Source organism: Cricetulus griseus, chromosome 5, assembly GCF_003668045.3.
Source record: "Cricetulus griseus strain 17A/GY chromosome 5, alternate assembly CriGri-PICRH-1.0, whole genome shotgun sequence".
NCBI lineage: Eukaryota > Metazoa > Chordata > Mammalia > Rodentia > Cricetidae > Cricetulus > Cricetulus griseus.
The window spans coordinates 68,475,768-68,528,969 of NC_048598.1; the positions used below are offsets into that span (position 1 = coordinate 68,475,768).

The 53,202-nt window shown below is 47.1% G+C and overlaps 1 protein-coding gene across 1 annotated transcript; it reads right to left on the reverse strand.

The window, feature by feature from the left end:
• Nucleotides 1–212: 212 nt before the first annotated feature.
• On the reverse strand, nucleotides 213–51,485 carry Sctr (secretin receptor). Its single transcript, XM_035445837.1, has 16 exons — nucleotides 51,469–51,485; nucleotides 50,106–50,301; nucleotides 37,919–38,036; nucleotides 37,692–37,731; nucleotides 33,663–33,667; nucleotides 29,778–29,885; nucleotides 23,865–23,968; nucleotides 18,601–18,698; nucleotides 17,224–17,356; nucleotides 15,121–15,274; nucleotides 10,162–10,222; nucleotides 9,292–9,361; nucleotides 8,292–8,383; nucleotides 7,236–7,362; nucleotides 1,614–1,655; nucleotides 213–459 (listed from the first exon to the last, which is right to left on the reverse strand). Exons 1-16 carry the CDS (start codon nucleotides 51,483–51,485, stop codon nucleotides 289–291), a joined length of 1,536 nt encoding a protein of 511 aa, XP_035301728.1. The 3' UTR covers nucleotides 213–288.
• Between the last annotated feature and the right edge of the window lie 1,717 nt (nucleotides 51,486–53,202).

Below are 53,202 nucleotides of genomic sequence, written 5' to 3' on the forward strand. Positions count from 1 at the left end.
AGAAATTGGGAACTGGTGCCTCCCCAGGTGGCAAAAGATGGACACACACAGACTAGGGTTTTCTAGCTGTCATTTATTCCCTTGCCTCTTCTGGAGCCCCTGAATTGCTCGACTCAGAAGAACAAGAAAGACCAAATCACAGCCTATTTCCTGCTCCATGTTGACCCAGTCCTGCTTAGTTCTGAGGAAGCTCAGACCTGTCAGGTACTTGAACACAAAATGGCTGTTAGGAAGATAACTGTCCTACTGAATGTCCAACTTTTGTCCTGTGCCAGCCTTGCTGCTGCCTCAGATGACACTGGCCCTGTGGATGCTCCGGCTCTGCTCCGAGGTGCTGGCCTTGCTGCTGTGGGTGGGACCACTGGTGGCATTGCTGAAGGAGTTGCTGAGGGCCACAGGGCGCAGCGGGAACTCTTGGAGGTGCCACTGGCGCCATTTTTTCTGAACTTCCAGCTGCACCTGCCCGAGACTGGCCATCAGCTGCAGCACTCACTTGAGAAAAGGGATAGGCCTGTGCCTAGAACCTGACTCACTGACTAGTCCAGCTGCTCCCGCTCTCATGGCCCTGCTGTGACCCCTTGCCTATAGGTCTCTGACTGACCCTTTCCTGCTCAGTGTATAGAAGGTACTGAGGGTCCCCTCTACCCTGGGCATTTCTATTTTATTTATTTATTTATTTATTTATTTATTTATTTATTATTGAGAGTGAGGTGTGAACACATCGTGCACACCATGACATCTTGTGAGAGTCAGGGGACAACTGGGGTGCTCCTTCCACATTAGTTCTGGGGATCAAAGTCAGGTTGTCAGACTTACGGACAACCATGTGCACCCACTGAGCCATTGTGCTTGACTGTACCTGCCATCTTCTAACACTCTGTTTCCCAGAAAAGGTGTGTGAGTTGTTCCATAAACTGCAGAATCAAGTGTCCAAACCTGCGTGCTTGTTCCCAGAAACCCCTCATCCCAGCCTGGAATCCATCTGGAATCTGGGGGGTTTGCTCTGTAGACATTTCCTCTATGGTCCCCAGTGGAACACTTGAACCTCTGAATTCATGTTTGATGTATGATTTTTGGGAAACATCTGAGGTCATTCCCATTCAAGTGTGTGAACCAGACAGATTGGCCAATAGTCACAGAGACACTTGGCTTGTGTGCAGTACCTATTTAGCCAGGGTCAATGACTGCAGCTTCATATCCTGAAACCTCAGTCCCTGCCCAGGGCCGGGGCAGTTCCTAGTGACCCACTTCACTCATGGGAAGACCAAGCTCCAGGTGGGAAATGACCCAGGTCACTCATAGAGCCAGCGGCAGAACTGCCAGGAACTGGGCTTCTGAGGGGGGCCTGGTCTCTTCTGGGTTTGCTGAGCTTGCTTGCCCATGGATAGGAAGCACCCAGCGAGTTTGGTAAGGAACACTTCACAGGTCCAGCTCACACCCACAGAATCTATTTCTGCTGGCTCTATCCTGGGGACATTGCCCAAGATGTAATTTATCATATCCCCAGGAGACTGCCAAGCAAGCAGACCTGCCCCAGCCCCCTTTCCATCCCCCTTCCACTGCTCTCCAGGGAGCTCCTGCATTGGAATTCCAGGGTTCCCCAGGACACTCACCTCACCATTGAGGAAGCAGTAAAGGATGGCTACCACCAGCCCCTAAAGAAGGAACTTTGAGTTAGTCCATGGGTTGTAGACTTGGCTTAACCCTCCCATTAGCTCCTGCCCAAGTACTAAGGTGTGAGGACTCTCTCTCTCTCTCTCTCTCTCTCTCTCTCTCTCTCTCTTCTCTCTCTCTCTCGTGTACCTTTCAGCCTTGGGGGATTTCCTACTTTGGAGCCCATTGTACACTGCCTTGTTCAACACAGAAAGAGTCATTTTTAGCTATAGATCCTGAGGCCTAGCACATGGCCTCTAACTCCTGTGTCAGTGGAAGGGAAGTAGAGCTTCTGACTTGGGCCCTGACTAAAGAGACAGTTCAGATCTTTGGAATTGATATAGAGAGCCATTCAGGATAGCAGAGACAGGAGGTTCCTGAAGTATCACTCCCATCCCACTGTGAGGGGAAAGGTCACTCCAGTGGGAGATTCTGGGCTCACAAGGAAGGCCGCCCATCTGAGCTAGGTGAGGGATGTCAGTTTGCAATGCCTGCAGAGCTGTGGGTGATGTGTGATGGTCGCTACTGACTGTCAACTTGATGGAGGCCAGCATCACCTGGGTGAGAACCTCCGAGCATGCCTACAAGGGGTTTTCTACATTAATCAAGGTAGGAAGACTGTCCCCACATGTAGGAGGCACTACTTGGTCCAATGTGGAGAAAGTCAGCTGGGCACCATAATGCCACCAGCTGCCTCAGGTCCTGTGCCAAGATTTCTCCACCATCATGGGCTGTCCCCTATAACTCTGAGGCAAAATAAAGGCTCCTCCTTGCCTACACTGTTCCTGTCATGGCGCTTTATCACAGCAATAGTAACCAATCCATGGGGAGACTGCTCTCTTCCTCCCTTAGAGCCCACCTCACCATTCTGCCTTCCTCACTGGCCTGCCCTCCATCTCCCTGATAATCTTCCTCTCCCAAAGGCTTCCATATTCAGCTTAAAACTTCAGCTGGCCTAGCCCTCTAGTAGCGCTAGCCTTTAGCTACTTACTTACCACACTGAAGGACCCCAAAGGGTAATGGACCTGCCCCTCCATGGTGGGCTGAATATGAACAAGTGCTCAGGAATATTGGCTTTGTGAGGTGTGAGGTGTGTGTGTGTCTGTGTGTGTGTGTGTGTGTGTGTGTGTGTGTACAAAGTGTGCATGTGTTGACTGATGAAGGCCTCTAGTCAACAAGTCAACACTGGTCCTTACCCTCAATCAACTTTTTTTGAGACAGGATTTCTCACTGAACCTAGGGCTCTGAATGGCCAGACAGGCTGGTTAATGAGCTCCTGGGTCTACCTGTCTCTGTCCCCTCAGTGCTTGGGTTACTGGCACCCCTACCCCAGTTTTTTACAGGGTTGCTGGGGATTCTAACTCAGGCCCTCTGCTTGTGCAGTAAGCACTTTGCCCACTGAATAATCTTCCCCAGGTTGGTTTTGAAGTGGGCAGGACCTGAACCCATGGCCCATGCATGCTAAGCATATGTTCTACTATGGAGATATAAAGCCAGAACAATCTGGTGGGGTTGTTGTTGTTGTTGTTGTTGTTGTAGGTGTATATGTTTTTTTTCCTAGAGATTTATTTCTATGTGCAGTTATGTATACTTATGTATGTGTGTGTATGCTACCTGCACTCAGGTATCTGTGGGAGCCAGAAGAGAGCACCAGATTCCCTGGAACTAGTTACCAGTGATTGGGAACCACCTGATAAGGATGCTGAGAACCAAACTCAGGTCCTCTGCAAGAGCAATAAGAATTATCAACCACTACACCATCTGCACAGCCCATGGTCCTTATCTCTTGCTACATTGTCTAGGATGGCTGATAGACATGGGTTCATTCTGTTATTCTCTTCCCTTTGGTATGTAGAAGAACTTTGATATGTTTATATTTGAATACACCTATGTGTATATGGGAACATATACATGTTTCATTTAATGTATTTGTATACATAAGAACAAACATTTTTTGAAGGACAGAATCTCACAAGCCACTGGCTGGCTTGTAACTTGCAGGACAGCCCAGGCTGACCTAGAATGTGAAGCTATCTTCCTGCCTACCCCTCCCAAGGGCTTGGATTGCATGTGTGTACTAAGCCCAGATATTTACCTGTTTTTAATGACCTCATTTATCAGCAAGCTCATGGGTCATTAGGAAAGTGCTCTTGTTTGGTTTGGTTTGGTTTTGGTTTTATCTTGTCTTCCCAGTTCTGGGGACAGGAAGCCCCTACCTACATGGAGAAGCAGCTCTGGGGACCCCAAGCTCTCTGAATGCTCACTACTCACTTTGGTGGTCAAGCCAAGTCCTTCCAAAGCCCCCAACAGGATGGGTCCTGGTGAGCCCACTGTTTCATGTGCAATAGGACCAGGGAACTGGCAGGGAGCTTCTCAGAGGAGGGGACAGGAACAGCCTGGGGTTGGGTTTGAAATAGGAGAGAGAGTCAGGATCTGACTAACTGTGTCCCCAGTAAGGAGTCTTCCTTGGAATCAAGAGCAGTGGCAATAGCTTAGTCAACCCTGAGCAGAATCCAAGGGATGAAGGGAGAATGGAGGCCTCACTTTGATGCTCCCCATTGGGTGGGCTCTGCTAGAGTTGTATTCCCTGTGGGAATACTAGCAAGGAAAACTTAGCAGGGGTGGAGCAGTAGGGTGGGGGGTGAACATCCTCAAGCCCTATAGCATGATCACAAGACTTCTTTGGGCAATGGGCTTGCTTTCATTGGTGTGTGTGTGTGTGTGTGTGTGTGTGTGTGTGTGTGTGTGTATGTGTGTCTGTCTGTCTGTCTGTGTATGTGTGTGAACACATGCATACACAGATTATGCTGGATGGAGCCCTGGGTCTCGGGGATGCAGGGTAAATACTCTACCAGTAAGCCACAGGCCAAATCCACTGGCCCTCATCTAATGGATACTATAAGTCTTGAAACAAACTGTTCTTTCCTTGACTTCTGGAAAGCTCCAAACCCAGGCTGACCTCAGACTTGCTATGTAATGAAGGATGACCTTGACTCCTATCTCCTTCTCCCAAGTACTTGGATTACAAAGTACACTACCACACCAAGTTTATATTCTTTCCACTGATAAGTCATCTACATATTTTTTCTCCATCTGTTGTTACTGAAAGTGATTTCATGTTATTTTTGGAAAGAAATGGACTACAAGCAAATAAATAAAGCAACAATGTGAGGCTTGAGATTCCAATTAGAATTTCTTCTTACCCATTTGTGGTGTTGTTGCCTTAACTTCACAACATCTTGGTAATTAGAGGTGGTTAAAACCCCAATAGTTAGGGGCTAAGAAGATGGCTCGGTGGATAAAGTGCTTGCATTGCAAGCTCCAGGCCCTGATTTCTATCCCATAACCCATTTAAAATGTTCACTGTGTGACACACCAGGGAGACAGAGATTGGCAGGTCCCTGGGCCAGCTGGCCAGCTAGCATGGTCGAGCCTACTTGGTAAGTTCCAGGCTACAGAGAAATCCTATCTAAAAACCAAAAACCAAAACAACAACAACAAAAAGGTGGACAGTACCTGAGGAATGTTGTCCCCTGGCAGGCGCGCGCGCGCGCGCGCACACACACACACACACACACAAACACACACACACATACCACACACACATACAAGTCCAGCATCCCCTCGCCACCCACCCCCACTTCCTACTCCTTAGGGGTAACGAGTCCAATCTGAACTCTTTTAACTGATTTTAAATAAAATGCTGATGTTTCGAGCTTTCAGTTTCTCAGCTTTAGGCATTTCCTCCAGACTTTCCTGTAAGAAAAGGAGGTTCATCTGCCTGTCGTTTTACTCACTGTGTATCTCATTGTTGTGAATGTGCTACCTGCTATGGTTGTGTAACACTTTGTACATCATGCTCGGTTAATTTTCCCCTTCTTTCTCCCAGGAGTCAACCTCCCCCATTTCCCTTATGCTCTTACTATTGGAGATTCAAAATCAGTTGGCATCCACTTTGGAAATCAATATGGCGATTTCTCAGAAAATTAGGAATCAATCTACTTGCAGGATCCTGCAATACCACTTTTGGGCATATACCCAAAGGAGGAATAATCATACTACTAGGACATTTGCTCAACTATGTTCATAGCAACATTATTTGCAATAGCCAGAACTTGGAGACAACCTAGATGCCCCTCAACTGAAGAATGGATAAAGAAAATGTGGTACATCTACACAGTGGAGTACTACTTAGTAGTAAGAAACAATGACATCCTAAAATTCGCAGGCAAATGGACAGAACTAGAAAAACCCATCCTGAGTGAGGTAACCCAGACCCAGAAAGACAAATATAGTATATACTCATAAGTGGATATCAGACATAAAGCAAAAGATACCCAGCCTACAATTCACAACCCTAGGGAAGCTAGAACTCTCTTCCAGAAACAGATGAAAGATGGTGCAGCTGGGGCAATATATGAGGCCACTGGCAGTAATATCTAATACTAATGCACACACTGACTTAGTAGAGCCCATTCTATATGGAGAGAAACCTTACTCAGCCTAGACACAGGGATGTGGGGGGGTGGAGAGGTGCCTTGGTCCTGCCACAATGAAATGATGGGACAGACTTAGTAGACTTCCTAGGGGAGTCCTTACCTCTCTAAGGAGCAGATGTAAGGTGAGGGGGGAGTGGGATGATAGGAGGGAGGGGGAACTGGGATTGGAATGTAAAAAATAAGTTAAAAAAATCAGTTGGCTGGAATCCAGTTGCAGAGAAGGACGAGTGATGAGCAAAGGGGTCTAGACTAGACTGGTGAAACCCACAGAAACAGCTGACCTGAACAACGGGGAGCTCTTGGTCCCCAAACTGATAGCTGGGATACCAGCATGGGACTGATCCAGACCCCAGGAACGTGGATTTCAGTGAGGAGACCTCAGAAATCTACAGGACCTCCTGTAGTAGTTCAGTACTTATCCCTAGCGTAGGTGTGGACTTTGGGAGCCCATTCCACATAGAGGGATACTCCGTGAGCCAAGACACACGGGGGTGGGCCTAGGCCCTATCCCAAAGGATATGATAATAGACTCTGATGACACCCTATGGAAGGCCTCACCTGGGGAGGTTTCTAATTCAAATAAAAGGAAAAAATTAATAAAAAAATAATCAGTTGGCATCATAAGGTCCCTCCTGTGGCCCTTGGGTCATCACTGTATGAGACAGACTTTGAAGCTTGCTATCTATGCACTCTGCAGCCTTGTTTCTCTCTAAGGAAATTGAAAGGTGTTTGTGTGTGTGTGTGTGTGTGTGTGTGTGTGTGTGTATAGGTGAATTCATATACCTAGATGTGGAGGTCTCAGGTGTTCTTTGACTTTTTGTGTGTCATAGGGTCTCTCATTGGCCCGGGACTTCTCCAGAAGGCTAGGCTAGCTCACCGGGCAGCTCCAGGGATCCCTGTGACTTGTCTCCTATCTCATCATCAATGGAACTATAAGCACACACTACCACATGCAGGTTTTCTGTAGGATGTGGGGATTGAACTCAGGTCCCCATGCTTACAATGCCAGTCAGTGCTTCACTGACCAAGCCACTGCTCCAGTCCTGAGGAGCCCTCTTTTAAGTCACAATCCCCAAAACTTACCTGGAAGGAGCCCAGGGCCAATTCAAAGAACAGCTGGACTTCCATGGCATCTTCTGGGGAGAAGGCGAAGACAATGTAATGGATGCCGAAGAGGGGAATCAGCAGGAGGGTGGACTTGGCCAGGCGCCTGGGGACACAGGGACATGCTACCACTCCCGCCTGATCTGCTTCAGGAACCCCTCACACAGGGTTCAACTCTAGGGCCTGATTGCTTTAAGTTTTGCTGCAATGTCTCCAGATACTTTTTTTCTGGATCTGTCTGTCTGTCTGTCTAACTGTATCTGTCATCTATTTGTGTGTCTACCAGCAATTTATCAATTATCTTTGTATGTGCCTGCTTATCTATCATGTATTAACCATCTATTTATCTATCATCTCTCTGACATCTTTGAATATTTGTATCTATATAATCTATCTATATAACTAGCTATGTGTCATCTACCTATCTACCCACTTATCTATGATCTGTGTATTTTACAGTGGTAGGGGCTGAACCCTGACCCTCACTCCCACTAGGCAATTATTCTGTTATAGAACAACATCTCCAACATGTTTTCATTTATTTGACAAAATCTCCAAAGTCCCACATGCTCACCACCCAGATGCAACACTCACCAGCCTCATGGCCAAGCCTCAGTGCTTCTGGTCGCCCACCTCTATCGGTAACATACAGATAAACTCCCACTCAACAACTTTACTAGTGTATAAATCAGATGCCTGTTCTATTGCTGCTGTGCTTAACAAATGATGAGAGCCAGCTATCTGCATTGCCGCATCTTTCTACTGGACCTCATCTCCACACCTCGCCACCCTCCCCCCCCCAGCATTGCAGTGGTTAGCTCTATGCTTGTAGGCTTCCTGTCTGATTTAATAGTCTCCTCTCCCCAGAGTGTCTGAGGCTTCAAATTCAGTCAAACTTCCACCCGCCCACCCCAGTCACACCATAGGTCCCCCACCCCACCAGCCTGTCTTTGTACCCAGCACTAGTAAACAGCAGGTACTCAGTTGGTGTTTGATGACTGCCCCGGCATGCCAAGCCTTTTGCCTTACACTTACTTATACTGGTTCATTTCATTTCCTCTTGTTTCCTGGGTTCTAAGTTTTCTCATCAGGATTCTTAGAATGTTTATAAAAAAGATGAAATTGATCTGCAAAGCACAAGGCAGAGGTCAGGCTAAAGGGGTCTTGCTTCCTGAGTCCTCTGTCTTGGCCCTGACTCCTAGAGCTGTGCACAGGAAAGATGCCACAGCCAGGATGGCTGTTCATCCCTGCACCCAGAGTCCCAGTAACACAAAAATCCAGAGACCATAGCTGGAAGTGACACACCTTGCTGTCTTGGGCTTGGAATCTTCTGTAAATCTTGATGAATGCAGGTTTGGTTGAACCTTGGAGTCCACTTATTTTTTTTTTTAAGTTTTGTTATTTTATTATTATATCTGTGTTTGCACACACATGTACAGACCTGTGTGCTCACACACACGCACACATGCCTGCAGAGGTCAAAGGCTAGCTTGCAGTAGTCAAGGCTTCTCTCTCCCACTGCACGTTCTGGTGATGCAAGTCCCGTGGTGAGGTTTGCTCAGCACTGAGCCATCATACCAGCCCACACTTCTCTCTTTGATGCAGCACACCACAATAGAGCTTCAGACAAGCCTCAGACTCAATTATCCTGCCTCAGTCTCCCTGAGTGAAGAAACTAACTCACCACTCTTGGGAAGGACTGGATTTCTGTTTGTTTTGTTGGTAGTGGTTGTTTTTCTTTGGGGGGGGAGGGGGGCAGATTTGGGAGTTGTTTGTTTATCTTAAACCTCTGAGCTCTAGGTCCTAGTGAGAGACCATGTCTCAAAAGAAGTGAAGGACTCCTGAAAAGCCTTACCCACCCCCTCCTGCCACTCCTCAGGGAACAGCCTGACTGCCAACCTCTGGGATCCTGCAGTTTCTACCCAGGATCCTAGCACCTGCTGGGAACTCAAGCTCCAGGCCCTCCCACCCTCTGTTGCTCACTGGTCCAGTGTCCCCCTAGTTGTCCCCAGCTCGGGAGAGGGTGGCCACTCACCAGGATGGACAGAATCACAGGCCCTCGAATGAGCCACCAGATGGTAGTGTTGGAGTTGATGTCCCAACATCTATGGAAGAGAGTGTTGGGCACCGTTAGGAGTGGGGAACTAGGCTGACTGGCAAGCATGTTTCCCAGTGCCACCCTTGGAAGGAAGACTATGCTTAGACTATGCTTATGCCTTAATGCATATCACAGCATGTGCCCCCACCATTGAGATCTGTTCCTCTAAGGGCTGAAAAGATGGCACATACCTACACATATATACAAAATTGTAATCTTTAATCTTAAAGATGTATCTAGCCCTCTCTGCTATATCCAGTTAATGCAGTGCTGGATCAAACTTCAACCTTCATGCATGCTAGGCAAGCATTTTACCTCTTGAGCCGGCAGTGTGAGGGTAGTTGAATTCCTAGCTGCAGATCCAGCTACTACAGAGACTGACTGTAAAATGTTGTGCTGTGTTCTTGCTTCTCTCTCTCTTTTTTATTAATTTATTTTTTATATTCCAATCCCAGTTCCCCCTCCCTCCTGTCCTCCTGCTCCCCCTACTTCCTCCTCCTCCCATCTGCTCCACGGAGAGGGTAAGGCCTCTCCTAGGAAGTCTACTAAGTCTGTCTCATCATCTCCCACCCCCCCCACTCCCCTGTGCCTAGGCTGATCAAGGTGTATCTCCATATAGAATGAGCTCCACTAAGTCAGTGTGTTTATTAGTGTTAGATCTTGGATTCACTGCCAGTGGCCTCATATATTGTTCCAGTCACACCATTGTCACCTATATTAAGGGAATCTAGTTTGATCTTATGCAGGTTCCCCATTTGTCAGACCTGAGTCAGTGCATTCTTGCTTCTCTTCCTGATAGCAGCTTACCCAATGTCTTCCAGAAAGTGCCTGGTGATAGCCCATGAAGCAACAAAAATGACTGGAGAACCTGAAGGTCAAAACAGAGGGAATTATAGTATGATGTTAAATGTTGACTGTCAGCTTAGCAGAATTTAGGATGACTGTACAGATAAGACTCTGGGTGTGTCTTCAAGGGACTGTCCAGGTAAGGTTAATTGCAGTAGGATGACCCACCCCAGATGTGGGCAGTACTATCCCATGAGCTGGGGTCTGGGCTGAATAAAAAAGAGAAAAGTGAGCTGAGCTCCCTCTCTCTGCTTTCTGACTATGGATAAAATGTAAGCAGTTGCCTCAGGTTCTTGCTGCCATGGCTACAGTGCCATGATGGACTGATCCCTTTCTTAAGCTGCCTCTGCCAGGATATTTTCCCACAGCAATGAGACAAGCAACTAATACAGGTAGGGGGAGAGAACTCGTGCTTCACTACAGTCCAGGTACTAGGCTGATGATAAGATTTGATTGCCATGGAAACCCCTTTACCATCTTGTATCAATATGCAGCCACATGCTTCTAGGGTTCTGTTAATACCCTAAGAACTGCAGTGGGTTCATATGGAACCTGAAAGCCACTCGGGGTTAGAATACCCCCAGGAGCTTGGGCCAGACTCCTGAGGGCTTCTGGAGGTGAGAGAAGGCACATGGATGAAATTTGGTTTAAAATGGGATATACCTGGCAGAATGAGGTAGACAGAGGATCCAGCTGGTGGGAAAGTCATTAACTTTGTTAAAGTATTGACTTATAAAATCCTTGTCTACTGGGGCTGGGAGATGGCTCAGTGGGTGAGATGCTTGCTGTGCAATCACAAACACCTGAATCCAAGTTCCCAAAAGCCACATAAAAAGCTGGCACCAGGGGCTCACACCATCAGGTCTGGCTATTTGCTTTGCTTTACTTTTTCTTTGAGACAATCACATTTAGCCTGGGCTGGCAAGGAACTCAATATGGAACTGAGGATGGCTTTGAACTCCTGATTTTTCTGCCTCTACTTCTTGAGTTCTGGGATGACAGGTACGTGCCACCATGTGGGGTGCTGGAGACCGAACCTAGGACTTTGTGTGTGCTAGGCAAGCACTCTACTGTCTTATTGTTCTAAGAGATGAGGTTTCACTGTGTTGTCCAGTGGCCTCCAACTCCTGCACTCAAGCCATACTCCTGCTGCAGCCTCACAGGTGGCCGAGGCTCCAGGAGTGCTCACCACGGGGCCCAGCTTACATAGTTTTCCACTGCAGCTCATACAGTGAATCTAGCAGATTTTTCTGCTCTATACAGTGGATGGAGAGAGGTCAGGCATCCAGGCTACTCCATTTATAGATTACTAACAGGCAAATCTCTGCCTCACACTGCTCCCCTGAGTCCACCCAAATGCATTAAAGGATGCTTTTCTGAATAAATTGAATGACCCTTGACAAAAGGCATAGAAACACGGCTGCTGAGATGGCTTGTTGGGTAAGAGCACTTGTCACTAAGCCTCACCATCTTTGTTTGAACCCTATATTCAAGAACTAACTCCCACAAACTGTTCTCTTATCTCTATATGTGTACTGTGGCAATGTGTATGTACATGCACAACACAAACACACACACACACACACACACACACACACCTGTACATAATAAACAAATTAATGCAACTTTTAAAAAAAGCCTAGAAATAGATGAGGACCCTCAGTACAGTAGCCATTTCCAGGGCAGTTTCCCTGGGGAAACAGATCTTTCTTTCCATCAAGGCTGGCCTGACTCATTCTTAACTATGAACAGAGAGCCAAGGTCACAGACATCAGATTACATCAAAAGCTAGAAACCAAACAACCAGAGAAAAGGAACTGACAGGAAACAGACCATGCAGGGAGCAGGAGGAACTTAAGCAAAACAACCCCAGGGAGATCACAGAGAGACAGGAAAGATTACATCTACAAGAGACACAGGATGCTGCCAATCAGGAGCATCTAGAGAACAAGAAAGAGGGCAGAGAAATGAATGTATAAGTTCCAAAATAAACATTCAGTGGAAGAGTTGGAAGATAAAGACAAGAATCTCCCTCCCCGGGAAATCAGAAGAAACTGACAGAACCACACAGCAGGATGAATCAGTGACTAAAAAGAGTTTCAGCAAAGAGTGAACCAGGGCAGAAGGAAAGGATAGCATAAGAACATTTCCCAAAACCAAGAATGGGGTCTAGTAAAATGGCTCAGTGAGTTACACCCAGGGAAGGGTGGAAAGAGCAAGTCAACTCCCACAAGTTGTCCTTTGTCTCTCCATTCGCATGTCACACTACACACAAAATACATCAACATGAATATAAAAAAGAAAGAGGAAGAAAGGAAGAAAGGAAAAAAGGAAGGAAGGAAGGTAGGAAATAAGGAAGGAAGGAAAGAAGGAAGGAAGACAGAAAGAGAGAAACAAGGACTCAAGCCACAGCCTGTAATTGCAGCCCTGAGGAGACTGAGGCAGGAGACTTGCATGTTCAAGAAAAGGAAATGGAGACATGCATCTGTAGAAGAAAAAGCAAACAAATGTCAGGGGTCAGGGGAGGGAGGCTGTATCATAGTACATCCTGTGACAGCTGAAAACACAGAAACATCTCTCATTTTTACTTAATGTTTTTGTGATGTGGGGACCAAACTCAGGGCCTCCAGAATGCGAGGCAGGACCATTGAGATACTTCTCTAACTCTGGCATTTTTGAAACCAGTCTTTAGGTAACATTTCTCTCTGACTAATTGCTTTTCAAAAAATCTTAGATATACATGGCTCGAGAGAGGGGCTCAGTCACTAAAAAGGCTCCTATTCAAGCAGGTGAAACTGAGTTTGTATTCCCAGCCCCACAGGGAACTGGTGAGATGGCTCAGCAGTTAAGAGCATTTACTACTCTTGCAGACGACCTGGGTTCAGTTCCCAGTGCGCACATGTGGCTCACAATGGTTTCTAACTCCAGTTCCAGGGGACCTGATGCCCAGTTCTGGCCTCTGTGGACACAAGGTATGCACACTCATAAAATAAAGTAAATGTACCTTTAAAAAAAGGATGGGCATGGTAATAGCATAGGAGAGAGGGGAAGCAGATATAGGGGCATCCCTGGACTTCACTGTCCCTCTAATCTAGCTAATGAGTCCGCTGGTTCAGGCAGGGACCCCATCTCAAAAGATAAGATGGACAGTGGTAGTGGAAGACACTTGACATAAACCTTTAGCTTTACATACATGTGCCGTTGTACCCAGACTCTGAACCCCCCAAACCACCAAGAGACCAGATCCAATGCAAAAGCAAAGATTCTTTTTAATTTACGAGTCAACTCAGGTCCTTTATCCGTCCGACACAGTGATGGAGTAGGAGGGACTCCAAGCAGCAGTGGGGCAGGGCATATATTGGGGTAGAGCAAGGGGAGTGTCTGGGGGGGGGTCCACTAGTTGCATAGCAACAGTCTCAGGATTGGTGCACCTCCTGGCTGGGGGAATCTGTTCTGAGTTGCAGAAAGGTTGCTATGCCTAGAGGCCCTCCCAGGGCAGTTGCTAAGCCTGCATTCCACTATTATCAGTAAAGCACATTCAGAGCCCGCCAACTAACTTCTGATTGGTTCCTCACCACATGGAGGGTATCTGGCAGTTGCTTCCTAGTGATTAGGACAAGGTCCGGCAAGGTTGGGGGCTCAGCACATGCTGCTGAGTCAGGGGCCTATGTCTTGTTGGGACTTTTCCATGGCATGTCATGGCTGCCAAAACAGGTGCTGGGTGAGGGTCTGGGTCCTTCAGCAGAAACACACACAACACATTATAACACACACATGCTACACACATCAGCCATACACACACTACACATATATACACACAAAATTCAGGTTGACAAACATATAAGAACTTAGAGATTTTGTATTGTATTTAATGATTTCAAAGATAAGACTGAAGGGTTTTCCAGAGGATTTGGAAGAATTAGTAAAAGATAGTCTGCCCAGTCACCCTCCTTCTGGTCTAATGGAGAGTTGAGATGCTAGCATGTGGAAATTTAGACAAGCAAAAGAGTCAGATGAGGGCATTCCTAGAAAAGACACTTATTAATTAAGTGCATGGAGGAAGGAAAGGAGCTGGAGAGAGGACTTAGTGGTTAAGAGTACTAGCTGCTCTTTTAGAGGATCCAGCTCAGCTCAATTCCCAGCACCCAGCCACAAAGCCAGCATGGAGTAAGAAGGAAAGAAAAACATATACAATAAAGAAAGGTTTTTACCCAAAGGCAAAATGTACTGAAAAAGACACAGAATAATTTAAGTTAGAAAACTGGCTAGAAACAAGCCAAGCTAAGGCTGCCAGGCATTCATAAGTAAGAATAAGTCCCTGTATTTATTTGGGAGCTGGGTGGTGGCTCCCCAAAGAATAAAAACAAAAAACAGCTACATCTGTGTGAACTGTGTCTCCTGAGTCCAGGCTTTGTCCGCCATAAAGAGGACAAAGAATGAATCATCTCTGGAAGATGAGGCAAGAGCTGGGCAGAATAAAATTGGAAATAGCTCAGGATGCCCAATTACAGCTCTTAGTCACATTTGAAAGACAAGGAACCTGAGGTTAGAGGGTTAACCATTCAGCAACTTGCCAGAGAACCCAAGTTAGTTCAGTGTGGATCTCGGACTAGATACTAAATCCCTGGTTTCTTTCTCTGCACACCGTGCAGGTTGGATGGATGGATAAATGGATGGATGCAAGGACAAATGGGTTGGTGGATGGATGGATAGATGAATAGATGGATGAATAGGTAAATAGATGAGTGGGTAGTGGGTGTGTAGATGGTTGGGTAGGTGCATGGTAGATGGTTTGGTGAATGGATTGATGGGTGGATGGATGGAGCTGCAACTAGAAACTGAATCCTCCCAACTCTTAACTGAGTATCCTTTCCTGCAAACCACACCCTATAACACCATGGACACACCCCATGGACATACCCCATCCGAGGAGCACAAACACTTGCAGGCACTTCCTTTCTGAGAAGAAGGAGATGGCGAGGAGTGTGTGAAGGTAGAGGCCCTCTACCAGCAGCCACGCATAGTTGGCCATGATGCAGTACTGGAAGAAGATCATGACCAGCTTGCAGCCCACCTGGAAGAGACAGGCATGTAAGCCTGGGCTGGGTAACTGAGCCTCCCTTGGGTAACTGCTCCCAAAGAAAATAACACTACACTGTAGGAGGCAGGAAGCAGGCCTAGAGTGAAACTTGAGATGTACAAATACCTCCACAGGACTGTGGAGATAGCTCAGTGGGTGAAATGTTTGCTGGGCAAGCACAAGGACCATAGTTTGATTCCCAGAACCCACATTTTAAAAGCCAGATAGAGCAATGCATGCTTGCAATCCCAACACTAGGGAGGTAGAGACAAGCAGATCCTTTAGGCTCGCTGGCCAGTAAACCTAACATACTTAAGGAGTTCCAGGCCAATAACAGACCCTGCCTCAAAAAATAAAGGAGGCAGAGTCTGAGGAAGGATATCTGAGCTTGATCTCTTATCTCCACATGTACATACACACTCATGCACAAGCATATATACATGTAGTGATATCTTGTTTGTACTTTAACAAATAAAGCTTGCCTGAAGATCAGAGGGCAGAGCTAGCCATTAGCTAACCATAGAGGTCTGGAGGTCTGTACAGACAGACAGGAAGTGATATGGCTAGGCAGAGAGAGGAAGTGATTGGGCAGGAGGAGAGAGGAGCTCGGTCTCTTTTCTGCTAGGAAGTTAGCGAGGTAAGGGTGGCTGTGGATTGTTCCCTCTGATCCTTGTTGTCTCTCTGATCTTTCAGCATTTTACCCTATATCTGACTCAGGGCTTTTTATTATTAAGACCTATTAGAACTCATGCTACATATACACACAGGAATGAACACAGTCAAGGGTTCTCCCGAAGCATTCCCTGATCAGGAGACCAGGCCCACAGTGTTCTCTAGACTGCCCATCTCCAGACCCAGTGAAGATGTCCTAGGAACTGCCAGAACCAGGAAGTGGATTCCAATTGTGAACTGGCCCTGAGCATTGGAGAGGAGAACACTTGTATTCCTTCAGAGAAAATACCCAGTACTGACCAACACATTCATTTTTCAAGGAGGCTGCTATAGCCTAGGGAGAGAATGGGGTGCAAGTCAAAGTTAACAAAACTGCCTTTCCTCTTCTGAGTGTGTGTGTGTGTGTGTGTGTGTGTGTGTGTGTGTGTGTGTGTGTGTGTATCTGTGTGTGCTTGTATGTGCCTGTATGTGAGTGTATTTGTGTGCGTGTGTGTCTCTCTCTCTCTGTGTGTGTGTGTGTGTGTGTGTGTGTGTGTGTGTGTGTGTGTGTGTGTGTACATTTTCTGGGAAATAAATGAAAAAGCCAAGTTTCCCACAATGAAAATAAAATGTTTAATCTGCAACCTTCTTCCTAGCCCAGAATGTGGGTGTGAAACTTTGAGTTGCAGTGTCCATATCGAAACCCTGAGGTGAAAGCCTGAGGTCAAAGGCCTACACCTGGGGGAAACAGACAGAGAGAGACTGTAGATCACTAGGGACTCTTCATCAGTGAGCTGCTTACGGTGAGCAGTCAGGGACCCCAGGTGACACAGAGTGAGTGCAATGACTTAAGTGGCATCTAGACAGTGAGAGGGAGAAAATGGATCAGACTTAGCGAAATGGTGTTCTTTCTGAAGGCCTGGCCATGCAGACATTTGGGCATGAGCCCGCTTTTTCCCTCCAATAACCAGGCAGTTTTACCCCAGACTTCGCCATTTATCTATAGGAATTGTCGTGAGAAGTCTAACCACAATTCTAATTCCCACAGTGGCTGGTCCACTCCAGGGCACCGGGAATTAAAGGCGGCCTCCACCAATTCCCAATACACATGACTTACATCGTGCCCCCATGGCTGCAGAACCTTATGGAACCTCCTGGAACTTCCATGTCCTGCCAAACACCACCTTTTACCTGGAGCGTCTGCGTAATCTTAATGGAGGCTTTCGAGGAGGACAATGAGCTATGGGGCTTGGTCCTCGCCAAGGTCAGTCTAGGACACTTAGGCATGTTACCCTATGGGCATCACAGTAGGTGACGTCATCTGAGGGGAAGAGTACAGCATCCTTGACGAAGTTGGACAGGGCACGCAGGATGAAGGAAACAAACAGGTGCATGTGGATGTAGTTGCGGGTGCAGTGCAGCCTCCTGTCAGAGAGAATGTGGGGCTAAAGGCCATGGAAAGAGGGGCTGGCTCTCTGACATGTCCACCTGCCCCTGCCCCTCCCCTTGCATGGGGAAACCAAAACCCTGCCACAGCCCTCAGGTCCCATCTCTCGATGTAAATGGACCTGTATGATGGCATGGGGCCCTAGGTTCCTGATGCACCCTGCACTGTATCGAAGTTACAAAAGTAAAGAGAGCCAGGCATAGTGGCACATGCCTGTAATTCCGGCACTTGGGCAGTGGAGGCAGAAGGATCATCTCAAGTTCTAGTCTAGTAGGGACTACATGGTGATACCATGACTCAGAATAGAATAGACCAGAACAGAACAGAGTAACGCAATCACTAGTTTTGTAACAGCCAAACGTGTTTTGTAACGTGTCTGGCCCTGATCAACCACCACCTCCAGCTTCCACCAAATTTTCTCCTGTGTTCTAGGGACTGGAAGTTTGTCGCTGGTCCTCCTTACCATTATTTTATTTTGAGATAGGATCTTACGCAGCCATTCTGGCTTCCAATTGTTTATATAGTCAACTATGACTATGAACTTCTGATCCTCCCACCTCCACCTGGGGGTGGCCTCAGGTATATGTCACCATGCCAGTTTATGTAGAGCAGGGGATTGAACTCAGGACCTTGAGCTTGCTAGTCACGCACTCTACCAACTGAGCCACACCCCTAGTCCTTTGAGGAAGCTTAAATAGGGGGTGTCCAACCTTTTAGCTTCTCTGGACTGAACTGGACAAAAAAATTGTCTTGCAATGCACATTAAATCCAGGGCTGTCCAATTACAGCCCTCTGGATTGGAGGGCATATATGTATTTACATACATTGATTTTGTATGACATTGTAACAGCACATTGTAGCTGCAGAATTTACCTTTTTTTTGTTTTGTTTTTTGAGACAGGGTTTCTCTGTGTAGCTTTGGAGCCTGTCCTGGCACTCACTCTAGAGACCAGGCTGGTCTCGAACTCACAGAGATCCGCCTGCCTCTGCCTCCAGAGTGCTGGGATTAAAGGCGTGCGCCACCAACGCCTGGCCGAATTTACTATTCTTTTGTTTTAAGTTTCCAGCTTTGTGTTGAGCCACATTTATAGTTGCCCTGAGCTTCATAAGATGGCCAGGCAGCCCACCCAGTCCTCCCTCTTTCCATCCAGAGTCATTAGGAACACTTGAGAACTGTGTCCTGGAGGGCTGGGAGACTGGAGAGTGGGCAGTCTGTTCTCACCGGAAAGAGACCAGGATGCTGAGGGCAATCAGGAGCATGGCCAAGGAGGAACTGTAGCCTACAGTGTACATGACCTTGAGCTTCAGCAGGTATGCATGCTGCAAAAAGAGGCACAGGTCAGCCCTACCTGCCATCCGGCTGGAGCCGGCCCTTCTGTGTCCCAGAGCACCAGCTTGAGGCAGCACTGGTCCCGACGACCTTGGCTGCTATTCCGATACCTACACATATGCGCATATACATATAATACATATAGATAAAAATAAATATCTCTTAATGACAAAGATAAGCACTTTACTGTGCAGCCCAGACAAGGAAGAAGCAGAGGAGCATCACTCCAGCCTACACCATACACTATTAGTGGTGTGACCAGACTATTAGTGTGACCAGACTATTAGTGGTGTGACCAGACAGACCTTTACTTGTTCACCAGCCACTTCACACTGATGCAAAAATATTGCAATAGAAAGGAATACTGAACCAAACAAAAACAAAAACCCTGCATTTAGGCTCAGGTCTTAAGGTGGGTTGAGGAAATGAACATTAAAACAGTGGTAATATTAACAAGCAAATTGGCAGATATTTAAAATTAAAATACCCTGTCCAGGTGAGGGTACAGTGGGAGTGAAAACTGGTTCAGTTTTCAGGAGAAGAACGTGGAGATACGTGCTGAGGGCCTTGGAGATGAGTGTTCCTTCTGACCTCCCTTCTACGTGACAGTCTCTCACGTAGCCCAGGCTGGCTTCAGATATGCTGTGTGGCTTATGACAACCTTGACCTACAAGTCTTCTCATGGCCACCTCCCGAGTTGTGTGTGCCACCCTGCCAGGTTTTCACAGTGCCAGGGATGGAAGCCAGGGCTTCCTGAGTGCTAGAAAAGCAGTCTACTAACAGAACCACAGCCCGGCTCTCTAGGAGTTAATTCAAAGAAACTGAGTCAGCCCTCCACAGTCACAGGGTCTGTGTCTACATACTCAAATGAACCTCTATTTTGGAATATTGGGGTCGGGGAGCTGTTTCTGGGCCGGTGAGGTGGCTTAGGGGATAAAGGCACTTGATACCAAGGTTTATGTTCTGAATTCTATCCCTGGGACCCACATAGTGGAAGGAGAGAACCAAGTTGTAAGTTGTCCTCTGACCTCTATACGTGTGCCATAGCACATGCCCCCAACACAGAATAAATCAGTAAGTGCAAAAAATAAACAATAAACCTGTTTCTGTCCTGAGCATGTACAGACATTGGTCCCCGTCCTCATTCCCTAGAGACTGCATTGCCACTGTTTCTGGGGCACCCCCAGCACGTTCAGCACTGTAAGTCCCCTCTAGTGGTGACTTCAAGTATACAGAAGCATGTAAATACGTGATGCGCAAATAGTATGCAATTTTTTGTAAGAGATTTGAGTATCTTCAGATTGGGATATACACAGGTTTCCCAGAACCACTGTCATGGGGACACTGAGGCACAACAATCATCAGAAAAAAATGTTTATAAAGACATTTTTAAGATTACACTTATTTTTTTCTGTGTGAGCATCATCAAGCTTGGGATAAGCCCCTTTATCCACCGTGTTGGTCCTGTAAAGGTCTTTATTATGGAACTACTGTGATGAAAAACTTCCAGCATCCAACAGTAGAATAGCCTAGTACGATATCTTAAACCTTCATATCTTTAATGTTCTTCCAGGGCCAAAGTAATGCTTCTGGTGAGATTTTAAAGAAGTCAGGGCCTATTCATAGTGTGTCATAATACATAAAGGCAGACGATAAACTTAGTGTACTGTGTGATTTCAGCTATATGTAAAGAAGGGTTGAATTACAATAGATGGACTTTTTTGTGATCAATGTAATTGGGTAGCTGGGACTGGGGCTCAGTTTGTAAACTGCTTGTCTAGCATTTGAGAAGCACTGGCTTCCATTCCCAGCACTTCATATAGCTGGCAGGGTGAGCACAACTGTGATCCCAGCACTTCATAAAGTGGGTGTAGTGGGTGCATAAGCAGGAAGAAATTGAAAGATCAAAAGTTCATGGTTCTTCCCAGCCACACAGAGATGAAAGCCATAAATGACTACATGAAATCCTGATTTTTTTAAAAAAAGGAATAAAGTAAGCTACTGAAATTTGCTCTGTGCAAAACATTTTTCTAATTGACTATCACGTACTGGGGTTGTTGCCTGGGACCTGTACTTATATATCCCGTGATTGGATCATTTTGCTGTTGTGTTGGGGAGGGTTGTTTGTTTGCTTTTGTTTTTCAAGACAGGGTTTCTCTATGTAGCGTTGGAACCTGTCCTGGAACTTGCTCTGCAGACCAGGCTGGCCTCGAACTCACAGAGATTTGCCTGCCTCTGCCTCCTGAGTACTGGAATGATCTTATAATCACATTTCAAAAATCTATGGCGCCATGTAACATATTGAGTTTGAGGCTAGCCTATGGTACACAAGATCTTGTTGCAGAAAACAAAGAAGGATATCAGCCAATCTGTGGGGTTCAATTCCTTATCTTCATTAAAAACAAGCTTGTGGTAGCCTGGAAGGGTTGCTCAAGTAAAGACACTTGCAGACAAACTTGATGGCACAAGTTCAGTCCTTGGTTCCATATAACAGGAGAGAACTGATTATAGCAAGTTGTCTTCTGGTCTTCTGAGTCGTGAAGCAGGTGCCAACACCCGCCCCCATAATAAAAACTTCTTAAAAATATGGTAGGGAGACGTGCCACGTGGTAAGGAGGCTCATCAAGTTTCAGCAAGTAACTGACCTTGGTTTTGTGGTTCTGAGCAGAGTTGTAGTTTCCTTTCATCTTTTTCTATCCTGGCATTTTCTACAGTTGCTAAGGGGAATTAACGGTTTTAAGGCACAAGAACTGTACAGAGGGAACCTTGCTGACCGCACAGTGATGGCTTTAGGATTGGAATGGCCCACACTGTGTCCACAGTGTCACAGAGCAGACAGGAGAGGAAACAAGACAAGCTTCCAAACTCAAGAAGGCCAGTCTGTTACTCACCTGCTGGGCAACCCTGAGTAAATTACTTAACTTCTCCGAGCTTCATTCTTCATCTACAAAATGGGAATCATTTTTTTCTCCCTTGCAGGCTTGCTGAAAACAGGAAGAAGCTGACAGATGGGTTGTGTCTACAATGCCTGGCATTCAGAAGCCACTCAGCATGTGGCACTTCCCCAGCGTGAGTCAGCAGGGTGAGATGGCAGGAACTCTGAGGTATGAGTGAGCCTCCAAAAATAAAAATGGGCTTCTTTTCTCTTTCACCAGTAGAATGCTCTCAACAGGTGGCCATGTCACTGGGTTGTCATGAGTGCAAGTGTGTTATTTTAGGAGGCACCTTAATGACTCTGGGTGCATCATCTGAAATGCACAGGAAGAGCCAGGTGGGCTGGGCAGGAGAGTGATGACAAATCAGGGGGAAATATCAGAATGACTGACAAAATTAATGATGATGATGACGACGACGACGAGACTCCCAGTGTAAGGTTCAGTGGAGGAAACCTTAAGAAAGTATGGAGACTTCCACTCAGAATAAGCAAGGACAGTTTAGCATCAGATGACCCTCAGCATGATGACAACTATGTGAGGTAGAGCCTCCCTCCTTCAGCAACTGTCCCTGCAGCCAAAGGCCACCCCTCAGGGGTGAAGAGAAGAGCTGTGAAGGGTGATGAGTTGTCATAGATTAATGTTCCCTAGAGTCTGGGACACCAAAGAATCGTGTAGGGCAGGGATGTGGCTCAGCTCCAGCCATATTAACTGGGCATGGTGGCACACACCTGTCATCCAACATGTGGGAGGCAAAGGCAGGAGACCAGATGTTCACGGTCACCTCAGCTACATAAAGAGTTTGAGGCCAGCCTGGGCCACATGAGATCCTTCCTAATAAAACAAAATAAGATAAAGTGGAATGCTTGTGACTGGGAGCAGTTTGGGAGCGCTGGGGAAACAAAATGGTTAGTTCAGTAGGGGTAGAGTGCCCCTTTCCTAAGATGACAAAGAGTTAATAGAATGCTTGCCTAGCAGGTTAAAAGCTCTGAGTTGAGTCTTAGCACCACTTGCATCAGGCATGGTGTAGCATGCCTGAATTCCAGGACTTTAAAGGCGGAGGCAGGAAGAACAGGAGTACTAGGTCATTCTGGGCTGTTTAGGGAGGTTGAGGCCAGCCTGGGGCTATATGAGGCTGCTTTTTAAAAAGTAAGGAAAGAAAGAGATCTGTGGAATTTCACAAGTTCTTGGATCAACCTGTTGGTGTGCAATCCCAGCTCCTAACTCATGCTCTTAACCACTACACCCTGCTCTTTCCTTTAACTTGAAAATTGGTCCAGGGAGGCCCACACCACTGATGGTGGCAGTCTGGTCTAGTGATGCCTCCACCCATTCATGGAGCCCAAGAAGGCACAGGTTAACTGTGTGAAGAGTCCCAGCAGAATAATTTGTCCTAGTCAGTACCAAGTGACCTTCAGCCCTGATTTCATGTCAGTGAGGTCTGAACCTCAGCATGACCCTGATTCCCAGGAGTTCTCAAGTGACCCTTGTTCCCTCAGCTTTTAACATCTGCAGCTGTGCATTGCCCCTCAAGGGCTCAGAGTCCAGGAACACTCCTGCTCTCTGTCCTGGGTCAAACTGAGTGTCTCTGCCTCGGAGCCTGGCAGTGCCACCTGTTTGCTGTCCCCTCAACTCAGCTGACAGCAAGAATTCCCTATTAAGAGACAGACAGTAAATATTTTAGGCTCAAAGTGCCACACAGTCTCTCAAAACTACCCAGCCCCATCCCTGTCACACAGAAGCAGACTTGTGGAGCTAATGGATTTGGCTATGTCCCAACAAAATTTCATTTGCAAAGGCTGGTCATGGCCCAAGGCCACAGTCTGGCAATCTTTGTTCTAAGTAGGTGCCCTAGACATTGTAGATGCTTAAGGGGCAACTGTACCTGGTCTTTCTATCAGTCTAAGTCCATTACTGACATTTGTCAATACTCTAATGACACATGCCTAGAAAGGGATTGAAAAAAAAAAAAGAAAGAAGAGAAAGCCAAGCTGAACATGTCATCATCAGTGGGTGGAAGGGGGTTTTAACAAAAAGAACTAAGCTTCAGCAGGTATGTGGCTTGCCAGTTGAGTGCTGCTTGTCCAGTGTGCACAGAGCCCCAGCTCCATCCTCCATACCCTATGAACTAGACACGATGGTGCTGCTTACAATCCTGGCACCCAGGTCCTCTCTGAGACCTCATCCTGCATTCACCCATCTCAGGGGCACGGACAGGCTTACCCGTTTCTCGTTAGAGGAGTCATTCATGTTGACCCCACAAGCCAGGTCAGGCCTGGGGAAAGTTTCTGACCAGCCATCCTGTGTGCAGTTCCTGAACAGAGACCCTGAGGGTGACAAGTATACAGCAGATGAGTAGTGGGGATCAGGCAATGAAATCATTATAGTAAAATCTCTGGTAACACCAAAATATTGCCATCATTGTAGAGGTGGGCAAATTGAAGCATGCAGTGGTGATATAACTGCCCACATCATTATCTCAATAAATGGAGAATGAGGGTTGGATCTGTAGGGCCCTTGACATCAGGTATGAATCCCCTTTCTTACTCCCACCCCAGTTCTGCTGCTATAATAGGTGGGTTCTGAAACATCAGGGTGGATGGTGAAGACTTGGCTTCTGTTACAATGAAACCTTGGGCTCTCACAGTTTTCTCTCTCTACTTCCTTTCCTCTCTCTCTCCCTCCCTCCCTCTTTCTCTGTCTCCCTGTCTCTGTGTGCCCCCCTACCCGTGTGTGTGTGTGTGTGTGTGTGTGTGTGTGTGTGTGTGTGTGTGTGTGTGTGTCTACGTCAGAGGTCAATCTTGGGTCCCATTCCTCAGATGCCATCCACCTTGGCATTTTGAGGTCGACAGACCTGTGTGAGCTCTTTTTGTAGAGAACAGGGTTGAGTTTCCTACTGGCTTGGAACTTGCAAATTAGACTAATACAACTGATTAGTGGTCCCAGAGATGCCCCTGTCTCTGCCTTCCTGATGCTGATGCATTTTACATGGGCTCTGGGGGATCAGTCCAGGTCTTCATGCTTGTCCACTGTGTCCTGCTCATCTCACCAAATGGAAACCATCAAAGGCCACTGAGGTGAATCCTGTCAGACAGCTGCTCCTTGTGGAAGGAATTGGGTTATTATTCCTTTAGCTATAACGTTGAGGCTGCCTGTTGGGATAGCTGCAACTGTATTTGCCCTGCATCCTTGCCTTGCACAAGGCTGCAGGCTGACCCCATTGAATACATGGGTAATGGTTTCTTGGAACTGAAATTGTGGCCCCTAGTCAGCGTGTGCACAGGCAGAGTAAGGAATGAGGTCGACAGACCTGTGTGAGCTCTTTTTGTAGAGAACAGGGTTGAGTTTCCTACTGCATGGGGTACACTATGAGGGGAGAATTTCTCACTGTGGGGATGCATGCATGTGCTTGTGGATGTGCACATGTATGGCTCTGGGGATCTCACCAGGACCTGTTGCATGCTAGGTACACATTATAATATCTATCCATCCCTGTCCCCCACCTGACCATTCAAAGTCAGGATCCAAAGACAAATGGAAGGAGCCACTGACTGGGAAGGAGTCACTGGCCAGGGAGCAGCCACTGACCAGGGAGGAGCCACTGACCAAAGAGGAGCCACTGACCAGGGAGGAGCCACTGACCAGGGAGGAGCCACTGACCAGGGAGGAGCCACTGGCCAGGGAGGAGTTACTGGCCAGGGAGGAACCACTGACCAGGGAGGAGCCACTGGTCGGGAAGGAGTCACTGACTGGGAAGTAGCCACTGACTGGGGAGGAGCCACTGACCAGAGAGGAGCCACTGACTGGGGAGGAACTACTGGCCAGGGAGGAGCCACTGGCCAGGGAGGAGTCACTGACCAGGGAGGAACCACTGGCCAGGGAGGAGCCACTGGCCAGGAGCTACTTGTCAAGAAGGCCTCCCGCAGTTTCTAGAAGTTCCCTCTTTGTTCTGAATGACCAACTGACCCATGTACCAAGGACCCATGTCCTTCACACACTGAGGATGCTCTCACCAAGTTCTGTGGATGAGAGTCCTGTCCAGTGGCCCCTTAACAAGCCTTGCCTGGCCTGGCTTGGTCTCTCCTAGTGACCCAAGGGCCTAGCCACTGTTCGTGGTTTGGGGTGCAACCGGTTCCACTGAGCTGGAGAAACACTGTCAGCTTTGCTCAGGCCAGTCTTGTCCTAAACTCCTCCACAGACTTGTGTGTCATCCCACAGCCCAGTGACAGACTATTGGAAAGCAGTGCACACCCAGGGTATGTCCCTTCAGTAGCCCTCTCCCATCAGGAGCACTCCCTGTGGTCCCACAGTGGTGTCTAGTCTCAGAAGGCCATGTCTTTAGGGCCCTAGACATGTCCAACCTGTCAAGGTTCAGGAGGCATGAACCACCAGCCTAGAATGAGCCGAATCACAGTGCAGTTTCTTGGTCTTAATGTGACTCTACAATAAATCATTCTCACCATAGTGAGAGTGCAGTTTGTCACAAAGAAAGTATCCAGGCTGGTGCCAGCCAGAAGTGGCCTTCCTACAAGAGGTAGGCATGGGCAGGGTGATGGGGATGTCCTCCTGTATATATGTTTCTCTTATTGGTTAATGAATAAAACACTGTTCAGCCAATGAGGCAGGAAGATGGGGGGCGGGGTCTAGGAGACAAGGAGAATTCTGGGAAAGGTAGGCAGAGTGGGTTGGCCACACAGAGTCGCAATGCTGCCAGAGGAGTAATACCATGCCGGGGCATTACCAGATAAGCCACAACCTCGTGGCAATGCTAGATTGATAGAAATGGGTTAATAATTAAGACAGAGCTAGCCAATAAGAAGCCCTAGTTTTTGGTCAACAGTTTCACAATTAATATAAGTCTTTGTGGCTCAAGGGTAATGGGACCCAGCCAGGCCTAGAATCTCATGTAACAGCAGGCTGTAGAGTCTCAGCATTCAAGGGAGGGGCAATAGAGCTTTTGAATGAAGTCAGGGAGCAAGGTTGTGGGTCAGGAAAGGATGTTGTCAAATGTGGGCTGACTGGTTAGAAACACACAGCTCCCGTGTTAAAGGGTATAGGCCCATGCCAAGATGGTGACTCTCTATGGGCCCAGCACAGCACAGCTGTCTGACTGTCTAGGGCCCTTTATCCTCAGAGACCCAGTAGCATTCCCAAGATATCTGACTGTGATTCAGCTTTGTTCCTGAACCTTTGACAAACTGTGTGGTGCTGATGAAGCTCCCTATAGGACGGCAAAAGGATGGGCCCTCTGTGCCTTCAACTCCACTTATTTCCTCCAGGGTTTGTTTATTTATTTATTTAATTTATTTTGTTTTTTGAGACAGGGTTTCTCTGTGTAGCTTTGGAGCCTATCCTGGCACTCGCTCTGTAGACCAGGCTGGCCTCGAACTCACAGAGATCTGCCTGCCTCTGCCTCTCGAGTGCTGGGATTAAAGGTTTAAGTTTGCATGTCTGTGTGTGCATGTATTGCAGGCCAGGGGAGAACCTGTTCAAAGCTCCCTTTGATTCTCAAGCCCTGGGATCCTACATAAAAGGCTGGACCAGCACCTGATCCAACCCAGAAACTCGTGTGTGTGTGTGAGTGTGTATATGTGGGGGGAGGACAGAGGGAGAGAGGGAGATTGGGGCTTGAACCTAGGGCCTGGGGATTTCTAGGCAAGAGCTTTCTCACTAAAATATCTCTAATCCTTTTTGACTTTGCGTGTGTGTGTGTGTGTGTGTGTGTGTGTGTGTGTGTGTGTGTATGTACATGCACACATGCACACATGCATACATGCATGTGTGTGTACATGCTTTTATGTATGTGTACATGTACATGCATGTATGTACATGATTTGTGTGTGTACATTCATATGCATGTACATGTGTATATGTGCTTTTATGTGTGCGTATGTATGTGTGTACAGAGAGGCCAGATGTTGACATAAAGTAGCATCCTTGACCACTCTTTGCCTTATTTTTTTGAGACAAGGTTTCTCACTGAACCTGGGCTCACCTACTATTCTAGCCTGATTGGTCAGCAAACTCCAGATCTCACTGCCTCTGCCTCCCCAGCACTGGGGTTACAGGTGTGCACCTCTGTGCCCAACTTTTCCCTGGATGGTAGGGATCATGTTCTCCTGTTTATGCAGCAAGCACTTTACCAACGGAGTCATCCCCCTAGTCCCTTCTTTTACTCTCTGTTTTGAGACAGAGTCTCACTGAGTTGTTCATAAAGGCCTCAAACTTGGGGTCTTCCTGCCTCAGTCTCAGAGGAGGCTGGGATTACAGGCCTGTGGGATCACATCCCGATGAATACATTTTAAACAAGGAACTTTGAAAATGCCAGTGCTGTTTTAAGAATCAAAGGAATGTCTCCTTGAAGGAAGATTCTAGGCCTGGCATGAGAACTATCTGGGGCAGAAAAAGGCCTGCAGTTTTTCCAGTCACTCAGAAGCCTGTCTGAACCAATATGGAGACTGTTGTGGCAAACAACTTCTTAGGAATTAACTCTAGAACATATTTTCCTTGTTCAAAAGGAAGCTGCCCTGAACACTGACTAGTATCCATGAGCATATATCTCTGAGATTGGGGACACACTGTGGGGAGACTTCCTCTCTGGAGGGCCAGAGGGCAAATGTCCAGTCAGATCCAAGATAGAGCTATGGGTGACTAGCAGGCCCAGACAGGTCCTGACCTATGCTCTTGGGCCAGCCCTGAGATATGACCCAGTGAGCTCACCCTGCCACCAGCCCAGGAGCCAGGTCAGCACCTAGAAAGCAGGGCCTCAGGGTAAACCTGCAGCCCCACAGTGACACCATGTGGTAGGTAGGTGAAGCTGCAGCAGAAGAAAGCAGACTTGGCAGTGAATCACTAACAATTCAGAGGTCTTCTAGTTAATGAGGTGGGCAGGAGTTCACGCAGTCAACTGGGGAGGGATGTGATCAGGCAAGCCTCTGGTCACCTCTGTGGCCGCAGGCAGTGGCTCTTCCTAGGCACGCCACAGAGGAATAGGTGAACCAGTTCTGAGAAGGCTTTGAGGGGATGGCTGGTAGAGAGGAGAGCCACAAGTCCTTTTCAACAGGAACTCTACCAGCCATGGATGGTACCTGGATGTTAGGACCAGCACATTGCTCCAAGCCAACCAAGGATGCATGAATGGCCTGAGTCCTGAGCCTCAAGGACCCAAGTGTCTGACATGAGGGGTCTTGCCAGGAGGAAAGAGCGTTGGTAAGATTGAAGGTGTGAGCATGATGGGGAAAGGGCCTAGGGTGGAGCTTTGGAGGTTCGTGAAGAAAATATGAGGGGTGGAAGAGAAGGGAGGGAGAAGGTACAAAGGAAGATATTTACAATTGACTCCCAGGGCTGGGGAGAGGCCGGTGGGTAAAGAGCTTGCTGCGCAAGCATGAGCAGCCAGGTTTGGATCCCAGCACCCATGACAGCTGGGCATGGGAATGAGTGCCCATAAGCATCACAGATGGAAGCAGATGTACTCAGGTAAGGCTTCCTCCAGGAAGCCAGGGCACCCAGGGGCACCTCCAGTCACCAGCAAGGCCCAGGATAACGGGCACAGAAAGCGAGTGTTCTAGAGGCAGTCTGCTTCAGAGGCTGGCACTGTGGGGTATCTGAAACAAGATGGCTGGTTGCTGAGGGAACAGAAACATGGAAGAAAGGGAGAAGGTTCCTAAACTGGGGCCATGAGGCATATCTTCGCTGCTGCAGCCTCCTTTTCCTCCTCTTCCCTTCCTCCTTTTCCTCTTGCAATCCTCCTCCTCTTTTTTTTTAAAAAAATTACGTTATTTTTTGAATACCCATGTGGCCATCAGAGAACAACTTATGGGAGTCAGTTCTCTTCTTCCAGTATGTGGGTCACGGGGACCAAACTCTGATCAACAGACTTGGTGGCAAGCACCTTTAGCATGCTGAGCCATCTCACTGGTCTCAGTCTTCTTCATACTTCCCTAAACACATTGTTTCCTGGTTCCTTCCCGGGATCCTAAAAGTTAGGCTCTCACACATCCAGGCAAGGATTCCAGTCTCTAGAGATTTCCCCTTATCATCTCACTCACTGCTTGTTCTCAGAGATCTCTGGCACCTGAGTTCTCACCCAGGAGCCGTTTCTACCTCTGGTCAGGGCCCTTGGTGCTGAATGGTTACCGTTTCTGCCCGTGAGCATCTGGAGGAACTTTGGACATTGTATTTCCACCGTCTGTGCCAGTGCCGAGGAGGGCCAGCAGCTCATGTTGTCCCACAGCCCCTCACAACCTGCAGAGAAGAGGCCAGCAGTGCATTAGGATGAAGCATGGACCAAGGCTGCCTACCATCACCACCCTTTTCAAACCCAGTTCCCAGTATGCACTGACTCTTGGACTCCACCTTTCCAGGGTTGAGGCATGGATGGAAACCAGGGTCTTGTGTGCACTGGGCAAGTGCTATGCCTCTGAGATATTTCTTCAGCTCTGGTTCCTTCTAGTTTCTAGAATCCTTCAAAATAGCACCACCAACCAGAGGCCAAGTGATTAACATTTAAACACTTCCTACTCAGCTTCTAACACCAGGGCTGGGGTGTGACTCAGTTGCTGGAGCACTTGCCTAGCATGCACGAGAGCCTTGGGTTTGGTCCCCAGCACCACATAAGCTGGGTGTGGTAGCACATGCTTATAAACCCAGTAGGGAGGAGGCAGGAGAATCAAAGGTTCAAGGTCATCCTCAACACCATAGTAAGACTGAGGCTGTATAAAATTCTATTTTTGGAAGACAAAGCAAAAGCAATATAATCTAAGTAAGGGGCTTCTTAGGGTCACTCTCGTCTAGACTCCCACTATCCTTGTCCTGGGCTGTAGCCTACTCTGTCCTTCACCCCATCTCCAAAGCCTCTCCCAGGCCCACTAAGTACTGGTGCTACTAACAAGGCAGAAACACACCGTATATGACTTACCTGTAAACAGAAGTTTCTGTCCCACCCAGTCCCACAGCCATTTAGTCCCAAATGGACACACAGAGAATTATATTAATTATAAACTGTTTGGCTGATGGCTCAGGCTTTTTTGCTAGCTCTCTCTTAATTGTTAACCCATTTCTATTAATCTATGTATCACCACCTCACTTCCTGTCTGTACAGGCCTCCAGACCCCTATGGTTAGCTAGTGGAAAGCTCCATTCTCTAACCTTCAGACGGGCTTTATTTGTACAAACAAGATATCACCACACTTAACTTCTTACCTCCCCAGACCTCTGTACATTCTGCTGACCCCATTCATCTAGGCCAGGCCCATCTCTTGTGTTCTCTGCACACACACACACACACACACACACACACCCTTGCCTCTTCATACTGACCCCTGAGCCTGCCTGGAGTTAACTAATGCCTCAAGACAGGTCAGGTGGTTAGAGACTACGAAATGGCACTGAATGTTGAGTAGGCAGACACAGCTTGCCTCTGTGTTTCCTGACTGTGCCAACTCAGTAAACCACCTCTCCTCGCTGTACTTCATGGCTTCTGCTTCACTGTAAAGTGGGGGTTGAATCAGATGCCTTGGGTTCCCCCCACAAACAGAGAGAATGGAAGGCCTGTATGAAAACATGGAGCTGAGAAGTTACAGAGATGTCAAGGACAAGTCTATTTGCAGAGGAGACTGTGCCAGCATTGGTCTGTCCACCAGTTCATTGGGCACATATTGAGTACCTTCACTATGCCAGGCCCACAGAAGGCCCAAGGACTCCAGCTGTGGACCACCAGATAGGCTTCTGCTCTTGGGGACCCTCTGCTTGGTGGATAACAGTGTTTGGAAGCTAAGTCAATGACTGCCTTTGTCACTGTGTGCTGGAAGCTGGGGTACTCTAGACCTGAATATCAGGGAAGATGGAAAGACTGAGAAGATTCTCCAAAGTCCTGATACATACAGAACTGCTTCTCTGGGGAATTTATAAGATGCAGGTTTCAAACCTCCTCCCCCCAAAGATGCAGGTTTCTGGGTCTGACCTCCCAATGACTGAATTAAAATCCTGTAGGCCCAAACCCAGGGAACTGTGTACTGGACATGCTTCCAGATGCTTCTGATGTGAAGTAAGGGGCAAAGGCTCTGTGATGGGGCAGATTACCATGGAGACTGCACTGAGAAGGGATAATGATGTCATGAGGACACATAGCATAGTTGGACTGATTTTGAACATTGCCTACTCCAGCCCCCTCCCCTTCTTCCCCCTAGCTCTCGAGTTTCCCACAACAACCTTGAACTTGCTATGTATCACAGGCTGGTTTTGAATTCCTGATCCTCCTAACTCCATCTCCTGAGTCCTAAGATTACAGATTGGTCCACTGACCTATTTCATTTCAGTTGCTATGATGCAACATTATAACCAAAAGTAATTTAGGGGAGAAAGGGTCTATTAAACTTCTAGGTTAAATCAGAGTGGCAGGAATTTGAAGCAGTTAGTCACATCATACCTATATCAAGAACAAAGAGAAATGAATGATTGCATGTTTGCCTCCTTTCTTGCTCATTCCCAGCTGAATTTCTCCACTTTTATACAGTTTGGGACCCCTGTGTAGGGAATGGTACTACTCACAGTGAGCTAGGTCTTCCCACACCTATTAACTCAATTAAGACAATAGTAGACTCCCATGTTGAGGTTCTCTTCTCAAGTGAGTTTAGCTTGAGTCAAGTTAACAGCAAAAGCCAATCATAACAAGTGCCACACCGTGCCTAGTTTACAAATAGCTGGGGATAGAAGCCAGGGATTCATGCATGTTAGGTTATTAACTGAGCCATATCCCAGATCTGAGCGTCTTGATACGAATAGAAATGTCCCCTATTGGCTCATATGCTAATCAGTTGGTCCCCAGCAGGTGGCACTGTTCTGGAAGATTCTGGAAACTTTTTGAGTGGGGCTTAGCTGAAGGGAGTAGGTCACTAGGAGGCAGTCTGTGAAGGTTTTCTTGAAAATGTTCTTGAAAATTTTCTTGAAAATGTTCTTAACACCATGACCTTCTGCCTCACCACATGCCTAAACTCAGTAGGGCCAAGGACTGTAGATTGAACTCCCAGAAACCGTAAATAAAATGAATAGCTCATCTCTTGGATTCTTTATGTCAGGTGTTTTGTCAAGGCAACAAGAAATAATACATTTAGTTTCCCGTGGTCCAGCAAATGCATCTACAAGACCAAGGAATAGGTGTTGGTCCTTCAAGGAACCCAGAAGGTGAGCAACCCTTGAATGCATCTAAATCTTCCCACAGAGTCTCACAGTGAGCCTGGCAGGTGGGAAACCCTTCACATTTCTATTTTGGAATTGCTACAGAATATCTGTCCCACCATCCCAGAGACTGATTGATCTTCCATCAGCCAGCCTTAGATGTTCTCTCCCAGTCTGAGAAGGATCTTCCCAGGTATCCCTGGTTGTGAGAGTCAATGTTCACTGTCAACTTGACAGGATCTATAATCACATGGGAGATAAACCTCTGGGCATGTCTCTACGGGAGTTTCTAGGTTGTGTTAATAGAAGTGGGGAGGAGCCACCTTGAATGTGAGCATCACCATCTCACAGGCTGGGGAGAAACAAAAAAGGAAAAGCGAGCTGAGTATGTAATTCATCTCTCTGCTTCCTGACTGTGGATGCAATGTGAGCAGCTACCTCAAGCCCCTGATGCTGTGGCAACCCTGACACGATGAACTGTACCCTCAAACTATGGACCAAAGTCAACCTTCCTTTTTAGCTGCTTTTGTCACAGCGATGAGAAAAATAATATAATGGGTACGATTTTATCCTGGCTGGATCCTTTCCCAAAGATGTTACTCTCTATTTCCAGTCTCCGGAGTCCCAAGAGGCCAAAGAGGGATGTGTGTCCCCTTCTTTAAGCACATGTTTCTCTGTGGCTGCAGGATGCAACCTCCTCATCTACTTGGTGGCTTCTCCAGTATTAGAGGCAGGTGACTGCTTCTAGAGTCTATTAGTCACCTGAGAAGAAGGACTCAGAGATGGCTGGGACTGGCCAAGCCACCAGGGCACTGGCCAAAGGCTCCAGTCCATGTGGTAGATGACCTTGCCTGCCTGGCCAGACAGAATGAGGTGTCAGAATGTCTGAGAGCCTTCTGGAGGTCATGTTGGGCAGGGCCATAGAACAGCCAACCTAGAACTGGCTGAGGCCTGGTAAGAGTGCCTGAGGTAGGTAGGAGTCCCTGCCAGCTGGCTCAGAGACACTCTTCACATCAGCCAGGCCCCAGGCTGGGGTGGAACCATGCCAGGCCTGAGCTGTGCATAGCAGACATTCTGGAACTGACTATTCCAACAGCCCAGGTGTCATGGGGTGTCAATGTTTTTGGGTGGTACTTGTTTGAACAATTTTCATATTATATTTTGTTGGTTTTAGAGGTTTACTGTATCTTCAAAAGATGATACAGTATCTTCAAAAGTTAACAGGGTGCTCTAGTTTCGTGGGGGGAGTGCTTGTCTAGCATATATACAGCCCTGAGTTCCAGCCTCAGCACCATGTAAACCAAACATAATGGTACAGACCTATAATTTCAGCACTCAGGAATGGAGGCAGGAGGATCAGAAGTTCAAGGTCATCTTTGACTACCAGAGTTTGAGGCCAGCCTGGGCTACATGAGACCCTGTCTAGAAATAAAGAATGAAAGAGAGGATAGGGAAGAGAGAGGGAAGGAAGGGGGAATAAAAAAGGAAGGGAAGGGAGGAAGGGAGGGAGGGAGAAGAGGAAGAAAAAGAAAAAGGCACAAGGTCACTCAAAAGCCAGACAATTGATGTGATGAATGGCTCAGAGGAGAATGGCTATGGAGGTAAGACCACAGACAGCCTTGCAGAGTGCACGTCCCCAGCCATGCACAAAAGGGCCCTGTGGCCAGGGCCAGGGATCTGTTAGCTACTACCCATGCAGAGCAAAGTTTGAAGTGTTTTTGAGAAGATAGCAAGACTTGCGTGTCAGCTACTCCAGGAGAACAGAGTTAAAATAAAAGCCACAGTGAAGAGACAATGGTGTGTTGCCACTCAGCGGAGGGTATAGGCTCCTCTAGACTTGGAAGCCCCTGAGTCTGCTCCAGGCACACCGAGCACCATGTGTGCCTGTGTCTTGCCTAGAGACGGCCCCAGAGGCAGGTCTAGGATGAAGCTGGACTGGGAAAAGGAGGAAGGTCAAGCTGGAAGACAGAATGGGACCTTGGGGATCTTCAGGGCCCCAGCCAGCAGGATCACAGAGAGCCAGCCCTCTACCGACTTTCACTTTTTCCTGCACTGACCCACAAGGGCCACCCTTCAGTCCCTGGCTTATTTATAAATCAGCACAGATGGCCTGATGATAACCTGGGACTATTTCTGGAGCGTAAGACATAGGAGTTGGAGCAGCCCTCCTCTGGGGCCCTGAACCTGCTGATGGAGGTCAGCGGGGCGGGGGGTGGGGCACAGTTCCTCTGCATCTGAGGAGAACATTTTAGAACTTGATACAAGTGGTTGCATAGTATGACCAATGGTAGGGGACTGTAAACCTCCAAGGTGTTGATTTAATATGAATTTCATCTTGATAGAAAAGCACAAGAGTGCAAAAGGTCCCATGCCTTCCTAATCAGGCTGGGGGAGATCAACCCGCTGGTAGAGACTAGAAGAAATCGGCTGGCATGCCCCACTTGAAGGAAAGCACAGAGTACCAAGGTCCAGAGAGGTGCAGCCGGAGGTCACACAGCTGGAGGCCCTATGTGACAAAGCTTGATGGATACCCAGGTCTGTTATAACCACAGAATCTACAAATATCTGGCCACCACACTATCCTTCTGGAACATTCTTCTTGTAGGGAGAGCTGTCAACGTCGCCCTGCCCGCTCTGAGAGGGTGATGGCTTCTGTAAGCCAACTAATAAACACCCCAAGAGAGTGATGACCAGGGTCATGACCCTGAGATATTCCCACAGAGTGGACTTGGTCACCTAACTCAAAAGAGCTGGAGAGTTAATTTTTTATTTGTGGTAAGTATTCCAGGCTTGATGATACTCCATGAATGGCATTTCCTGTAATTTGTCTAGCTTTTAAACATTAACCTCTACCCAAGAGAATCAACAGCTTAACCATTAACCCAAGGCCCCCAGCAGAGTCCCCTGACCACTCCCAAGTGCATGAGCCAAAATGGAACCTTAGGAGGGATTGAGGGCTGTGTACCTTAGGAACCCACTGAGGTGGCAAGGCAGGATGAGGGGCACACCTCAGCGCCTCCCAGGTCTTACATCAGGCTCAGAGCACATGGCACCTGCCTGGTTCTAAGAACAACCCTCTTGTTATGTGTGTTCCTGTGTATTCATGTATGTATTCCTATTAGTCATGTGTGTGTGTGCATGTGTGTTCGTGTGGAGTATGCATGTGTGTTTATGTGTATCTGTGTATGTTGCTGTGTATTCATGTGTGTATTCTTATATAGTCATGTGGATATGTGTGATCCTGTGTATTCATGCATGTGTGCATGTGTGTTCCTGTGTACTCATGTATGTATTCCTATATAGTCATGTGAATGTGTGTGTGCATGTGTGTTGGGGGGTGCATGTGGAAGTCAGAAGACAACCTCAGGATACCATCATCCTGTTTGTTGAGTCAGTCTCTCATTGGTCTGGAGCTCGCCAACTTGGCTACTCTGGCTGTACAGTGACCCCCAATGCATATCCCTCTGGCACTGGGATTGCAAGTGCATGTCACCATGCCTGGCTTTGAAAACTATGGATTCTTGGGATCTGACTCCAGTCCTCATGTCTGCAAGACAAACACTTAACTAACTGAGCCATCTCCCAAGCCCTATCTTCTTTTCTTAATGATGCACTCTTAGATGATAGATTACAAAGTAGAGAATAGGGATACAATTAACACTTATAATAGTGTTGATTGATAATAATGATAGGTATTTATTGCCTCACTGACTGAACGTGGTGCTATGGATTGAAGAGAGGGTCTTGCCCTGTACCGTACTCATTTTACCACACTTATCTCCATTCTAGAGATCAGGGAACCGAGCCTCAGAGGGTTAAATAATTTGCTACAGTCACAGAACCAGTGATTTCCAGTCAGCGTTCCCTAAACAAGAATGCTGAGATGACTAGTGGTACCCTCTTTGGAAGCTGGGAGTAGAAGGGTGCTATACATACATGGCCATATTTGCTAAGATGCTCCTTGGCAGGGCTGGAGATGGGTCAGTGGTTAAGAGAGCTTATTGTTCTTGCAGAAAATCCAAGTTCATGTCCCAGCACCCACATAGTGGCTCACAACCATCCATAACTTCAGTTCCAGGGCATCTGATATTGTCTTTTGACCTCCTCAGGTGCCAGAAATGCACGTGGTACACATACATACTTGTGAGTAAAATATACGTACAGAATGAAATACATAAATTAAAAACAAACATTTTAAAATTTTAAAGATGCTTCCTAGCCCTTAAGGGCTTTCAGCGAGGGGACCTCAGGAGTCATTAGGCAACGGAAGACATGTGTCTCCATCTGGGGCTGCATGGCAGTCAGGCAGTCAGTTTTCAAGTTTGGGTCTGCACCATCAGCAACAGATGTGTTCTCTTCCCCCTATTCCAGCCTTCCTGACTCCATCCTGCCCCTCCCATCCTACCTGCCTCTCCCACAGTGCCCCAAGAGTGTGGATGAGAGAACAATGATGCTGTGAAGCACTTCCCACCAAACCTTCACTTTGGGTTTGGGAGATGGCTCAACAAATAAAATGCTTGTTACACAAGCATGAGGACTTGAGTTCAAAACCCCAGAACCTACATAAAGCCAGGTGTAAAATTACACATCTGTAATCCCAGAGTTCCTGTGGGAGGAAGGAACAGAAAAGTGCCTGGAAGCTCTCCAGCCTGCTAGTTAGCCTGGCATGGGCAGCAGTGTTGAGGCCTGGTCTTAAACAAGGACCAGTTTTCCTCTGACTTCTACACCTATGCCCTGGCATGTGTGTCCCTACACACACACACACACACACACACACACACCACACACACTATCATACACATACCCTATACATGTACACACACTCAAAGATTTATAAACCAACAAAAACAAAAAACAAACTAAAAACTCCTCAACCAAACTGTGTGTGCAGAAGCAGATGGTAAGGAAGCATTGGCTGTCCCCAGAGAAAGGGGGTGTGAAGCTTCCGAGTCCATGTAGACCATGTACCTGATCTGACAGCTGATGGAGCAAACCTGGACCCACCCTGGACAGCCTGCCTGGTCCTGAGGACAAGTTTCCTGCTCCAGATGACTGGACAGGACCCACCTGCAGAGTTCCCTGGGCTGGAGGAGGCCTCATACCTGATACTGTCTCCAGGCCCAGATCTCCTTCCTTCTCTTTGGAGAGTTCCTGCAGACACTGGGCCCGTTCCTCTTGCAGCACACGAAGTACATCACACAATCGGGGCAGAGCTCCGACCTGCAAGCGGAAAAACCATAGATTGTCATCAGTGCTGCTGATGGACCCTGCTTCCTCAAGCGAGAACAAATGATGGTGAGGGTGGGAGTGTCCACTCCCACACTGGTCTCCAACACAGCCGTGGGGACGACCTCATCACTACCACAAATACCTAACTCTCCACCTGGCCTCCTCATAACCAATACTCTGTAAAGAAGGGCAACTTCGCTTCTTCCAGGATGGGGTTAAAGTCATCTCTACGGGTACCAGCCCTTCACCTCATGGCCAGGAATGAGAGAGAAAGTAAAAGAAGAGCATCTGGGGCTACACCCCCTTCTTCACAGGTGCACCTACAACCAGGAGGCCTCCCACCTGTTCCCACTTAAAACTTCCACCATTTCCCAATAGCACCAAGCTTGGGTAACTCTTGAACACATGGGATTTGGCAAACATTCCAGACTCAATTTTTAGAAAAAAAAATTTAAGTGTAATTCTAGCAAACATGCACAAACTTGTGTGGTAAGAAGTGTTCAATGTTGATAGCTATGTATGGGGATGTACATGAGTGCAAGTGCCCACAGAGGCCGAGAGAGGGATCCAGACCCCTGGAGCTGGAGGTGCAGGTGGTTATGGAGCCAGCCACCTGACTCTGAGAACCAAAGGAGTATAGTACTCCCTCTTAGGCCCAGCTCTCTAGCCCCAGCAATCCAACTCTTGAACCAACACTATTTCTTGAGTTATTGGGATTATTGGGATATTCCAAACTTCCCATTAAGGAAGTTCAAGATTTAGATGTTTTAAAATCTCCCTTGAAATATTTCTCACCCCGGGATTCCGTACACTCTGTTCATATCACTTTTAAAAATGAAAACAATGCTAAGTGTTTATAATGGCTTCTTTTGACAATGAAATATTGTTAGCTGTTGAAGCAAGCCCCATAAGAGGATTATGTTTCCTTGGGCATGTTGTCCCACCCCCTCCCCCAGGTCAATAATTTCTGTTTTTTCATTAGTTTCTGTGTGCCTGTGTCCCTTTCTCCCTCCTGCCATTTGTCTAGAATCTCTGCTAGTTGAATGTTGGCCATCTGATGCAGCCCTCTAGCCTTTCACCCGTCTGAACTTGTTTTCTACCATTTCCTCTTTGTGGTCTTTCCATGAAAGAGTTCCTTGATATTATCTGCGGAAGCTCTTTTGTTTGTTTTGTTCTCTTGTGAAAACTTAGATGCCAGGCTAGCCTCAAACTCCCTCTGTAGCCAAGGGTGACCTTGAACTTCTGGTCCTCCTGTGTCCATCCCACTCTACCTCCATGCTCGGTGCTAACAGCCTCTGGGGCTTGAACCCAGGGTTTTGTGCATACTAGGCAAGCATTACAACAACTAAGCCAAACCCTCAGGCCCACTTTTATTTTTTTAATCTCATATATTTTAATCCAATTTTGGTATTAGCAGGGTATACCCTGTACTAATTTCCTTTTTAAAAGATTTATTTCTATTTATACGTGTGTTCCTCCATGAATTGTGCTCTGTGTGCCTGCAGTGCCCACAGAGGGCAGAAGAGGGCTCTGATCCCCTGGAACTGGAGTTAACAGGCAATTGTAAGCTGTGGGTGCTGGGAATCGAACCTGTGTCCTCTGCAAGACCAGCAAATACTTTTAACCACTGAGCCATCTCTCTAGCTGCAGTGATTTCCTTCTTAAAGAACTGGTACTTGACTTGTCATCTGTGTGAGGCTTTCCACATCCAAACGTGTCTTTGTAGGGAATGCCACCCTCTGTCCTAACTTTCAGTTGAGGTTGGGCATGCCATCACACACAAGCTCACATTTGCTGCTTGAGGTTCTCTGACATGCACCATCTCTGTCTTTGGGATGTTTTCCAATTGGAAGACATGTTTTAGTAAAGCTTCTTGACCTGAGAGTCAAGAACTGCTCCCTGGGAGCAGCCCTGCAGCTCTGTGTTTGTTGCTGTGTGGCCCCATCTCACTGATTAATCCAAAGGAGGGGGAAAAAAACGCACCCAGTTTGGGACAATCTGTGTGCTCTTGGATTCTTGGCCTTGCAATGTGGTGAAATGTCAGCCTACGTGGTTCACTAAGCTGATGGACTTGAAGCTATGGGCAGCCATAGTCTGTCCTTGAGAAAACAATGGAAGAATCCAGCCCGGCTTGGAGGTGGTGAGGGGGATAATGAAGCAAACATCAACAGAAGAAAGATGGTGAGTTCTATTAGCTGTTGTGAGTTTAATGTTGGACTCCTAAATCTGAGAAGACAAAACAGAAAATGAAAGAATTGAAAACTCCACTAAATTCTTGGGCTTGGTTGGTGAAATGCCGTGCAAGTTTGAGGACCTGGGTTTGGGTCCCCAGCACCCATGGTCATGGCAGTTTGTTGCAGTAATCCCAAGGCTGGTGAGATCAAGACAAGATGCTTAAAGAGAATCCCTGGGTCTTGCTTGCCGAATCCCCAGAGTCTTAAAACAGTAGGGTGGGGGCTGTGAGATGGCTTGGGAGATAAAGTGCTTGTTCTCCAACTACAAGGACCATCAAACCCACGTAAATGCCCGGTAGGCATGGTGGCCTGGTGTGTGATAGAATGCCTATCCTCACCTAGAAGTGGCGACAAAGGATTCCCAGGGTAAGCTTTCCAGGTTAAATAATTGTCAAGCTCTGGATTCAGTGACAAACTGCCTCAGAGAATTGTAGCAGGGCTGCAGAGACAGCTCAGCAGCTAGGAGCACTTGCTGCTCTTGGAGAGGACCCAAGTTCACTTCCCAGTACCCATGTTGGGTGGCTAGCAGTCACCTGTAACTCCAGCTCTAAGGGATCCAACGCCCTCTTCTGGCCTCCTCAGGAAACTGCACTCATCTGATCACCCTCCCATGTAGAAATGCATGCATACACAGACATAAAAATAAAATAAATTTGAAAAACACAAAAATTATGGAGAGTGATTAAGGAAAACGCCCAACATCAACCCCAGGCGTGCACACACACACAGTGTGCACTCACACATATGTGCACACAGAAACGTGTGCATTCACACTATATGCACATGCAAAGAAAAGAAAAATGTGGAGAGCTATTGAAAAGGGCACTCAGTGTAGAAATCTGACTTTCACATGTACCACACTTGCACACACACACACACACAAAAAAAAAACCACACACACACACAACACATACACACACACAACACACATCTAAATGCTGAAGACAGTGAAAAGACTCAGAAATATCCTGCTCTTCACATCCCATAATGTCACTACTTTCCTGACAATTTGAGTGTGAAAATGAATGTTTTTTGGTAGCAGAGCAATAATTTAGTATGCACAGTGAAAAATAAGAAGGGAACTCACTGTCGTTTGATCAGTTGGGAACATGGATGTCACCATCAAACATTGACTGGCATGTCTATATGACCAGTCTGCTTACCTCTGAGAACACAAAGGGGAATGGGATATGACTTCCACTCTTGGGGTTCTTAGTCTTCAGTGGGTACAGGAAGGGAAGTGGCCAGAGTGTGTGGTGGTAAGGGCTTTGAGGAAGGAGGTGCTGGGTGGAAGATGGGGGTGGACATGGGGACAGCAGGAAAGGGCAATGCTTAATCTGGGTGCTGAGGTGAGAGCAGTGTGTCCAGATGAGGAGGTGTAGATAGTGAAGGGCCTCCAGGTGGGGACCAAAGCTTTAGTAAGCTGGATGGATGAATGGATGGACAGATGAACAGATGGATGGAGGATGGATGGACAGACGGACAAATGGTTGGATGGACAGGCAGACATATGGAGGACTGCTGCTAAAGGCCATTTGGTGACATCAACAAAGCAAGGGGACAGTGACGACTGGATCCTATGATATGAAGGATCCAATGAGTCCGAGAAGATGCAGCACAAAGAAGCATAATTATTATAGTATACAATATAGAATTATATTTAAATTATATAGATTAAAATATGTAATATATAATATAATACAATAATAATATATTTTATATGTGTTTATATCTCGTGGGTTAGTTATCTTAGGAGTGGGTTTCAAATAGAGGAATATTTGCACTCTCTCTCACATACCACACACACACACACACACACACACACACACACAGTCTTGTTTTGCCTTCTATGATGACATGATGATGTATCTTGAAGGCCCTAGTTAGAAGCAGTTCCTCAACATTGGGTTTTCCATTCTGAAACTGTACTAAATAACCTTCTTAGTGGGAGAGATAGCTCCATTGGTAAAGTGCTTGCCATGCATGCATGGGGATCTTAGTTTGATGGCTAGAACCCATGTTAAAAAGGCAGCCATAGCTATGAGCTCTTGCAATTTCAGCCCTGGAGACGTGGACACAGGTGGATGCCAGGATCTCACTGGCCCACCACAAAACTGAATTAGTAATTACAAGGCCTACTGAGAGACTTTGTCTGAAGAAAGCAAGGTAGATGGCACTTGATGAATGACACCCAAAGTTAGCCTCTAGCCTCCATATGCACACACATCTTCACAAAGACACAAACACACACACACACATAGAGGGGTGGATCCCCACCATGATTGACAGCACACTTGAACCTTAAGGATAAGCCAGTCATAGAAAGAAAATTTCTATATGACCTCACTTCTATAGAATCAAAACAAGTCAGATGTGTGGAAACATGCTTGCCTAGGATGAGTGAGGTTGAGTCAAACCCCCAGCATATATACACTCCAAAAAATAAACAGACAAAACAGTAAAATGAACAATAGAATGGTGATTACATGGAGCTTGGAGAGGGAGGAAAGGGTGAGAAACTAAGAGAGTTGATATCAAGAGCTCTACACACACATATATACACACACACACAGTGGGAGCTCAGTGATATGTAAATTTGCTTAACTGTGGCAATCATTTTATAATGTACATCAGAACATCAAGTGCCCTTAAACACATGTGATTTTTAATTGTATGTGCATATCTATACAATTGCATATAGGTACAAGTGTGTGCACATGTGAAAGTCAGAGGACAACCTTGGGTGTCATGCTCAAGAATATCATCTACCTCTTTGGATACAAGGTCTCCTATTGGCCTGAAGCTCCCATTGGCCAGCAAGCCCCAGAGACTCTCCCGTCTCAGTCTCCCTTGTGCTGAGGTTATAATTATGAATGGACCACCATGCTTAATGCTTAACATGGGTTATAGGGATGGAACTCAGGTTCTCATGGTTGCCAGGCAAGCATTTCCTAGCTAAGCCATCCCACCCTGAGTCCAAAATACATACAATTTTAAAGGTTTTGTTTTTTTTTTCCCAAAAATGTCTAGCAACTGTGGCTAAATGGAGGCTGTTGATAAGCCTGATCCTCTGGGTGTTGAGAAGGAGTCAGGCTGCAGCATGATAATCTACGAGCCCACACACAGCTTCCAAGAAACTGGCCACCAGGGGGCAGAGGTGGGACCATGGAAGGAAGGATCCTGACCGTTTGTCAGCCCTGAAGGAACTGGGCAAGTGGACAGCTAAAGAGAGGGAAACCCTCAGTGTGACCTCACTTCTGAGTGGACGATGAAGAAGTCAGACACAGAATGGGGCTGGGAAGGATCTGTTCCTATCTTGGTGCTATTTAGAAAGTTGTAGAACTTTTAGAAGGCAGGAACTAGTAAAGGATAGGTCAATGGGGATTGTCTTAGTTTTGCTTCTGTTGCTGTAATAAAATACTCTGGCAAAAGCAAATGAAGCGAGGAAGGGATAATTCGGGTGCACAGTTCCATGTTACGGTCCATCGTGACAGTGAAGTCATGGCAGCAGGAGCTTGAGTGATATGGTCACGTGACATTCACAGTCAGAAGAAAACAGCAGTGAATGCATGCACACTAAGGCTCTGCTCCTTTCTCTGATCTTATTAATCAAGCCCCCCACCCAGAGCATGACGACTCCCTCAACAATGTTCCACCTTAATTAATATGATCTGAATAATCTCCCAGAGACATGCCCATAGGCCAACCCAATCTAGACACTCCTCAATGACAATCTCCTCAGAGATTCAAAATTAACCATTACATGGTAAACTTTCAAAGGGGACTTGGGGCACCAGCCCTTTCCTGTCTTCCTTTTTGCTTTCTGGCTATGAAACGTGACGTTTTGCTCCTGTGTGAACTTCCACCATGATACAGGCCTCACCACAGGCCCAGAGCAACAGGCTAATTCACCATGACTTTCCAAAACTTTGAGTCAAAAGTCAACCTTTTTCTTCATAAGTTGACCATTCCATGTATTTGGTTTTTTCTTCTTCCTTCCTTCCTTCCTTCCTTTCTTTCTTTCTTTCTTTTTTTGAGGCAGGGTTTCTCTGTGTAGCTTTGGAGCCTCTCCTGTCACTCACTCTGGAGATCAGGCTGGCCTCGAACTCACAGAGATCTGCCTGCCTCTGCCTCCCGAGTACTGGGATTAAAGGCATGCACCACCAATGCCTGGCCCAAGTATTTGTTTTAAAGACAAAAAGCTGAGCAACACAGGTAGACAAGGTATAAGGGACTGGGCATGACAAGAGGGCAGTACTTCCTTTTGAAATAGTGTCCTGGACTGAATGTTTATGTCACCCCAAATTCATACACTGAAGCCCTCACACCCAGTGTGGGTATATTTGGAGACAGAACCACTCAGAATGTAATGAATGTTGGTAAGGTTGGTGAGGATAGAGGTTGGACCCTAAAGAATTCATGTCCTTGTAATAAGAGACAATATCCAGCATGCTCCCCTCAAGCGACCTCGCTAGATACCACACCTGCCAGACCTGGATCTAGACTTTGGCTTCAGTCTGTGGTGTGTGTGTGTGTGTGTGTGTGTGTGTGTGTGTGTGTGTGTGTGTGTGCAAGTGTACCAGAGATCAACCTGCCATACTATTAGTCTTCACATGCTGTCCACTTAGTTTTTTGTTTCCTTTTTCTTTGTTTCTTTGTTTTGTTCTGAGGCAGGGTCTCTTTCTCACTGGCCTGGAACTTAATAAGTAGGCTAGGCTAGCTGTCCAGGGACCCCAAGGGACTTTCTAGTCTCCACATTCTCAGAGCTAGAATTATAAGCATAAGCCATTCCATCTGACTTTTTTTTCTTTTTTAACATGGGATCTAGGGATCCAACTTAGGTCCTTGTGATTGCTAGGCAAGCACTTTCCCAGCAGAGCAACCTCCTCAGCCCCTAGCAGTCTGGCTGACCTAGATGAACAGGAAGGAAAGAAGCAGAGGGTTCACTGTAGACACATGCATCAGAGGAAGCTAGCCACTCCGAGGAAGTCTGTCCAGGTAGTCTTGACTCTCTGGAAATGACAGCAAACGCATCGGCTGGAAATGAGAGTGTGAATCAGGAGGGCAGGGATTCAAATAGACAGGTCATGGGAGAGTGTCTCTGAGAGCTGTGGGTAAGGGGAACAGCATGGAGGGCTCCAGATAGAGTCCTTGGGGTTAACTGAGGTTATGGGGCTAGGTTCTGATCCTAACAGACTCAAGCTCCTACAGAGGCAGGATGGTCTGGGCTTCAGGCACAATTGACCAGGTCTGCCTACCCACATTAGAGTTCACCTGCCAGAGTGGTCTATTGAGGCCAGCAGCCCCAGGATATTCTCATTTTTTTTCAAGTCCTCACAATGCTAAGCAGCCTTCTATTTATTATAAACCAGTAGATAGAATCTGAGTGTTGTGGGTTTACCTTGAGCTGCAAGGAACCCCAAAGCCTGGTGAAGGTCAGTGTCATTGACAGAAGAGAGATTGGGGTCCAGTGAAGAGACACTGGAAGGGGCCAACAAAATGGAAGAACTCTAGCTCTGGAAGTCATTCTGGGCTGTTCAGACCAACAGGCATGCTGGGAAGATGGTTCAGCTTCTGTCTGTCAGGCTCTGAAGTTGGAGAGTTTCTGTTTCAGAACCATCAACTAAGATGGGTCAAGAAGAGAAAATGCAATAGCAGGACAGTGAAAACAAAGAATGCAGAGTCTGTATCTGGCTTGGAGCTAGGCTTTGATTGTGTATGCTTATGTGTTAGTTAGCTCTCCTCTGCTATGATGACGTAGCACAGAAAATCAACTAAGGAGACTAGAGTTTTTTCATTGACTTAGAGTTTCACTTCTGCCCAGTTGTTTTGGGCCTATGGCAACAGAGTGAATCATGGTGAGAGCATATGGTAGAGGACACTGCTCACTTCAGGGTAGCCAGGAAACAGAAAGAGGTGGAGGAAGGGCCAGGGTCACAATATCCCCTAACTTCCACTCAGCAGTCTCTAGATTGTTCTAGGTATTGGGCAGCAAGCCTTCCACACACCTTTTGATCTAAACTATAGGGCTGTGGAGATGCATCCCAAGAACAAAGACCTGAGTTCAATCCCCCAGAACCCACGTTAAAAAAGCCAAGCATGGTGACACATACTTAAAATTTCAGTGCTAGAAAGTAGGGGCAGGTGGGTCCCTGGGGTTCTTGAGCCACTCAGACTAGCCAAATCAGCAAGTTCTAAAATTTACTGAGAGACCTTGTCTCAAATAACCCAGATGGACAGTGTCCTGAGGAATGACACCCAAGGTTGACCTCTGACCTCCACACACACACACACACACACTCACACACACACACACACACACACACACACTCACTCACACACACACATTCACACACACACACTCACACACACACACTCACACACACACACTCACACACACACACACTCACACACACACATTCACACATGTTCACACACACACACACATACACACATGTTCACACACACAAGATACAAATGCTAATAGCCTGTTTCCACCATTGGACTCAGATTCTCTATCATCCACCTCAGAACCTCAAATCTAATATGCAACAAAACCTACTTTTAGTCCCATTGATGTACCCCTCAGAAACATGACAGCCTTTAAGGCAGAAGTTGTCATACAGGGCCAGTTTCCCTGCTTGTAGTCATAGAGCATTTGACAATGTCTGCAGACATTCCATTGTCACAGCTTTGCATAGATATATTCCCAGCCTCTGATCTAGAGAACCAGAGATGCTGCTAGAACCCATACAATGCTTGGAACTGCTAATTCTGGTCCCCATGTCAATAGTGTCAAAGTTGGCCTGGAGATGGGGCTCAGCTGGTAGAGTGCTTGCTATCATGCATGAAGTCCTGGGTTCCAATCTCCCCGCACAGCATACATGTGGCATGGCGGCACACACCTGTATTCAGAAAGTAGAAGCAGGAAGATCAGAAGTTCAAGAACATCCTTAATTATAAGGAATAGGAGACAATTCTGAACTACATGAGACTCATCTCTAAAAAATTGTGTCAAAGCTAAGAAACCCTGTTTGAATCATGAGCCAGAAGTTACAGAGGACTGACGTAAGGCAGTGTTTTTCTGACCTGCCAGGGCAATAGTACATATGACCTCAATGCACTGTGATTGCCTAAACAAATCAAATCAGTCAACATATCGTCACAGATGGGGAGGGACTTATGAGATGCCACCTATAGCTGAGGAGCAACTGGCAGTTAATCACTGATAATGAGATGGGGGTCAGTTTTCTTCAGGGTTGTGGCCCCGGGAAGGTTCCCCATGCTCCAGTGGATTACCCACACCCACCAGTATATGGGTGGCACAAATTACACTCAGTGGGTTATTGGAGAGAGAGAGAGAGAGAGAGAGAGAGAGAGAGAGAGAGAGAGAGAAATGAGATAAATTGGGAGGGATAGGAGAGTAAGTAAGGAATAATACGAACAAAATACATTGATAAAATTTATAATAAGAAACAACAGAGCTAGTATAAAGAGCATAATAATTTTTAAAATGTTTTTATATGTGTGGGTATTTTGCCTGAATGTATATTTGTGCACCATGTGCATGCCTTATGGTTCTAATTTGTACAGTGTTGACATTAAAACCAACCACACTAACCTGCGCTGGGAAGTGGAGACAGGAATGTCCCTGGGGCTTACTAACCAGTCAGCCTAGCTTACTCAGTGAGTCCCAGGCCAGTGAGAGATGTTGCCTCAAAAAACAAGGTGGACAGCACTTGGAGAATAAAAGCCAGAAGTTCCTCTCTGGATACTACATCCACACATACACACCTGTACACACACGAACTTGCACACTCATATAATCACACAAAAGACACTCTCCTGTGGAGCCTGACGTCATTTCAGCCATTCACCACCATTCACTGAGCACATGCCCATTGATTCCCTCCTACACTGGGGCAGGTGCTATGGACAAAACTGAACAAGACATGTGCTCAAGCTACAGCATGTGTCTGGTGGGACAGTTCGGGGAACACAGGTGTTACTGTCCCAGGTGAAAGCCCTCATGAGCTGTACGGAGCAAGGCAGTAGAGAAGGCACTGTGCTCAGTTTCTTATGGAAAAACAAGCAAACAAAACGAAAGGTGGCCCTTTCAGTCGTCCTTTTCTTCAGTTTCTACTTGGAAAGGACCCTTCTGACACCTCCCCTGAAGGAAGAGGCCAGGAAGGAAGAGGCCAGGAAGGAACAAGTGTTTTAGCCTCAACGGTCTCTTTGGAAGAAGCCTATGAAGGAAATGCAAAAGGAAGGAAGGAATTATCTTTATTATCTTTGAATTTCAAGATCCAATGTCTGACTATCTGGAGTCAAACAAGCAAAAGGAAAAAGTTTCAGAAGCTGGGAAACTGTCCAAAAAAAGTAGGTCAATTCCACCCTCATTTATTAAAGGTGTTTTCTGCCACAAACCCTAAGAGATAGAATCACAGGTCAGGATAAGCTCATACAATAACCAGAGGCTCATGTGAGGCCTTCTTCTAGAGATACACACAGTGCATATGTAAATGACATGCAAATCCACAAAGGACCGAACAAACCTCAGGTCCTCTGTGTGTGTGACACACACACACACACACACACACACACACACACACACACACACGTGCTCGCATACCCCCCCCCCCAAGTTAGGAATCTAGGCTCTAGTCCCAGCCCTGCTCCTGACAGTGTCTATCTGAATGAAACAAGTCTCTCTCTGAGGGCTTTTGATCATCTGTTAAATGAAGGACTTGATTATACACAAGCAGCATTCCAAGGTGCAGTGAAGACTTGAACCAAAAAAGCCTCAGTTTCCCTATCTGTTTATTCCTGAAATAACCAGGAGCATCCCTTCGAGACAAAAAAAAAAAAAAAAAAAAAAAAAAAGAAAGCTGAGCCTGTTCCTGCAGCCCTGGAGTTGCACAGATGCTTCAGGAAACGGAAAACTAAGTCATTAACCTAGACAGTCATCTCGGGATCTATATTCCCAGTGGTTTCTTAGAACGCATACCTGGGGTGGGGGGAGTGGGGCACACTCTGCAGAGCTTGTCGGGAGGAGTAACCCTGGAGTCCTCAACCCCGAAGCCTTGACCTTCTCCTCAGTTCTTTCCATCCTGCCAGCCTCAATGCAGCCTGTCTCTCCAGATATCCCAGGGGAAGCCGCCCAAAGTTCCCAGGGTTTCTATGGGAAAGAAACACAAACCACCCCCTGGCTTCTCTCTGCTCCAACTTTCTTCTCCTGCCCTGAGTTTGTTGCAACCCGCTGCTCCCAGGAGCCCACAGGCACAGACTTTAGAAATCCAGTCCCGGGGGGCGGGGGGGGGGAGGCGAAGGGAGGTGGACGACACACGGGACTGAAAATGGTCCCACCACAGACGCAAAATCTCTACTCATCGCTTTCTAAAATTTTTCATCTGCAACCCGGAGCGTGTAAAATCGTCAGGCTGCTAGCCTGAAGAATGTGGGTTCTGACTTTTTTTTTTCTGACATGGAGTAAACCTCCCCCTCTCTTTTCTGAGCCTTGGTGTCCTTGCTTGTAAAGCCTGAGTGACCCGGGTCTCAGAAAGGGCAGAGGGGGTTTTGATGAAGCACTAGAGGGCAAGTGTGCAGCACACTTATCATTGCTGGGGCCGCTGGAAAGAAGTGGGTTCAGCGGGCCGGAAGGGATGAGTGAAGGTCGAGGGGTCTGAGCCTAGATTTGCCTCACCTGGGACAAAGAGCCCAGGATGTTTTGCCTTTGGAGAAGGGGACTCCGAAGTGGACTCCGACAGAGTGAACGATGCCATTGTTAAGCAAGGAGAGATCGACTGCTCCCCATAATTCCTAGGACCCAGTAGAGGAACGCGGGCTGGTCGCTCGGGTCCGCGTCCTGGAGGGGCGCGTACTCACAGTGTGCGCTGCTCTGGCGAGCAGCAGCAGCAGCAGCAGTGAAGGTGGCCACCACGATGACAGCCAGAGGCTCATGGTGCCAGTGCTCCTCCGATTGTTGTTCGCCTTTGCGTTCTGGCCACTCGGGAGTTCGGTGTCTATTTCGGCGACCCGCTCAGCGTCCTACAAGGCGTCCAGGATCCTGGGCGACCCCCAAGCCCAGAGAAACCATGGCTGAACCTACCCAATCCGACCAGATCCACAGCCAGGCTAGGGACTGCCGCTCTCTAAAGGAGGTAGCAAGAGTGCTAACAGGCCTGTGCCCATTGATAAGGACTGCTCGCACGACTCCACCCGCTGGGAATAGCAGGGAGGGAATGGGGGGAGAGCACAGGGCTGGCTGGGAGGAGAGAAAGGGAGGGACCCCAGCTACCGATCTGGAGGCAGCTACAACCTCCCTCTTTCCCCTCCAAACCAGAAAGTACAAGTCATGAGCCTTGAGCAGGGACAAGGTAGGCAACACTTTTTTTTTTTTCTTTTTAATCCTCTAACGAGGATGGAGACAGAGTCTCACGATATAGCCCAGACTGCCTTTGAACTCACAAACCTTCTGCCTCAGTTTCCCCAGTGTTGGGATTACAGATGTGGATTCCCACAGCTGGTCTAGGCTATCCCTACTAACCAGTTAACTCTTCCCAGGCTGAAGTTTAGACAAACAGAAGTCAATGTCTTCTGTGTCCTACAGGACAGCTTAAGTAACATAAAATCTCTTGTTATTTAGCGCTCACCACTGCAATAAGCACACTAGCTAATCCACGCATAAGAGAAAAAGGTTGGTTTGCTTGTAGTCTGGTCCATGACTGGCTGCCCCATTGCTTTGAGCCTGTGCCAGAGCAGCCGGCCATGCTCAGAGTGTTGAGAGTGCATTCAGGGCTAAACTTCCTGGCTAAAGAGTCCTGGGGACAAAGAGAAAGAAGTCAGGGTCCAGCAGTCTCCTGTGAGGTCACATCCCTTATGATCATATGACCAAAGACCTCTTACTAGAAATCACCACTTTCCCTAGTTCCACCCCAGGTACAAAGGCTTTTTAACTCAGGGGCCCTTAAGCAACATTTGACACCCCAAACTGCTTCCCAAATGCTAGGCAAGTACCCAGACAGCCCAGCAAAGAGCACTGCTTGGTGTGAGAGCCAGGCTGTAGATACTATGGTGACCACTATGGTGAAATACTGAACTGTACATTCTCCAAGCTTTAATGCCATTCTCCCTGTGAAAGAGAGGAACGATTCTTTTATGCCAATGGCCTCTTAGTTCTTAATTCTCACCCAGTTCCCCCAGTCATGCTATACAGGAAAGTGTTTCATGTAAACCAAAGTCCCAACCATCAGAACCCTAGAAATTCATTATGTTCTCCCAACAGAGTCTTGAAGTTATCCTGAAGACAGGGGAGTCTGTGCTCCCGTGTGAGCATGTGAGCCTTTGTGGAGGTTTGTGTAGATCAGCGGTGGGTGACATCTTCAATCACTCTCCCCTTGCTTTTTGAGGTAGGATCTCTTGGTGAACCTGAAGCTCATTATTTGGCTACACTGCTGGTTACCGAGCCCCAGGTGTCCTCTGTCTCTGCCTCCTCAATGTTGGGTAACATGTGTAGCCCACTGGGCCCCACTTTTTATAAGATCTCATGCTTGCACACCAAGCAGCTCACAGACTGAACCATATTCCCAGCCCATTTGCAGATACATGTAGAATCTCACTGAGGCAGGTTAGAAGAGTAAACACAATCCCCGGGAAACAAAAAATTCAATGAAAATTTTACCTAGTGCCAAAAGGGAAAGAAATATTTCCTGCTCTCCCTTTTCCTTCAGCATGTCTTTTAAAATACTTTCTGTCCCCCTACAGTATATACAAATCCTTAAAAGTCTAAACAAGCCTCTTGGCCAACTCCTAGTACTTACTTTTTGAGAGAGTGTCTCTAGCCCAGATTTGCCTTTAATTCCCTACAATATAGCTGAGGATGCCCTTGAAGGTCTGGTCTTCCTACCTCCACATCCTAAATGCTGAGATTACAGACACGTTCCACCACACCTGGTTTTATGTGCTGCAGGGACCAAACCCAGGGCTTTGTGGATGTTAGGCATGCACTCTTCTGGAGTTTGGTTACTGCTTGGAGCTTCCTACTTGTCCATATGGGCTGAGGAGTTTCCTCTTTTGTTTGACTAAGCACAATCCTGTGTGCACAAACGAGCATCCTTCCTGATGGTATCAAAGAGTGAGACTTCTGTTGCTTTTGTAGGGAGCTGATTACAGCACATTCAGCCTGACTTGATGCTGACTGAATGTATTAGTCACTCTTTCTATTGCTGGGATAAAATACCTTGACAAAAGCAACTTAGGGTAAAAGAGTTTAGCTTGGCTCATGGTCTGAGGGTACAGTCCATCATGGCGGGGAAGACATGGACACAGGAGCATAAGGCAGCAGGTCACATGGCATCCACAGTCAAGGAGCAGAGAGATGGATGCTGGGGCTCAGCTCACTTTCTCCTTTTTATCCAGTCCGGGACCCCAGCCCATGGGACAGTGCTGCCCACTTTCGGGCTCATCTTCCTGTCTCAGTTAACCTAATTTCCCTCACAGACATGCCCAGAGGTTTGTTGCCATGGTGATTCTAGAGCCTGACAAGGTGATAACATTAACCATCACACTGATTTAGAAAGTTGTTTTATTTTCTTCACTTTGTAACGAGGATTTGTCAAGCTGGCTGGAGACCCCTTTAAAGAAGTATTTCTTCAGTTATGTCTTATCATTGTTTTTGTTTTTGCTTCCTCACAGCAAGGAAAAGACTTGGTAGAGAATTTACATTATTTGACAAATATTTACTGAGCACCTGCTCTGTTCCAGGCACTACACTAGGGTGATGGAGGACTGAGAAAATTGCCTTTGCCAACCTCAGTGTTCTGACTACACCCACTCCAGGAGGCTAAAAAGACAACTGAGGCTGCCACATAGTTAAGAGTCTTGCATCACCACAAAATGTTGGTTAGTAGACCCAAGCAACTGTA

Bases quoted from the DNA above. Each gene is read 5' to 3' on its own strand.
- Sctr (XM_035445837.1), bottom strand. The intron at 37,732-37,918 runs GTATGAGGCCTC...CTCTGGGGACAG, and splicing joins GGGCCTGGAGACAGTATCAG to CCAATGCTTCCTTACCATCT. The intron at 8,384-9,291 runs GTGAGTGGCCAC...TGTGCTTTGCAG, and splicing joins CTGTGATTCTGTCCATCCTG to ATCAATTTCATCTTTTTTAT.